Source organism: Lucilia sericata, unplaced genomic scaffold (genome assembly GCF_015586225.1).
Source record: "Lucilia sericata isolate MDLA Ls3-8-SP2 unplaced genomic scaffold, ASM1558622v1 Contig000688F_arrow, whole genome shotgun sequence".
Lineage (NCBI taxonomy): Eukaryota > Metazoa > Arthropoda > Insecta > Diptera > Calliphoridae > Lucilia > Lucilia sericata.
Genome location: NW_023994691.1, coordinates 67,259 through 128,206, shown reverse-complemented (window position 1 = coordinate 128,206; position 60,948 = coordinate 67,259). Strand labels below are relative to the sequence as shown.

Here is a 60,948-nt window from a genome sequence, read left to right as displayed (position 1 = left end):
AGTAAGTAAGTAAGTAAGTAAGTAAGTAAGTAAGTAATAAGTAAGTAAGTAAGTAAGTAAGTAAGTAATAGTAAGTTTTGTAACATACAGGCCTACTCTGAATAATAAGTTAACTGGGAGTTTATTCCCTCTCCTATTCCTAAAAACTCCCGAGGATTAATTGTTCATAATTGGCCTGATAATCAAACTATTCTTTAAATGGAGTATTATGAGCACTGAATATGAAAATTGTTATGAAAAAGATATAGCAAACCATTAGATTACACATAAAACTACTTTAAATTCATAAACCCAGTCTGGCATCACCTTTTCATTATACAGAGCTGCATTTGTACTACTTGAAATACAGAGTTGTATTCTTAACGAATAATGGCGTTGAAAGAAGATGGCTGATGCGTTGCGGCGCTTTTTTTCATGCTATATTTTGTCGATTCTGCTTAACGAAACGAAGGGAAATTTTTTGCAAGCAGCAGTATTTGATTGTCCCGCAAAGTGTGTTGTACAAGATAACAGCAGCAATATAGAGTTAAAAAAGTTGCGTGTATAAACACAAGCAGTGCTAAATTATAACAAATTTGTTAACAAAACTAAACAAAGAAATTTAAATACAAGTTTTTAAACATGTCTGACGAAAAGAAGGTACGTTTTAACAAAAGAAATATAAATAAAACTTTGTGCTTGTCTAAAGAAAGGGGAGAATAAAAGAAAAACTTTGTTAAAAAAAAAAGAACGGGGCAAAAAAAGTGTATGACGCCGACAAACATGGCGCGGTCAACAGCGACGCAATGCGGCTTAATTTTTTTTTTGCTACCTTAACAAATCAGCTTTTAAAATTATAAATATTTTGGAATTGTTGAGATAAAACATGAATTTGCAGGAATAAATTATTTGAGAAATGATACTTTGTGCAGTTGGAAGAATCCTCTAAAATACATGAGAAGCATTTAAGTGTGTAAAAATTTTCAAACATAACCTAACATTTTTGTGTGGCTTTTTTTTTTTCTTCCACTCGTAGTTGTGCATATTTATACCCTACATTCTTTATTTCGTTTTCGTCATTTAAACGAGGCTTTATTTTTTATGGTTAGCGTCGTTTTTATTAGTTGAAATAATGTTCTGTTTTTTACAATATTTCTGCTTTTTCCTGTGTTTTTGTATATAGACAGCTGCTTTTTCTTGTTGTTTTTGTTTATTTTCATCAACATGATATCTGTATACTATTGCTATTTTTACCGAAATTAAAATTTTGTATATCGGCTGTTTGGTCGTTCTGTCTTAACCATTTTAATAATGACAACAAGCGGCGGCGTCGTTGTTGTAGCAAATTTACAAAGAATTTTCTGTGTAGCGTAGCTAGGTTCAAAGCACAATGGGTTTTTGTTGTATAAATACAGGCAAAAATTAAGCTATATTAATATAACATTTGTTTCAATTTCTTTCCAGGGATCTGAAACAGAACACATTAACTTGAAAGTTTTGGGCCAAGATAATGCCGTCGTACAGTTCAAAATCAAGAAACATACACCTCTCAGAAAATTAATGAATGCCTATTGTGACAGAGCGGTAAGTTGAAAATCTCGACCAAAACAAACATAAAAAGTTTGTTTACCTTTTTATTTATTATTACAATACTTTGATAATTTGCTTGTTTTGTTTTAAACTAAAAACCAGCACAATTTACAAGTATTCCACACAAACTACATACTAATTCTTTATGGAAATTTTTACTTTAACTTCCTATTTTCACAGGGTTTATCTATGCAAGTTGTTCGGTTTCGCTTTGATGGTCAACCCATCAATGAAAATGACACTCCTACCTCCTTGGAAATGGAAGAAGGCGATACTATTGAAGTTTATCAACAACAGACGGGTGGCGACAACAGCAACTATTAACTTTTTTTAATATTAATAATATATTCTTAAAAAAAATAATACACAAAATTAACTTTATTCATATAATAAATATAAAAAACAAAACTCATAAAAATGGAAAATAATACTTTTTAATATATATTTAACAAAAATATAACAAAATGTCATTAAATTTATCAAAAAAATATGATAATAGTTCACACAAACAAAAATTTAAAAATAGTAATGGAAACTATAATGATTTCTTCGATTTCCATTTATGGCGGCACGGCTGTGCTTGCTGGGTAAAATCGTTGTTTAATATTTACATCTGACATTTACAATAGTCTAGCATTTTTTAATAAAGGATTTATTTAAGCGATTTTAAGATCCCCCAGAAGAAGTTTCTTTTCGAAATTATTGTATTTTTATGAATTATTTAAAAGTTTTGTTACATTTTGTATTCTGCTCCAAAAAAAATGAAAAAAAAAACATACCTTTCATGTAAAACCTTTAGTTCTTAAAACAAAATCCAATAGAATCTATGTTTTAGTATTGTAATTGAAAAAAAAAATAATAGAAATCCAATAAATAAAGGCGATTGATATATGGATATAAAAATAAAGTGTTTTAATAGTTTTAAGCCCAAAGATTTGGAATGTTTAAAGAGTTTTGTCAAAAAGGACAGACAATATACTGAATTACTTGTACCTATAAGAGATTTACTGGCATGCTTAGTAACACCTAAGAGCGATAGCATTTTACTCGTATTTTACAGACAACAACCCACAGTGCTGTCATTTAAAATATTCTAACATTTTTTATAAAAGTACAGTTGTGCTGAAATGTTAAAAAAATCTACATTTTTCTCCTGCACAACCCACTGTGCCATGATTCATAATTTTCTGGACTATTCTATGACAAAGTACAGTTGTGTCAATTTTAAATTTTTATAAAAACCCACTGTGCAATGATTCATAATCTGTTTTTTTTTTTCTTCTTCGATAAGGAAGTACAGTAGTGACAAAAAGTTTTTATGAAAAACGTAATGTTATGAAATTTGTATGTATACTATCAACACCCTACATTAGGTAAATATGTTGAAAAATAGGTTTTAAGTGTAACATCTGCTTTAACATGAAACTATATACATATGTATCGGGAAATTTTGTCAAATGCCTAATATACATACATATTTTTATAAATTTAAAGAAAAACTTAAAAAATCATTTTCTTATAAATTTTTCATTTGTATTCTTAATGCTGATATTCATAGACTAACTAGATATCTGATAGTATTCGTTATAGATAAAATAGTATGATTCCAAGTTACAGTAGTTTTGCAACAACTTCCGGTTTTTTAATTAAATCATATTTAGCCAAACTTGTATCACTAAAATTTTTTAGCAACTTCATAAATTGTTTTTATCTATCTATCTATCTATCTATCTATCTATCTATCTATCTATCTATCTATCTATCTATCTATCTATCTATCTATCTATCTATCTATTTATCTATCTATCTATCTATCTATCTATCTATCTATCTATTTAATTTATAAAATCAACAAAAAAGATGCTGCATTTGCTTCTATACTTTTAAAATTTTATTTCTTATGTAATCAATACATTTATTTTGTATTCATACATATATTTAGCATTCATACATACTAAATAGTATTTAGTAAATACAATAATTAATAAAATAGTTTTTAGCTAAAACATTAAGTGTTTTTTTTTTCTCAAATCCATAATATTAGTTTTTCTTATTAGCAAGTGCTGCCAAAGCCTTTTCTTCGATTTGTTTTTTCAAATGACGTTTACCCTTCAAATGTTGTTCCAATCCAGGCAAATGTGGCATAGATGTATTACAAATCTTGCAATAATATTGACCGCTAGGTGTACGATACATTGACAAATCAGTAGGATCGGGTTTGATTTCCTCTTTTATGGCTGACAACAGCACATTATCTTTTAAAGTGTCTGATAGTGGCACAATGCCCGATTGTAGGCCATCAGTGTTATCTGTGATTGTTGGATTTATACCAGCTAATTTTAGTTTTTTCATATGTTTTGAGCCTGCCAAATGCGTGGTCATCTGAACGGCCGATGTTACACTCACTTTACAAATTGAGCAAAACAATGTAGGGTCTTGATCATTAGAGCTGCTCGCTTTAACTGGTTTTGTAGTTTCCTTGACTTTTGCTTTAATTTCAGTGTCATTTGTATTAGTAGTCGTATCTGCAACACTAGTTGTTGTGGTGGTATCAGCAATTTTTGCAGCTTTATTTGCTGCTATGATTTCAGCATATTTAAATTCATCACCAATGCCAAAACGTTGATCTTTACATTGACTAGCCATTGCCTTGGTACCGGTACGTACCCATTTGCCTTCAGAATTGTAGAAACCTGCACCAGATGGTTTAGCTCTTTGTGCTATAACCGAACGATGTTTTTTGCCAGAGTAATGTTGATTGGCATGAGTTAATGAAGTTAATTTAAGATCACAGGCCTCACAATAGTAGGCATCTGGTCCGGTGGAACCTTGTTTAACAAAACGTTTAATCGCAGGCGGATTTAAGCCTTTTTCAGTGTAGTTCTGAAAATTAACAGAAAATTAGTGGAGTTATGTTTATTTTTGAGAATAACATTAAATAAATTGATGAATTATGGGTTGGAAGAAAAGAAAAATACATAAATAAGATCTATCTAGGTAGAATATGTCTGTAAACCTATTTAAACATACATTAGATAACCACGTAGTTAAGTTATTGTCATGTGTTTTAGAATAATAATGATCCTTGGCCATCATTTGTGAATTCATTTTTATATTACATTGATTAATTTAATTCATCCGGATAGGAATTGTCGCGACCCAAAGTCAAGTCCAATTTGATTTCTGCAATTGAATCCTCCTTTTTGTCATCATCCTTCTGTACATTTATGTGACATTTACAATGTTCACGATTTATTTTCAGTGCACAAGACTCACAACACATGTCGGTGCCTGAACCATTTGAATCTTGTTTAAGAAAATGTTTAATCAATGGTGGGTTTAGGCCATTTTCAGTGTAATTCTAAAAATTCAAATAAATATTTTATGCAGATTTCTTGGATACGATTAAAATCATGTCCTTAAAGACTTCACTTAAAAATTTTAAAGTTCGGAAAGTTTCTACTCCTAAATTCTTAGTTTATAAAATTTGCTAATCATAACTATAAAACCGCAATTAATCAACAGTAAATTAAATAAATAATTAAAGAAATATTTATAGTCATTATTTATTTGCATCATAATTCATCAAATTATTTTAAAATTGCAGACTTAGAAATTGAATCTGAGATTAAATTGGAATACTTGGAAGGTGGATGTCTTAGTAATATTTTTTTATATTTATATAGATCATAAAAATTCCCACTTACTTTTAATAACCACGAAGATATATGTTTGTCATGAGACTTTGATTCATAATGATCCTTTGCAATTATTCTTGAAGTCATTTTTACATTGCACAAGTCACACGACATTGGATGTATCAAAGCATTCAAATCATCCGGGTAGGATTCATCGCGACCCATAAACATGACAAATGTTCCATCACTAGACATTTCCGCAAATGGAGGTTCTTTTTTGGCTGAACTACCACCACCAGCAGAATTTGATTTACGCTTAAAAGAACCTTTATGTGGTGTATAACTCGAGCCATGTTTAGAGGGTGGCATAAAACGTTCGGGATTTTGATAATAACCGCCTGAACCTCCTGTTGTGGCCGGTTGATAAGATTCTGCACTGTATGCATTAGGAGCACCATAACCATAATAGGCGGTGTTAATTGCGGGCGTACTTTGGGCAGTGGATTGCATAGAGTACGTACCATAAGCCCCCTCCATCGTTGAATTGTTCGTGGTGTCATATTGATTGTCCGTTGCGCCTTGGCGAGCAACTGGTATATTGTAACTTTGTAAAAAGTCGTAATTCATTTTTTCATTAAATGTTACAAATCTCTTGAAGAACGAAATGGTTAATTGATTTTTTTCAAATTTTTTCACTTTCAAAACACTACAAATATATTTCTGTATTTGTCTCTCTCCACAAAAAGTGGTGATAATTTAGCGGTTTTTCAGGTAATGTAACGGGATAAAATATATTAGCTGTTAATGGTAAATATAGCGGGTTTCTTTAGGTAACAATTATAGATTATTTGTTATTTTTGCAAACCAATAACAATATTAATTCACAAAAATCTGTAAAATGTTTAAAAATAAAATTTATTCATCTTTTATTTAATTTATCGTAATTGGCTACAAATTTAATTTTGTTTTATTTATGTACATCGGATAGGTTAGTAGTAACTAACTAAATTACAGTAGAATCTGAATTATGTGATTTTATAGTGATTTTTAGTATGAAATAGTTATTGAAAAGTGGATTGTTTAATTTATTATACTGACTATTTAGAAGACATTAAAATTTTTGTTACAAACCTTGATTCTTGAAAAAGCTATTAAAATACAAGTATTCGCAAAATTTTCGGAAAATACCAAAGTATATTAATAAAGTAGCGACATCTCTTGTTGTACAACAACATCTACAACAACCACATGTATTTTGTTTTTGGAATTTGTTTCAATTGTGTCAAAATCATATGGTTTTTGTTTACAAAATTTAACAAAAATTTCATGAACAACAATGTGTAGAAAATATAAAAACATAATATTCATAAATTTAATTTTAAGCTAAATTTAACAACTTGAAGAAAAATATTGAGTCATGCAGAAGATGACTCTTTTGTGACCTGTTGCAAGCGCAATAATAAAAACTCTTCCAACACTGAATTTTTTTCCCAATATGCTATGAAATTCGTTGAACATTGTGGCAGATACGTAATGGTATGGGATTCTTGTTCCTACTTTGGAACATGTTCTATATTTCGGAGTGAGGGAAGATTGAACTGTAATTGTCCAATAATTATACTTAAAGATGTTATACTGAATGGGAAATACATAGCACTTTTTAAGGAAATTAGCGACTTTTGTGTCGTCATAACCTAGCGTCTTTTGGCACCATAGCTAGGCACGTCATTTTCCAAAAGTTCTATATTTATTAGAAAAGTTTTTATTGCGAAAAGAAAATATTTTTACTTTAAAAAGTAATGTTATTTATTTATAATTATATTGTAAAATTTGTTAATGTACACATATGGGAAATTCTCTTTTTATTTTAGATTTTAGGATTCAAAAAAATGCTTGATTAAAAACTGTGAGGATTTAAATTTGTTTATGCATATATTTGAATGCATTTTCTGATTTTGCTATAGACCTCATTAATAGCAACCTATAATAGCTACCGATTGATCTTTATTGTTACCAATTTTAATTAGCGGTTCAGGTGTGCTTCTTCGAATTATTTAGTAACACAAGAAACACCACGTTTTCGGTGCAAGAAAAATTTTGATGCAATTTCTTTAGCAGTTAGCGTATCCCTGCTTATCTACCATTAACTGCTATTTTCATTTCTAAGTTTAAATTAATTAATAATTTATAAAACAGTTAAAATGAAAATCTGTTCGGTTAATTGCAATTTTGTAAAGACATTTTATATACACATGAATGAAATTTTTTATACTGCATTTAAAGCAAAAACGTACTTTTTCGAACGGTTTATCGATTTTGGTATAATCATTATTGTCAGCTACCGTTTGATGTTTAATGTTACCAATTTTAATTAGCGGCTTGGGTGTGCTTCATCGATTTCTTTTGTAAAAGAAACCCCGCGTATACAGTCCATGAAAGGCCTATATTGAATTTTTTTATTGCACACCAATGTTTTCTAAATAAAGATTGATTATTTATCAGAGCTGTAAATGAATCTTTCATTTCTGATTTTAATTCGTTTACGAATTGGCTTAATTTTGAATTAATTCCTTTCACAAAAAAGAGAATTGAATGAAATTTGAATCAATTCAAATGAATTTGGTAGAACTTCATTTCCAATTCAAATGAATTTGCCGAATGAGTTGCAATTCGTTTCCAATTCAAATGAATTGCAATTCGTTTCTAATTCATTTCCAATTCATTTGAATTGATTTTGAATTAATTAAAATGTATTAGAACAATGAATTGCATTTCAAATGAATGAAATCAAAAGTGAGCAATCAATCAAATTCCAAAGCAGATCTAGGGAACTAAAAAATGGAATTTCCTCAAACCAAAATGAAATAATTCTGTACGAAAATTGAAAAGCTCTGTCATGGATCTGCACCTCGTCAAAGAAAACATGGTGTTTGGAGTATAGTTCTTCGAGAATAACTAATTTTTATTTTGAAATACTCATATAATATTCAAGAGGCAATTAATAATTTTTGAAATTTTGTGATAATATTTATTTAAAAAAAAAATAAAATGAATTTTCACATATGTATAACTAAATCAAAAATCAAGTATATTTAATTAGAATTAATCCTTCACCTTCAATAATAATAACTTTTTGTAGATTTGTAAGTAAATCTATAGTGTAGATTTACTAACAAAATCAATTCATATCTCAATCAATTCAATTCAAATGAGTTGAAAATGAATTGCCAATTCCTTTTTCTAAATCATTTGAATTAATTCAAAATCAATTCAATTCAAATGAATTGGAAATGAATTGCAATTAATTTGACAAATTCATTTGATTTAGAAACGAATTGCAATTCATTTACCAAATTCATTTGAGTTGGAAATGAATTGTAATTTATTTTTACCAATTTCATATGAATTGACTCAAATTTCATTCAATTCATTTTTTATGTAAAAAGAATTAATTCAAAATTTCCTAATTCAATTCACAAATAATTCAGGAATTAATTAAAAAATTAATGATTCATTTACAGCTCTGTTATTTATATTATTCTGAATTTAAAATTTGTCTATAATGCGAAAATTCGTTGAAGTAAAAAATTAAAAATTCACAATTTTTTGAATTTGCTCTAAAATCTTAACATGCTAATATCGCGGCTTAATGATTTTAACATGTAAATTTTTAAAGTATTTCGATCACGCGATATTTTGGGTATATTGAAGTTACGCTGTCAGTGTTCCTTTTTTCGAAACGTTTACGTTTATTTCTCCAAAATTTAAGACTCCCACAGTGATATCTTCTAGAGCACATTTTAGAGATATACATCAAACGACGCGTAATTACAATGTCTACTTTTTCTCATTTCAAAATTTTGCGTAACCGAACAGCCGCAAATATTCTATCAAAAAAACTGCAAATTTTGTAAAATTGTATAAATTTGGTTTTAACTTTAAGTGTTTATTTCTACAACGTGGGACTACTTTTGCACAAAATTTTACGGACTTTTCTTTCAAGTCTTGAGAATAAAAATTCATCATCACATACTTTTCAAGATATTAAACCAAAGAAATATTTAATACATAAAGTTGATTTCTTAAAATCTAAAATGAAATGATAATTGCTCATATATTATTTGTTGTTGTGTTGTATTTCTTTTCCATTTTTAAAAGATTTTTTATTTTGAATGTTTTGTTTAAAGGTGTTTTACATTATGTGATTTTTTATTAATAAAATGTATTATTTGAAAAAGTATTGTAATGTGAAACACTAATGTAATTTGTATTATGAAAAGTATTGTAAAATAATTGAAATTTTTTTAACAATTAAAAACGATTTAATATTGTTTATATAAATTTCAGTTTTTTTTAATTCTGTTTTATTTTATTTATTATATAATAATATAATATAAAAAATGTATTTTCTCTTGAACAAAATGTCTGGTTTGAATTACAGATATAAATTTATTTTCTTTCCTTTATAAAAATTTATTATTTTGTTATATAAATACATATGTATGTAATTTCATATATATCAATTTATTAAAAAAAATATCAAATAAAATAAAAAAAAAAAAATAAAAATAAACGAATTCGATTGATTACTGTGGGGGCTTGAAGTAGTATAGTCTTTAATTGACATGATTTTGTTAAATCAAATAAGAAAAAAATTATTATTTTTTTAATTTTTTACATCGGTTATGGAAAAAATTGGAAACAAAATTATTCTCACGTTTACATTACAAATATTTTTAATACATCTAATAGACAGGACGAACAAAAGTGCTGTATTTAAATAAAAACTCTAGTAAGGGAATAATGTTTGTCTAATAGGAAATCTATACCTGACAAATATTTATTACAATAAACATCAATTATATGTTAAGAGAATAACGTATTCATTAACTGGTTTTATGACAATGTGACGGCATATGATCTTTGTTGGGTCTCTTAGTAGTTGGTCCAGCCGGTACAATGGTCACTTAAAGAAAGTAATACAAAATGTATGTCATACAAATATTTGTAACTGATACAATTAAAATACCTTCTGTTCCATTTTGATGTGTTTCTCTCTTTTACGCGTTACAGAGAAGACTGGTGTCGGTATAATTGTTATATCCTTTTCCAGATCAATAATTGTATTGGTGATCCAAACGATTAGCTATTTTAGTAACACTACCAGGATCCTTCTTTTTCAGCAACAAAATATTCTTTATATACATATGTAACTGATTTCCCAAACATGCGAGTTGTAACTGTCGGAAAAGGATAAAAGGGAAAAGGATAAAGGATAAAAAATAAAGAAATGATTTATTATGATGATGTGAAGTAGTATTTGTGCAAACTAATACATAATAATAAATTACAAGATGTGTTGTAAAACTTTTTTAACATCATACTTACCTTCTGATGATTTAGTATTTGAGGAAGATTCACAAGATTTGCCCATATTTGAGACATCGGGCCACAATGTGTTGTGCCATTAAAAATACCAGCTTTTGTAACTGATGTTGCTCCACCACTACTACTGTGTCAGAAAAAACCTGTACACACTTTTTTAGACAAAAAATTGTCTTATTGTCTTGAGAATTGAAAGAAAATCTGGATGAAGTGTAACAGATACTTATACCGAACATTTCTGTCAGAAAAGCATCTCGTAAAGTTAAATGCTCTGATTCTTGTGTGCGCAAAGTTGAAGTCGTATAAAGTTCGGAAAGTTCCAGATCAATTCGGTAAAGGGCTTAAAAGAAAAAAAAGAGTGAAAATTAAGGTATTTTATAAAAAATAAACTTGTTGTGTGATGGATGATGAAACTTATGTACTGGGAGAATTTTCACAACTTTCGGGTCAAGAGATGTTGAAGAATAAAACCGGAAAAAATATCATGACTTGCTGCTGCCACTGACATATATATGCTGTTGTTGTTGTAACAGATTGGCTATGACTGGACGTCCTTCTTGGGAAAAAATTCCGGTTGATACAGTTATTGCTGAGTTGATAATAATTGGCCGATTGAGAATCGGGTCGTTCCGGAGCGGAGATCCAATTGTCGTGGGAACGCATACATACATATGAGGCTGCTTAACCAAACTACAACAATATAAAGCTCGTGCAAATGTTCCAATGAAACGCGATATAACCAAAAACTGATAATTTTTTGGATCCGTTAGTATTTTACTTGAATTCCATACTAAAGTTTCTAATTTACGTTTATCGGTGGTAATGACGTTATGCTTAGCAGAAATTTCTCTATGTTAACGAATAACAACACGAATTTCACCTTTATCAGCCAAAATAGTTTTATCAGTGGGTTCAAGGACCAAACAATAGAAAAACGTATCCTGCAGAAAGAGAAAAGCATTTAAGTTATTCACTTTTTTATGAAATAAATAATAAATTATAAATTATAATGATGAAATGTTAATATAAGAATAACTTTTGGCTATGGAAATTAGAATTTCTGAAATTTACAACTTACGTCTTTATTTAAATAACTTTGCAGTGATTCCGTTTCATTAAACAGTGTCACCGAATTCTTATTTGTGTGGCGGGTAAAGATTAAACTTAAAACGTAACAAAAATGTCCCGATGTTACTTTATCACCGGCAGCAGAAACACATTGTAAATAGAAGGGTTTGTTGTGGAGGCTGTGAACTGGACAGTTGGAGGCTATAAACTGGCCATTTGGAGGCTGTAAACTGGACATTTGGAGGATGTAAACTGGACAGTTGGAGGCTGTAAACTAGACTTTGTTTAGCTGTTGATGGTTCACATTTTTTCCTATGTTCCTGATGAAGCATTATGTCCCGATGTTACTTTTTCACCGGCAGCAGAAACAAGGCTTGTACATTGTAAATAGAAAAGTTTGTTGTGGAGGCTGTAAACTGGAGAGTTGGAGGCTGTAAACTGGACAGTTGGAGGCTCTAAACTGGACATTTGTAGGCTGTAAACTGGACATTTGGAGGGTGTAAACTGGACAGTTGGAGGCTGTTAATGGTTCACATTTTTCCTATGTTCCTGATGAAGCATTATGTCCCGATGTTACTTTATCTAACTATTTAATCTTAAAAGCGAATATTAAAAACTAATCTTAATATGCTAGATTTACGAATAATTACCCAATTTACAAAACACAAAATCCGAATTATGTTTTATGGAAGCCGGTAAAAAATAAATTGACATTATAATCAATGTCATATGATTCGTCTTTGCGCAAAACAAAAAAAAAAAAATATAAAAAGTTAAGAACTTTAATTACATGAAGTATATTATTATTATTCCAAAACTTACCTATGGTAACGCCTAGATCTTTCCACAACTTACGGTTTGTAGGTCCCATGTCGCATACTACAGCTACAACAGGAAAATCGACTTTGTGGAGCTCCTTTATTAAATCGAACAAAATGTCTTTCGACATTTGCTGATCATAATCAAAAAAAATCGGCTGTTTCCACGATTTTCTTAGACCACGCGCCATAACCACTTGCACGTAGTTTGCTGGCTTTCTTACTCTGTCTCCAACAGCGTCATACTCAAAGGTTTCCACTACCTTCATTTCATCGAAAGACAGAACGCACGCTTTATCCTCAACCTTCAAATCGGATATGTGTCGCATAAAGTCAATGGCTGGTTTTATTATGCCTTCCGTGATGTTGACTTTGCGACACCAGCGCTGCAATGTCCTTTCATGAGGTAGTGGAAACCCTTTATTGTACAAGTGCTTGTACGCTCTTGGGCCAGAGGCGTGCAGGCAAATCGCACTCGATATGTCCTCCCAATCCCATTTAACATATCCTGGAGACTTCATTTTTTTTATTTGGCCCTTTGTAAATATTGACCCCATGGACTCTATGGCAGCATTTGCTTTGGAGAGCTCTAAATTAAGGTCTTTTATTTGGGTATCCAACCTCCGTACTTTTTCCAAAAAGCTTTGCCTATCGACCGTATAGTCAAGAATTACCGGACTAAGGATTGAATTAATAAAATATATATTAAAAATAACATGGATAACATAGTATCCATTATATTCAAACTTCACAAAAAGCATATGTTCAAAAAGTGCTAACTCATTCTTGGACCAAAATCAGTTTTTGATGGCAAAGTATTACTTCCCAGCAAAAAATAATTGATGTCATACTTTACAAACGACATCTTAATCACATCTAAAAATGCGATTGCATACTTTTCGCTTTTATAAACCAATTATATCCTTACAAATGAAAACACAGTTAAAAATGGGGAATGAGATGTAGAAAAGTCACTACAAACAACATATTCGAAGTACTTCAAATTTTGATGAAAAACCAATGAAATTTACATAAGCGTTTCATTGAAAGAATGTGGTTTATTTTTGACATGCAAATATCGGATTTTTACAGCTTCTAAAGGTAAGATTAGATGTAGTTCAAAGTTGTCAAAAATGAACAACATCCCTCCAATGACACGCTAATGTAAAATTCATAGGTTTTTCACCTGAATTTGAATTTCGGGTTACTAGTTGTGATGAAAATTCTACATCTTTTTCCACACTTTTTTTGCTGGGTTAATGCATGATCCACGTCCGATATTAATTTGAAACCAAAATTGTGATTTGAAATCAAAACTAGTATAGATTATGAAATTGAATGTATGTTAAAAACGTATTATGGAGGAAATATTGTCTTTTTGTACAATATACATATGTATAACGAAAAATAGTTTTTTGCTCCCTTGAAAACTAGGCATTGTTGATTTAGAACTTTTTGAATATAGTGTATCGATTATATGTCTGTTCAATAACTAAAAGTTGTTACTAAAGCTGCCTACACACTATGAGAGAAGTCGTAAGATTTTTACTTCAATTGAAAAAAAAATCAAAGAAAACAAACATTTTCATTTTAAATTGGATTTTGTTTCTGTTTTCATTTATTTCTGTGTTTAAATAAAAATAAAACTCTTATAACATGAAAAATAGAATATTTTGGAAAATTTTCAAAAAATTTTTATAGAATCATACGACTTTCAATTTTCCATCCTTATTTTCAGTGAGTTTCATTGCATTTTCTATCTACGCTATTATACTTTTCATTTTATTTGAAAATTTTGACATGTCGTTTCACTGAATATTATGGTGTGTAAATAGCTTAAATGTTACTAATTTTCACAAAAATATTTGAAATTTGTATTGAAATACAAAAACAATTTGTATTGAAATACAAAAACAATTTGTGATAATTTGTAAAAATTTTTTGTTGTTGAACATAACATAACATAAAAAATGTTATTTATAAAATTTATACTTACTCCGTTTGCGTTCCCTGTTCTTTACGTTCGATTTGACTACTTATCGAATGTATTTCTGAGGGATATTCATAGCTGGGAAACTGTTGCCGGGTTGCCGTGCATTGTTGTCCCATCTGAAGTGTTGCTGCAAACGAATCGTCTTGGGAAAATAGACCAGTTGAGCAGCCATTGTTGCAAAAGGTTTGTGTTTCCAGGTTATGTTTTACCAGTTTTACTGGAGTCGATGAAAACACATACTCGGTGCGAAACAGATCTGCACTTGTATCAGAGTTGGGAAACATTTGTCCCAACTGTAATGGAGCTGGTATAATTTCAGCCGGTAACAGATCAACAGCAGTGTCGTTGGAACATATTTGCCGGATTTCCGTGCAATGTTGACCAAATTCTATAGCTGGAGTTGAAAATTCCGAAGGAAACAGATCTTCTGTGCATTCAGAATTGGAAAACATATGTCCCACCTCCAATGGAGCTTGTAAATTTTCAACCGGCAACAGAACACCAGTAGAGCCTTTGTTAGAATAGTTTTGCCGGATTTCCGTGCAATTTTGTTCAACTGCTGCTGTTGAAAATTCCGAAGGTATATTTTCGGAATTAAAATGATGCAACCTAAATAGTAAATTGCTATTTTTAATTTGCAATTTTTGGGTAAGATAAAATTTAAAAGCAAATGTCTTAGAATGCTGGGGTCAAATATGGACACACATTCGCCATACTTTACCTTTACGGTATGAACAAATTAAAAGTTAAAATGATAAAAGGTGTATAATATTTAAGAATAACCCAGGAAAAATTTCAGAACTTTTTCTAAAAACAACTGGTGCTAGAACGAGTGCAAACAGAACCACTTCAGATTCTTATACAACAACCTTGAAACTAGTGATGTCGCCACTACTTCTGGAACCCGTTCCTCGGAATATTGTTTTGGTTCTAAAATACTTCTAAAGAGTTTTCAAGGAACTAGTTCTTTGACACTAGTTATACATTGATACTACACTAGTTCAATGGAATGCATACTAGTTCCGAAACAACTTCTTGGAATCAGATTAAAAAAATGTCAAATTCAAACAAAAATCATTGATTAAAGAACTAGTTCCAGAACCGTTCCAAAGAATGAGTGTCGACTCCATAAAGCTTCCTCAGAACCAGTTCCGAAGATGACAATTTGGAACAAATATCATTGGTCTCAACGCCAAAGTATAACGAGTACAGGCTATAAAAATGCCTGTACTTAAAATATTTAAAATTTTTTTTTATTTTTCTATTTGTTAAAAAACCCAGTCAAATTTTGAGATAACTTAAAACTAACTCATGGTTAACCACAAATGAGTCAGAGCTGACTCAAAAGCTAACCATTTTGCTTGTACTTTTTGCTGGTACTTTTTTCTCCCTATTGAAGTAATAAACATTTTATACTAAAAAGTTACAATATCGTAGTGGTAGCCCATCATTACCCAGCAAAAAATAATAGATGTCATACTTTACAAACGACATCTTAAACACATCTAAAAATGCTATTACATATTTTTCGCTTTTATAAACCAAATATTTCCTGATGTAGAAAAGTCACTACAAATAACATACTCGAAGTACATCAAATTTTGGTGAAATGTCATTGAAAGAATGTGGTTTATTTTTACATCCAAATATCGGATTTTTACTGCTTCTAAAAATAAGATTAGATATAGTTCAAAGTTGTCAAAATTGAACAACATCCCTCTAATGACACGCTAATATAAAATTCTTATGTTTTCACCAAATTTGGAAGTACTTCAAGTATGTTATTTGTGGTGAAAATTCTACTTCTTTTTCCTCACTTGTTTTGCTGGGTAAGTATTCATTCATGTGTACAAGTCAATACATAAAACGTTGTATATAGAATGTTTTGTATTAATTCAAATTAATTGTTTGCAAAAAGTAATTGGCTAATTAGTTATATTAAAATTTGAAATAGTAACATGATGTGTTATATATCACTAGAGAAAATAACATTAGTGAAATACTTAATAACCGATTTTTAATAATTTTTTTCTAAAACCCTACGTTTTTGAACAATATTTATTGGCTCATTTGAATATTTGAAACTTCTTTATTTTTATAAACATTTTTAAAAGATTTTGTAATGTGCATATCCGCCGTTATTCGATATACATAACTTCGAAAATTCGAGGTGATAAATAGTTATAAAGATTCTTAATTAATGTTAAGGAAATTTCGGCACAAGCCTTTTTATTAATTCCTTCAGATTAGGCTTCTTTTATGTCATACTGTCTGCCCGACTTATACACTTTACGAGAAAGAATATCCAATAATAAATAAGTGAGGAGATTATGGAGGCTGTTCCAAAATTTTTACATTCTGGCTTCCAATACATCTTTTTACAGCGTTGGCGGTATGGTATGGTATGGCAAGGGTACAAAGATATCAGAAAATGTGAAAAAGCTGTTTCTAGTATGGCCTTACAATTATTACAGTTCATACTAGATGAAAGAAATTAAAGTTCACATGTTTCATAATATGAAGTTGTCCCCCACATCATCCCACTTCCCTCACAGCAATGGAGACAAGTCAGTTAGAGTTCATCCTTTAAAAAATCATAAAAATAGTAATTATATCTATCTGGACTTTCTAAATCAAACTTTTTTCATCCAAAAAAAACAAGGTATTGCTTTTTATAACCCATGTGTTCACGTGCAAACTGAATACGTTTTTTTCTTTACGAGTGGCATTTTTAAATTTGTTCATCTTTTTAAAGCTTTGCCTCTTCATACAATACGTTTTACTGCGGCTAGGCTTTCTTTAATTTTGGTAACGGCATCTGTTTTTGTGAAAAATTTTATGAAATCTCTTATTTTACTTTTGTTTGCTAGCTTTTTACACAGCTTTGACGATGCATCCATACGTATAGGAAAGCAGTCTAATATTCATTACTTAATAATGATATCGGTATAAAATTTGTCACGAATATATTTTGTATATATACAAATCATTTTGCGAAATATTTTCCGGTTCGGCCCATAATTAGGCATAGCTTCATTCCGAAATGACTTAAACGCACAAAATTCAATTCATTGCAATAGAGTAAACAAAATGTTTAAGCTTTCACATTTTATACAATTAAGGATGTTTAAGTATTCGTAATTCAGCTCCATTATCGCATAAGGGGAATCAGGCAGTCCTTTTTGCTCTGCCTTCGACGTTTTACGTTTCAAACCGCATTGGTCAAATGTGTGACGTCGAATAACTGTACCGAGTTACGGGTTTTTGAGATGCATGTTGACCATATGCAATCGTGTTAACTTAACCTAAGTTTAAATTTTGATTATGGTAGAGAACCAAAAAACTCAATTTGATATTCTGTCCAGTCGTACTGGAATAATTGGTGTTGGCGTTATAATCTTTCGATTCGGCCAAGAAGTCTTAGCTGCAGGTGCAGCTAATCAAACTTAAAGTACAAACAAATAAGGATAAGAATAAGATTTAAGATTCTTTGTAGAGGAATATAGCACTCTATCTTGTTATTATATTTACATATATATTTTCTGTAGGTTCACTTGTTGTATGGTCAATTATTTTGGGGTACACTTATCAAAATGTAAAAATCACATGTTCTTACCTTGGTGTCTCATTTATGAAAAGGCAAATCGAAGGAACAGCATTATACACTAATTCGGTTTTCGCACCAATTTTAATGAACGAGGATGAATGAAAATGATCCATGCAAATTTTTTCAGTTTTCCCGAATTCTTTCTGGCAAGCTTCGCTCCACTTCTTCCTCCTCCGTTCATCTTTTGGAATGGAGAAAAAACTTCCTTTTGATAGATTGTCTTTTTTTTTGCAAAGGCAGCAGCGTCTCATTGTTTACAGCTTGTTTTTTTATTTATTCTTTTAAATATATATTAAAAATATGCTGCTAATTTTATTTTTCACTTTTTTCTTTTATTTCTCTATTATTTATTTTTTAGCACTTTAACAATTAAAAATTACTTTTTCCACTTTTCATTATTTTTTCAACTTTTAGCAAATAAAAACCAATTAAAAATGGCTCCATAAACAATTTTGAAAGTTGTCAAAATATACTTTGACAACTTGCTTAAATTCACTGTTGCCAATTTAGCTATTTTCTCGTCAAATCTAGCGATTTTTAATCCCATTTTGCGGGGAAAAATATGATTTAGCTATTAGCGGGAAATCTAGCGATTTTTCTTTAGATTTTAAGGCATTTTTTATTCATTTATATTTTGATAATATCGCTTAAAAGTTGCTACGAATGACGATTTACATATATGTATGTATATAAAAATAGCATTCAATGTAAATTATTTGAGTTTTAGCTGTGTGTATTATACTTATTTTGAATGTTCTGAAGAACATAATTAGGAGCAAATATTTGTGCGTACAGGAATATTTAATTATTCTAGTCTTTTAGTAAATGAGTGATATGATAATAAAATTTACCATAATTCTAAAAATTAGTGAACATTGGAAATAAATGACGAAAGGATCGATCCATAAAGTCCTAAAAATTTACAACATTTCTAAGGCGTATAGGGCCGCATATCGATATTGCAGATAAACTTCCCACAAAAGGAGTGTATAATAATAATCTTGGGTGCCCCGGTAGGCTAGTTGGTAGTGTGCTAGCTGTCAGTCTGAGGGTTGTGGGTTCGATTTCCAGCAGAGATCCTGGTCTGCTACACTACAACGGTCGTATGGTTATCGTCACCCTGCTCGGTAAATTAGGTAAGAATATAATTTGTAATTGTATTGTAATGGAAAAATAAATAATACTCTTATGCTGAAAATAAAGGATCGATCCATAAAGGCCAGCATTTCGAAATTCAATTTATCTTTACAACATTTCTAAAGCAATCTGTATAGGGTCGTATATCGAAATTAACCTCAACTTGACATTTTTCCTAACCAAAAGTGAAAATATTTAACATAAAAAAAGATTCTCTTATGTGTTTGTTATAAGACGTGTTTGTATCACTATCCCATTCCTACGTATGTATATAGATTTTAGCGATAAATCGCTGACTTTTTAGAATAATATAAAAAATCTGAAAAATTTAGCTAGTTTTTTTAGCTATTTGTTTTCAGAATCATATAATAAATATTATTTTGACGATTTATCGCTAAATTTTTCAAAATGTCTTGAATTTAGCTATTTTCTAGCTATTTTTCAGTCGACTTTAGCGATATTTTTGGGAAAAAAGTTGGCAACAGTGCTTAAATTACAAATTGTCAAAATACAGTTTGACAACTTGCATTCATTATCGAGCTTTAAAAAAAATAGTCAGCTGTTCTAGTGATGCTACTGTATTTATATACTTTGAACTAGATAAATGAAGCAAATTGTCAAAGTTTGTTTTGAAAATTGTTAACATTGTTTACGTCGCCATTTTTAAATTGTGTTTTGCTATTTGTTAAAATTTGTGAAAAGTTGAAAAAGTGAATTAAAAGTGGTTTTAAAGTAGTTTAAAAGTGTAATAAATTGTATAATATATAATAATATAATTAAATCGTTAATATCTTTAACTTAAAAGTAATATTTTTTATTTATGTTTTGTTCACATTGTTTTTCTTTTTTTTTTTTTTTTTTTTTTTCAACTTTGAAGTGTGTTGGCGGAGTAATAAACTCACAAACTGCCAGGTTATCCCACAAAAATAGAAAATTTACATCATTGAATCATCATAATCAGACTACAGGTCTATTTTGGCATCTCTCAGAAATTCAAAAAGTAACTTGAAAACATTAAAGTCACCCGATTTCAGAAGGGAAGAAACATCATAGTACTTGTCGAAAAAGCCATATTTGCGCCTCAAGTTGTCAAATTTAGTACATTTGAAAATAATATGATCAGAAGTCTCGTTCACATTGCACACATCACAAAGATAAGAGTCAATTACACCAATTTTGTTCAAATACATTTTACCAAAAGTATGTCCAGTCATAAGTCTATTAAGAATTTTAACAGCAGCAGGTTCAAGCCCATGATTTCCATAGAACCAGGGTTTTCTCGGTACATTAGGATATATATTAGCAAAAAACCTTCCCTTCTCACGAGAAAGCTCCACATATTCAGAATTCCAATCCTCATATAGACAATCACGTATACAACGAATAGCCTCATCAGCAGTGAGGTCAACTACCAACTCAGCACCAATAGAAGTAGCATTTTTAGCAGCAGCATCAGCCCTTTCATACATTGTTTTTCAAGGAAATTTTATTTTGACACAATCTTAAATTTTCCAAAAACAAAATACATGTGGTTGTTGTAGATGTTGTTGTACAACAAGAGATGTCGCTACTTTATTAATATACTTTGATCTAGTTTAAAAAAAATAGTCAGCTGTTCAAGTGATGCTACTTTATTAATTTACTTTGATATTGCCCTTAAGAAAGTGATGGGAGCTTTGTTCTACGCAATGATGGGTATATTCTCAGTAGTGACAGTCAATTGACCGGTCAAATGACTGTCACTGTTCTTATAGGGAAGTTAAATATTTATTAACAAAAGAAGAAATTTCTGAGCTGAAGACACAAGAAAAGTTATATATGTACATATGTATGTATGTATGTATGTATGTATGTACATACAATATGTATAAAGTATGTCGCGAAAACACATAAAAACACGAATGAGACTCGATGTGTTTTTTAACAAAGATATAATGTAAACAAGAAAATAAATAGTAAATATCACTCAAATTGAAAGCTAGTAGAAATTTTCATAATTTACAAATAAAACAAAATATATCCAAATATTCTAATCATGTCTGGAGGGACCCAAACATGTTGTTTGTGTAATGAAACAACCATCAATGAATATCATGAATTATTTGGAACCAATGATAAATCAAATGCAGTTTTTAATATAGTAGAAACCTATTTTCCAAAAGAGGTAATAATAGGTATTGACTTGTTTTGTCCAAAACTATATGTTTTCTAGAAAACATATAGCTGATTTATTAGAATACTTTATTTTCGTAAATGATCATATATAAATATAGGGTTGGACTTTACCGACTTCTTTAATTATAGAAAAGTGTAGTTAATTAATCTTTACTTGCAGATGCTGATAGCAGAGAATCCACTTGAAAAAAGTATTATATGTTTAAAATGTTGGAATACCATTGTCGATTTCCATGAATTCAGAAGAAATATATATAATGCTCACGATAACTTTAAATTAAAAAATAACAATCTTTTTCATACTAAAATAGAACATATTACTGAAGATTTTGGCGATTCTAATGAAGGTCAAATTGAATACAAAACTATAACGATCAAAGATGAAAATGATTTAAATCAGCCAGTTATCGATGATGTAGCATTTAATTTGTATGAAATTGTAGAAACGGTTGAGTCAAATAGCATGCAGGATGAAAATTCTAAAGCATCAAGCCCGAATAAAAATGAAGAAATGGAAAATTTTATTGCCGATTACATGCCAAAACTGGAGTGTCATAAATGTTTCAAAATATTCTATAAATTTTCTTTATTACGGACACATTTTAGGGAAAAACATCCAAGACTTCAGTTTTATGTTACTTGTTGTGAAAAGAAATTTTCCGTACGTTCTTTGCTGGTGCATCACATAAATCTCCACATCAATCCTGACCTTTACAAATGCATTATTTGTGGCGAACGAAAGGCAACCCAACGAAATTTAGACAATCACATGAGGAGCGTGCATAAGAATTCAAAGGATACTTATTTAAATAGGAATAATCAGGATGGAAATATAAAGGAATCTCGCTTAAAAAAAATAGAAGAACTGGACAATTATATTAGTAAAATCTTGCCGATACTTAAATGTTATCAGTGTCGTAAGACCTTTAAAAAATTCACTTTATTGCGCCAACACTTTAAACAACGTCATGCGATGCTGCGATTTTATATAAATTGTTGTGAGAGGAAAATTGCCCAACGTGCAGACCTGGCAAAGCATTTACGACGTTTACACGTCGGTGACCGTAAAACAACACAACGAAGTTTAGAATTACATAAACAGCGCTTATGTAAAAATAATGAGCCCAAAAAAGAGAGTATTCCATGTCCACATTGCAACGAACAATATGCCTCAATGAAAGAGTTGAACCAGCATATTAAACAGACTCACAATGCAGACATAAAGGATTGTGAGACAAAACCTGCCGTTATGAATGCACGGATAAACGCAAAGTCCAGAAAAAAAATTACCTGCGAAATTTGTAATAAAGTCCTCTACGGTGTGGTTAATTTGAATAGACATAATGCATCAATGCATCATGATGGTACCACCGAATACATTTGTAGCCTTTGTGGTAAAGTGTCGTACACTAAGACAGCCTTGATGGCACATAAAAGTAATGTACATGTTAAAGTTAAAAAGAATTATAAGTGTAGAGTGTGTGGAAAAGCATTTAGCAATTCACGAGACGTGGAGTGGCACATGTCAATACATACAAAGGAAAAATTGTCTAAATGTCCGGATTGTAATAAAAAATTTACGAGACCTTCGAATATGTTGAATCATCGCAAACGTACTCATCCCGAGGAATATGAAAAACATAGAAAATCTACACCTAGATTAAAGGTGGATCCTGAAAAGATTTCAAAGATAATTGTTTTGTAATAAAGATATAAAAGTTTAAAGATAACATGTTCATAATTTGGGTAAACCATAGTTGAAAAATATAAAGTCTATGTTATAGTCTAGTCCATAGTCTAATCTATAGTCTATTCTATAGGCTTATCTATAGTCTAGGGTATAATATATAATTTATTAAAGTCTATAGTCTAGCCTATAGTATACAGTATACTGTTTAATTAAACTAAAATCATATATTTTAAAGAAAACGTACAAAAATTCTTCATTTTATTTAAACTTTTAAATAAAAAATAATTCACAAAAGTATTTCAAGAATTTCTATGTGTGGCTAAAGAAATTTTCAAACATTATTATGCTTACGGTGCAATTTGCATTAAAGTATAATTTGAAAACGTTGCACCAACATAATTATCCGTTACATTAAGACATTCCAATTTATGTTGTGGCTGCAACTTTTTACACATTTTTCCAAAACATCTCTTTTTATGTCTTCCCAAAACCGAGCAAGACTTAAAACTAACACCACAATGATCACATGACCATTGAACATTTTGCATGTGTAACTCCCGTATGTGTCGGGTTAAACTGGCGCTCCGGGAAAAGGTGTGTTCACAAATTTCACATCTAAATGCATTGGGATTATTGTGGAGTTGAAAATGTTCATATATTTGATAGCCATTGCCAAATTTACGTTGACAACAAATTATATGAAATTTCTCTTCAGGATGTTCCGTTTGGAAATGTTCTCGTAATGAAGTATAATACGGAAAATTTCTCCGGCAGACAGGACATTCTAATACTCTTTTTAACTCGGCTATTTGTGTGTCATATTCCAATGTAGTTTTTTTGTTTGAAGAAATTTTAAGTTGAAAATATTTCAGATCCTGGTGATGATGTTGTCGTTGTTTTTTCACTTCTAAATTGCCAGCAATTTTGTCATCAGTTTGTGGGGTGATATTTATTTTCCCACGTGGTACTTTGGTCGACCTAGTAAAGGTCTTTTTGCTATTTATTTTATTCTCCTCTTCTGCCTTTAATAAACCCATAGGAGGATGATATTTTATAGATTTGTTGGTATTGTTCATTAATTCAAACACTCGCTGAACTTTTTCAATATGTACCTGTCGTATATGTCGGTTTAAATTACGATTACAAGAAAATGTTTTATCACAGATATTACACTGGTAGGTATTCTGATTTAAATGTACTCGTATATGTTCAACCATGTCATAACGATTGTAAAATTTACGTTTGCAACAGTTAATATAGAATTTATCTCTAGGATGTTGCTGTTGAAAGTGTTGACGTAAATCACTAAAGTTTTTGAATTTATAGTGACATAAATCACATTCCAAAACGCCTTTCCATTTCTTTATTAACATCTCATATTCCTTGGTTTTATCTAGATTAGGTTTACATTCGTTGTTTCTACTGGAGGAAGCTACTTCATGATTTTCAATTTCTTTACTATATACATATGAATGATTCGTATTTGTAAATGTATTATTTTCATTATCGACAATAGTTATTTGATCCATCCAGGCTTCATCTTCAAGCTTAATCATTGGTATATGTTCCATACTGTTTTCTAATTGCACTTGCGCATTTAGAACAGAATTTTGAAAATTGTGAAAATTATTGATATGACTCCAACATACAATACAAATTAAGGTAGTGTCATGTTCATGTTGCGGCTTCAATAACTGGTGATTAATACACAAAACAAATGATAATTGTAAATATGGGAACTTATTTTAATTCTACGTTTATATAATAAACGAGCGTTAGTTTATAATAAAATTAGAGCATTATTCAAAACATCGCACATATTAGAAAAACAAGTAAGAAATTATAGTCGGGCGAGGCCGACCATATAATACCCTACACCTTTGACAAAAATATAATGTGATTTAGTTGCCATAATAAAGCATTTAAGTTGAATTGTACCTTACCTTAGATATACATACTTAAGCCGTTTATTGTTGAATAAAATTGTGGACGTTTAAGTGAAATTTTGATGGGGGCTTTTCATAGGGGCTAGGGTTATATGAGAACCTATTATTATGGAATTCGTGGGTGTCATCAAGTCTTGTATACAAATTGGTTTTTGCAGCTTTTTGTCGAGATATGAGTATATTAAACATAATTATGAACCTAAAAGCCCTATTCGGGGGTTCAGTTGTATGGGGGCTAGGTGAAATAATGGACCGATGTAAACCATTTTCAACAGGCTTCATCTACGGTACCATAAAAGATCATGTGCCAAATTTCATTGAATTATCTCAAAAATTGCGACCTGTAGTTTGATTACAAGTTTTAAAAGCCCTATTCGAGGGCTACAGGTCTCCAAAATTGCGACCTGTAGTTTGATTACTAATTTTAAAAGCCCTATTCGGGGGTGCAGTTGTATGGGGGCTAGGTGAAATAATGGACCGATGTTAACCATTTTCAATAGGCTTCGTCTACGATACCATAAAAGATCATGTGCCAAATTTCATTTAATTATCTCCAAAATTGCGACCTGTAGTTTGATTACAAGGATTACAAGCCCTATTGGGAGGTTCAGTTGTATGGGGGCTAGGTGAAATAATGGACCGATCTTAACCATTTTCAATAGGCTTCGTCCCTGGGACAATAGAAGATCATGTACCAAATTTCATTGAATTATCATCAAAATTGCGACCTGTAGTTTGATTACAAGGTTTACATGGACGGACGGACAGACGGACGGACATAGCTAAATCGACTCAGAAAATGATTCTGAGCCGATTGGTATACTTTAAGGTGGGTATAGGACCAATATTATTGTGCGTTACAAACATCAGCACAAATCCAATATACCCTCCCCACTAAAGTGGTGTAGGGTATAAATAGGCGATACAAAAAAATATAGGTACCCTTCATAAATTTGAGGTTAGGCTATTGAAAGTTCAAAAGGTTTTTTTTATCTTATTGAAAAGTATTTTAACAATTAAACTAACAATTTGTAACGATCTATGACATATACTACCTACATTCATATAGATAGTCTATGATACATATTAACAAACTGTTAAAAAAGTATGTAGAAAAAACATCATCACTTACCATGGGATCAAAATATTTGACGGCAATATCGTAGGCTTCATTGCTCTGGCCATTATCATTGAATAAATTTATAAATTCATTATATAAACGTATGCATAAACGACACAAGGCAGTTTGATTCATAATTAGAAAAAGCGTATCAATTGGTAAATGTTTGTATGTTGAAAAAATCCACTTTAATAAATTGCACAATATTTCCTGTGCGCATTTAACACACGATTTTTGCACGTAATTAAAAACAAAACGAAACTTTTACAAAAAGGAACTAGAAAAAGAAGATTACAGTTATAAAAAGCTTTCAAACTTGTTTACAATCACTTACATACATATGCATATCAGTGATCAGGGTACATTTATAAATGTGAATGTCAATTCAAATTTTGTGCCACTATTAGGTTAGGTACAAGTTAAATCATCATTAAGATCAAGACGAAATCAAAAATAGGAGACGGTATTTTCCATGTCTTTAAATTATTAAATTTTTTTATGTTCATTGAATCCCAGCAAAAAAAGTGTGTAACCCGAAGTGCTTCAAATTGGTGAAAACCTATGAATGTTACATTACCGTGTCATTAGGTATGTTGTTCATTTTTGACATCTTTGAACTACATCTAATCATATTTTTAGAAGCAGTGAATGGTTCTCATGAAATTGAATGGTATACAAATTGCTAAATCCCAATGACGAACAGTTTAAAAATCGAATTAAATTTGTTTAAACATACATTTTTATTCTATTATAATTATAGCTACCTTATATAACAACTTCATTTTGCACCGAATTAAAATCAACTTTTGTAACTTGAGGTTTATTTAGACGGGCCTCCGCCCATTCCTGCAGATGTGCTTTCTTACGATGATGATGCATATTTGCATTTGTCTTAAAGGTTTATATAAACTAATCGTTCGTGTAGCGTACGTTTTTGTTCAGAGGGAAAACCTTTGCCACATTTCTGGCAAATGTAGTTTAGATTTGTTTCGTGGGTTTGCACAGTGAAGAGAGTAAACAGGCTGCGCTGTTTACTCTCTTCACTGTGCAACTCTTTAATATGTTGGTCCGAATTTCGGCTATTTTTACTACATTTACCACAGGCATCACACCGATAGGCATTGGGATCCATATATGCCGTATATGCTCCACAATATGATAACAGCTAAATTTGCGATCACAGCAAACAATATAGCACTTTTTATCTGAATGATCCTTGAGAAAATGTTTCTGTAGTAAAGTGAAATCTGCAAGTTTGGCATTACATTTAAAACAGTCCAACTCATTTCTCCAAGCGGCTATGAACGCATCGTTTTCTAAAGTTTTGTGTTGGGCATCTATTTTCTTATTACAGTCATCATCATTGTTATTAGACAGTTTGGAAAGTTCTGATTTTAGATTTTTCTCTGTAATATAAATTTTTTACCCTTGTCTACTTTCTTACGAGTTTTACTTTTGTTAGGTGACACTGTTTCGTTAGATTTACATCTTCCAATTTTGTATGAGCCTCAAGAACCGTTTGTTGAAAATAGTAGAAATCCTGTATATGCCGCCAACAAATTGCGCATATAATGGAACAATTGTGATCTTGATCAGCAATCAACAACTATGATAAAAAACAATATTACATTTATAGCATTTTTTTAATTGTTAATTAGAAACCTACCATTGGATCAAAATATTTACTGGCGATATCGCATCAGCATGATTACATTGACCTGTATCATCGATTAATTGTTGGCAATCGTCTTGGAAAGTTACAAAATATAAACGGCATAGAGTGCTTAAAAACATTTATATTATTCTGTATTCACAGTTAAATGTTTTATGGAAAAAATTGTAATGTTATACAATACTATTTCGATTTGTTTTAAAATAATATCCATTGGGTATATTTGTACGTAGTACTTCCATATTAAATCCTTTTTGATGGTTAATGATGTAGAAAAGCAAACAAAGTCTTATGTTTTACTAGGATACCCTAAGTGCTTTGCTATCCTAATTAAAGGATGTTATTTCATTTGAACACTGAATGAATATTTGGTTAACTGGATCAAAGGATAAAAAGGTACTTTTTCAGTTTTCCAATATTTTTATAAACTTTTGATATCATATTTATTTTTAACTAATGTTTTAAAGAAAACTTCCTGATTTGATGTTTAAAAATATTGTTAAACTACCAAGGATGATTAAATTACTTCAAATTTTCTACAAATTTAGTTTAAACATTCATTTTTATTTTAATTATGATAACCTTATATAACAACTTCCTTTTGCACCAAATTAAAATCAACTTTTGTAACTTGAGGTTTATTTAGACGGGCCTCCGCCCATTCCTGCGGATGTGCTTTCTTACGATGATGATGCATATTAGCATTTGTCTTAAATGTACGCTCACAATGCGGACAGTTATACAAATCCTCCCCAGTATGTGTTGCCATATGTTCCCGCAAAACTCTAGGAAATTTAAAGGCTTTTTCACAAAGTGTACACTTATGTTTACGTCCTGATGTGTGAACATTACGTTTGTGCGTGAGCAAAGCAATTTCGGTGCTAGCAACTTTACCACATTCACTGCAAACATATACCGTAGAGCCATCTTGATGTATTAGCTGTTTGTGGCGCTTGAGACCAGATCGTGAATTCAATTCTACACTGCAAAGATCACAGGGCCATTTACGTTTTTGAACGCCTGCATGCTGGAGAAGATGTTGCTTCATGGCATAGTGATTGTGTAGGTTTTTGCCACACTGATCACAAATAAGAGATGCATTGTGAACATAACGTTCGTGTAATGTACGTTTTTGTTCAGAGGGAAAACCTTTGCCACATTCCCGACAAATGTAGTTTAGATTTGTCTCGTGAGTTTCCAGGTGAACTCTTAAGGAGTTCTTATTGGCTAAAATCTTTAAACATGTTGGACACTCCAGGCTGCGCCTTTTACCCTCTTCACTGTGCAATTCTTTAATATGTTTAGACAAATTTCGGCTGTTAGTACTACATCTGCCGCATACATCACAGCGATATGCATTAGGATCCATATGCAATCGTATATGTTCCACAATATGATAACGACTGCTAAATTTGCGATCACAGCAAACAATATAACACTTTTCCTCTAAATGATCCTTGAGGAAATGTTTGCGTAGTAAGGTGAAATTTGCAAATGTTGCATTACATTTCACACAGTCCAACTCACTTCTCCAGGCAGCTATAAACGCATCATTTTCTAAGGTTTTTTGTTGGGCATCTGTTTTTTCACTGTTATTACAGGCATCATTTTCATCCGACAATATGGAAGTTTCCCTTTTTAAATTTGTCTCTGTTGTTTCTAACTTTTGCTTTTTACGACTCTTGTCACGTTTCTTAGGAGTTTTGCTTTTGCTTAGAGTTACCATTTCTTTGGAATTTTGTTTAGCTGAACATTTTTCTTTCACCTGACCAGAATTTTTCCTTAAGGGTTTTTCATCATCAGAACTAAATACATTATCTTCTTCTGTATCAAAGGATACTATTCGATTGACATCTATTTCATGTTTAACATCTTTCGCAGATGAACTACTTTCTACTATTAGCTGCTTATCATCAATTTGTTCCAGCTCCACTTTAACATCTAAGGCAACTTCCTTAACATCGTCCAGTTTTGCATGAGCCTCAAAGACTGTTTGTTGAAAATAGTAGAAATCCTGTATATGCCGCCAACAAATTGCACATATAATGGGAGAAGTGTGTTCTTGATCAGCAATCAACAACTTTGATAAGAGACAATTTAAGATCTATTGGAAATCTTTGTTCAAATTTGTTTAAAGCAAAACCTACATACCATTGGATCAAAATATTTACTTGCAATATCGTAAGCATCATTACATTGACCTGTGTCATCGATCAATTGTTGGCAATCGTCTTGGAATGTTCCTAAACATAAACGGCATAGAGTACTTAAAGACATTTATATTTATTGTGTTTATAGTTATTTTTTTGTGAAAAATTGTAATGTTTGTAAAATTATTTTGTTTACGCAAATAAAAATGAAAACAAACACGAAAATAACAAGAACATAACAAAAACCAGAGATGTTAAAAACAGACATTTAAAGTAATTAATACACTTTCGATTATTTTATAAATTATTTTTATTAAATCAAGAGCATCATCAAATAGGTACGAACGCCGCACTGCGTGGGTCGTCTCACCTTCACACAGAATTTTGATTTGACTAGAACTGAGTTAGATAACGCTTAGCATGCCTATCTCAAGGATAAAGGCACTCCGCTAACTCATGTGCATATTAGTAGTTGCCTTAAGTCTACTCAGAATGTGGACATTTATCTCGATTTTAAAGTATTTCTCACATAGTGTACACCTACCCAGCAAGAACAAGTAATAGAACTCATTCTAAATGCCTTCCTAAATTGAATCTTTTCCGCAGTTCGTAAATTTCATTAAAACTTAATATTATTAATGTTATATTAATATTGTTCCATATTTATTATATTTTTCTAAAAAAAATTAATATACATATCTTCCAAAAAATACATACAAACTAAAGGTCTGCACAAGACAATTTGCGCCATCATTCAATTGCGCAAACCTTTAATACAAACCAAATAGCTTGAAGGAATGAAACATCGTTTTCTAATCGCCGGATTTAGATTGATTCGATTATACGAAATATTCGTCTAATCACATGATAACCAATGACACGCTAATGTTAAAATCCTGCATGTTTCACCTAAAGCGAACCAATTCATCATCACTTGCACCTCTGATTAAACAACATCTTTGTCATGTTACTTTTTTTTGGCTCTCAGAATTGAAATGGCTCTCAGATGTTTTTAATAAATTAAATTTAGTTCGCAAATCTTGTTCTATAATTAAAAAGCGAAGTATTAATTTAAAATAATAACCAAAGCTTAAAAAAAGATTATTTATATTATAACTTTATTTTGCACCTCATTTAATTGAACTTTTGTTAGTTGAGGTCTATTTGAGAGGTACTCCGCCCACTCCTGTGGATGTACTGTTTTCCGATGATAAGTAAAACCTTGACTTGACTTAAATGTGCGCACACAATATGGGCCCTTATACAAATGCTCGCCCGTATGCGTTGACATATGTTCTAGTAGAACTCGTTTGTATTTAAAGACTTTCTCACAGAGTGTACACTTATATTTAACCTTTTTTAATGGAAGGGTACGTTTGTGAAGTTTGTTTGAACAGTGCTCCGCCCACTCCTGCGGATGTACTGTTTTCCGATGATAAGTAATACCTTGAAATGACTTAAATGTCCGCTCACAATGTTGGCACTTATACAAACGCTCGCCCGTATGTGTTGTCATATGGTCTCGTAGAACTCGTGCGAATTTAAAGGCTTTCTCACAGACTGTGCATTTATATTTACGTTTTCTAAGATGAACGTTGCGTTTGTGCGTGCGTAGAGCAAATTCAGTGTTAGCAACTTTTCCACATTCACTACAAACGTATACGGTAACACATTTATGTACAAGCTGTTTATGGTGTTTAAGATCGGAGTGTGACTTAAATTGTGAACTGCAAAGATCACAGGGCAATTTGCGTTTTTGAACTCCTCTGCCTTTGCACTTCAAGCTGCGCTGAACAGCTATTGTATCGTTTTCTTTGGATTTTTGATGAGCATCTGTTTCATTAGAGGCATCATCATTTTTATCGGGCAATTTGGGAGGCTCTGATTTTATATTTTCTTGTTTTATTTGCATTTTTTCCTTTTTAAGACTATTGCCTCTTTTCTTACTTGACTCTGTCCACTCCTGTGGATGTGCTTTCTTATGATGAGTATACATACTAGAAGATTGCTTAAATGTCTTCTCACAGTGTCGACACTTATACAAACGCTTGCCCGTATGCGTTGTCATATGTTCGCGTAGATCTCGTGGGCTTCTGAAAGCTTTCTCACAAAGTGTACACATATGTTTACGGCGCAATAGATGCATATGGGACTTACGTTCTTCTTCTGAACTGTAGTAACGCTTTGTTTTGTGTGTTTTTAGGTGAATTATTAAGGAACGCTTATTGAGCATAATCTTTAAACAATTCGGACATTGTAGACTTCGCTTTTTACCACCCTTACCACTATGCACATCTCTAACATGTATGGCCAAATTTGAGCTGTTGCAAAAAGTATTGCCACATATATCACAGCGATAGGCATTGGGATCCCTATGCTGCCGTATATGCTCCACAATTTGGTAACGACTAACAAATTTACGATTACAACATAGGTATAATATAGCAGCGCTTCTCCTCAACATGATCGTTAATAAAATGTTGTCGCAATAAAGAGAAATTTGCAAAATTAGCATTACATTTCACACACTCCAACTCACTTCTCCAGTCGGCTATTATTGCATCGTTTTCAATGGCTTTTTGCTCATTGTATTTTTGGCTAGTCTGACGAAAACTTTCCATTAAGTGTATCTCATCATCAGAACTAAATGCATCTGTGTGTGCTTCATGTTTAATTTTCTTCTCAGATCGATTATCTATTACTATTGGCTGTTTGTCATCAATTTGTTTGGGTTCCACGGTAATACCTAATGTATTTTCCGTCATATCTTCCAGCGTTATATGAAATGTTTCCATTATAAGCCTCCTATTATCAGAACTAAATGCATTTGTATCAACTATATCAAAGACTTCCAATCGGTTGTCTTGCGCCTCATGATTAACATGTGTATTTTCTATTACCATTAACAGTTTGTCATCATTTTGTTCTGGCAATTTCCTTCGTACCTTCCAACAGCTTTGCATGAGCCTCAAAGACCGTCTTTTGGAAATAGTAGAAATCTTGTATATGCCGCCAACACATTGAACATATTATGGAAGAGTTGTGTTCCTGATCAACTATCAATAACTTTGAAAAAAAGTAAAAATAAAATTTATTTAAAGTTTTCCTAAATTATTTCGAAAGAAATCTACCATTGTATCAAAATATTTACTGGCTATGTAGTAGGTATCATTACATTGACCCGTGTCATCTAATAATTGTTGATAATCTTTTTGGAATGGATTTAAGCATAAGCGACAAAGTGTTCTTATAGACATTTATAATTTGCTGTGTATTCTTATTAAATTGTTATTAAAAAATGTAATTTGCAAAACTTGAAATTGGTTTTTATTGAGATTTTTCAAGGCAAATTTACTTAAGGTGGTGGTTAAGGCAAATTCACATAAGGTGGTTCACAAATTATTTTATTTTTACGTTAATTTTTTTAATATAAAAATTTACCTTATATTTAATATTCCTTGTTACATATGCCAAAAACAGTACGGTGAATTGATATAAACAAAAAAATTCTTGGAGTCCAAAAACAGGGATGCTTAAAGCAGACATTTAAAAGTGTTAGTACAATTTTTATACCCATCCTTGGTATTATGCATAAGTTTTCCATTCCGTTTGTAATTTCCAATATATAATTTTCCGATCCTACGAAGTTAGCAGATATCCTTATGTTGTTAGCAAATATCTTCGTGAAACAAATCTTTAATAATTCTATCATTTTGTAAATTTTTCTACTTAAAATCAGCAAAATCGATTCGTAAATATCAAAGGTATGATCAAAATTCCGGTACAACCAATTATTTTTTTAAATTTTTGCATATATGTATAAGATTCAGTCAGTTATTGTTTTATAGGTACATCACATTTTTTACCTCTCTGAAGAACAAACTTATATTTGAGTGACGCCGATGCCAAATCTTCTTAAATAATATTTGGGGAGTCAAAAACATATTCAATAATTAATCATAAATAAAGAAACTGCGATAAACGTACATATTTTAAAATTCTATATTTAAATTATTAAAAATGTTTATGACTTATATAAAAACTATAACATATTGTTATCCAAAATTTAAAACCACAACATAAAATTTTTAAGACATTTTAGCAAAAATAATGGATCATATTACAAAATTTCCAATAGCAGAAATTTGGTAACTTTCCAAAAAAAAAAAAAAAACAAATGTGTCGGATATCATATACCAATCACCAAATCAGGGAACTTATTAAAATTACAGATTTTTATATATTTTGAATAAAAACTTTTTCCTTATAGACCGATATCTCATAAACAGAGAATATTTTAGTAAAAATTCTCCTCTGGCCCTTACTGTATGTGTACTTTGTGTTACAAACAAAATATCATGCCCTCCATATTTTTGGTGATTGATTGAAAAAATACTTTACTGCATAATTACAAAAAAATTGTTCTATAGTATAGTGGTTTTATGACGCAGCCAACCATATGCCCTCCAAATACTGAGTCAATGTATTCCATTTTACATGTAAGTATTTAAGTTATTTTCTGGTATCTCTCTCCACCTCTAAAAGTCCTAATATACATTCATTTATATAACGACTTCATTTTGTACCAAATTAAAATCAACCTTTGTCGACTGAGGTTTATTCATTCGCGCCTCGGCCCATTCCTTAGGATGTGCCTTCTTGCGGTGATGATGCATATTGGCATTTGTCTTAAAGGTTTTCGTGCAATGGGGACATTGATATAAATCTTCGCCCGTGTGCGTAGCCATATGTTCGCGTAGCACAATGGCAAACTTAAAGCTTTTCTCACATATTGTACATTTAAATTTGCGCTCAGTTTGATGAACATTTTTCTTGTGACTACGTAATGCCATTTCGGTAGTGGCCACCTTACCACACTCACTGCATACATAAACGGTGGAACCATCGTGATGTGTAATAAGTTTGTGTCTCTTTAAACTAGAGTGCGAATGTAATTCGGCACCACAGATGTCGCATGGCCATTTACGTTTCTGTACTCCAGCATGTTCGAGAAGATGCTTTTTCAGAGCATAGGGACCATGTAATGTTTTGCCGCACTGATCACAAATCCGATCTGCATTGTGTACGGATTTTTCATGTAGATTACGCCTTTGTTCGGAGGGAAAACCTTTGCCACACTCTCTACACATATGTGTAAGATTGGTTTCATGAGTTTCCATGTGTATTCTTAATACTGTCTTGTTTATGAAAGATTTATGACATACGTTGCACTCAAATGGACGCAGTTTTCCTTCCTCAGTGTGTAGTTCTCTTATATGTTTCGTAAGATTGCGACTGTTAGTACTGCAGCGACCACATATTTCACATTTAAAGGCATTGGGATCCATATGCAGGCGTATGTGTTCTACTATATGAAATCGATGGGTAAATTTCCGTTGACAACACAAAACATAGAATTTTTCCCCGGGATGTTCCTGGACAAAATGTTTACGCAGCAATGTGTAATTGGAAAATGAGGCATGACATATTTCACATTCCAATTCACTGCGCCAAGCGGCTATATAAGCATCATTCTCCAATGTTCTTTGTTTATTATAACTAATTTTATCTGTTGATGTAGAGTTTTCATTTTGACTACCACTTTGTTCATTATTATTAGCTGAATCGTTAGGATCTTCTGATGCCTCTTCTGGTTTAATCTCTGAGTCTGCAGCTTTAGCCTTTGTTTTGCTTTTGGTCTCCTTTTTAATGCGTTTCTCTTTCTTCTTTGGAGGTGTTTTCGACTTGTCCATATTATCTCCAGATTCCTCTTTTTTATTTGCATTTCTCTTAGTTTTTTTCTTGTTCACTTTTTTAATACTTTCCAATAGTGGCCTTTCATCATCAGAACTAAAAGGATTGTCATCTCTTACGTCGTATGTATCTTCCACATCAGATATGTGCTCCTCGTCCTTAAGTTCTTCATCATTTAATAAAACATCATTTTGTAGTTCTCCACTGTCAATCGGTGTTTCTTCTATTAGTTCTTCTTCGAGTTTAATTAGGGGTACAATTTGCTTAACATCCTCTAACTTAGACTGTGCCGTATACACAGTCTGTTGAAAACTATAAAAGTCACTGATGTGCTGCCAACATTCTAGACATATTACGGCCGAGTTGAGTTCTTGTTCGGAATTTAATAGCTAAAAATATTTGTTATTTTTTATTAAATCGTTTAGGATTTAGTTTTTTATAAATACCTACCATTGGGTCAAAGTATTTGCTGGCTATATCATAAGCCTCATTGCACTGACCATTTTCATCGAATAATTGTTTACAATCATGGAAAGGACACACGCATAAACGGCACAGTGTGGCCAGAGACATTTTTTTGGTTTAAATTTTGCTTATTTTCATAAATATTTAAATTTATTTTGTATATTTTTTCACAAGCACATAGTTTTTTATTTTTTCTTTGTTTACGAATGTATAATCAAAAGAAAATTTATACAAATCAAAACAGAGCTGTTAAATGGTTTGGTATATTACAGAGTTGTATTAAAGCAATCTTTAAAAGAGTGATATCACCTTCTAATATTACCGATATATCAGTTATTTACAAAAAATTTTAGATTTTCAACTAGAGTAATGTTGGAATGCCTCCAATGGGCTAACCCCGGGTCAATCTATAGAACAATCTGCATACTAGTTCAAAGTCTAATTCATAGAATGGCTTAAGAACTAAACACTAAATAATATAATAGCCTTTAGAATAGTCTGTATATTAGTTCAAAGACTATTTCATAGACTAATCTAAGCCAAAGTGTATTAAAAAGTACTATGTATAATATTTTAGCAATCGCATAAAAATGTAATCTTGGGAAGAAAATTAATAGTTCATTTGTATTAGTTCATCGATTAGTCATTAGACTATAGTGAATAAACAAGTGTATTTGGTCAACAGATTGGTCCATAGATTATACAGTATATTGCATCCATATGAGATAGTATAGAGTAATTGAAAGCCTATATAATAGACTTGTAAATGACAGTCCATATATTAATCCAGTCTTAATTCATTGACTAGTTCCTACACTAATGAACTGGACTATAGAAGACATTAGACTAGCCCAAAGTTTAGTAAAACGGTACATTAAACGCCTATTTAGAAATCGGCCTTTACATAATGGTTCATTGGCCTACCATTGATGTATCAAAAAGACGATCGAATTGTAGGTATCTATCGATCTTATAAATTTTGCAAACTATTTGACTCTCAGTTTCAGCCCCCTACACTTTCCCAATATATCGATTCAAATTTATAAAAAGATATTGAAACGACAATTAGCTACAAATTAAATTTTGTATTATATATTCTTTCTTAATATTATACAAAAAACAAATTTATAAAATTTATCCGTTTAGTTTTCACCAGCTGGGCGGATGATGTCAGAATCTCCAGGATCGGTGATGGACATGGTGCAGACGCGGAAGTATTTACCGCAAGCAGTACCCAATTCAATATTGGTTCCACTGTAGTGTTGAACTTCAGTCTTGGCCAACATGGCGTAGTATTCAATTTCAGATTTTCTAAAACACAAAGATAACAACAAAAATAACATAAATATACTGATCAAAATAAATTCCATATGAGGATAATATTTTTCAAGATCGATCAGAAAGAGTCTCTAGTATAAAAATATTATCAACATAATAAAAATCTGCAAAATACATTCATCATTAAAAAAAAAACTAAACAATTTAAAATCAAAATGCATAATAAAACTCACTTTGTATACCATTCAAAACAGGAACATCATAAGGAAGTCTTGATTAGATGGACCAACTGTAGCATGTCACTATATATTCAAACATTCAGATATTTGAACGCCAACGCCTCCGCTTTTTTGGTTTTGTTTTCAATATGTAGGAAACATACTTCTCAGTCTCTGACAAGACTCCATATGATTCCTTGTTGTATGGTATAAAAGTCACTTGTAACATATGCACTATTTTTTCAATTTAGTACGTGTAGTTGGGAAAAATGCTCACCTCAAAGCTGGGGTATTGCTGGCAATCAATACCAATTTAGCTTTGCCTTGACGCAAGGTCTTCAAAGTCTGTTTGTAACCCAAGCAGAATTTGCCGGATTTCATAACCAAAGCCAATTTGGCATTGGTGGATTCTAAAGCCTTTTTCTGTAAATAAAAAAGTTTGGTTAGTTTTCGTTTTCAATGGCAATAAAGCACACGTGTTAAAACTTACTTGTTTCTTGACGGCAACCATGTTGTTATTTTCCTTAAATTGATTTATTAATCAAAAGCAGTGCTAAAAAAACAAACAAATTTTTATATTAATATTTATTTGTTATTCTACACTTAAAATATTGTATTTCATTCAGCTAAAATAAAATTGCACCCACCTCCTTTGACGGATACTGGAAAAAGAAAGAAATATGGTTAAACAGGAAATAAGTAAAATTTTGGCAGTTTAGTTTTGCTGTCAAAATTGACGTTTATTCTAGCAGAAGTGTGTTTAGTAAGCATAATGAGTTGTATGAAACGCGAAATGTCATATTTCAATTGAATTTTTTTTTGGTAAAAGATTGAAATATATATTTAAAACTTAATTTTCAATATTAAAAATTCATTATTACGTAAAAGTATTGTCAAAAAAGTGTGTATCAAATTTGCAGTGGGTTAATAATCTGAAAACACATACCAAAGAATATTCTTTGATACATACTTTGAAAATAAAAAGTGGTTGATTTTTTTTATAATTTATGAATACCGACCACATGAAAAAAAAATCAGTAATATTTTTGAAAATGCAAAAGGGCGTAACAACACTTTTAAACGTTTTACAGGAGAGACAAACAGCTGAATAAAATGAAAACTGTTGTTATTATAAAAACGATTTTTTTACAAGATTTATATCCCAACATCAATAAACACATTTGAATATGACTGTACTGACAGACCTTGTCCACTATGTTGTTTTTTAGAACTTTCCGACTTATGGAAATGACTAATTTGTTGTTACTCCCTTTTGAATTTCATATCAATAACATAGGAGTTTTTGACAATATAGTTCTAAAGAATTGCGACATGTATTTTGACTTCGATGTTGGGTACAATGCTTGTAAGTGTTGTTACCCCTTTTGCATTTTAGGTGACGATATGTATCTGCAGGTCATTTAGTCATCTGAAGCATACTGACTCCGATAATAGGACAAGTTCAGTCCTATCTATCTATCTATCTATCTATCTATCTATCTATCTATCTATCTATCTATCTATCTATCTATCTATCTATCTATCTATCTATCTATCTATCTATCTATCTATCTATCTATCCATCTATCTATCTATCTATCTATCTATCTATCTATCTATCTATCTATCTATCTATCTATCTATCTATCTATCTATCTATCTATCTATCTATCTATCTATCTATATATCGTCACCTGAAACGCAAACGGCCCTAACTAACCAAAAATTCAAAATCGATTTTAATGTTGATTTTAATGTATTGCATCAAAACAAATGTCCACACCAAAATTGGACTCTTCTAACAAAATTTATCGATTTTATTGACCAGAAACAAAAGGCCCTATCTACAAAAACATTTCAATATTAAAGGTAAAAAGTCCAATTTATCGATTTTTATATACGCCATTGTCAACTATCATAACAAATGATTGGTTTCACTATTAAACAATTTGTTTATTTACTACAAATAAATTGCGTTGATTGAAACAAACTTTTCAATATAAATAGTTTTTTGCTTCTCCTGTAAAATTTTAAAAATGTTAGATAGGGCCGTTTGCGTTTTAGGTGACGATATATATATATATATATATATATATATATGCCTATATATCAAATAATTCAACAAAGTGTGTTAAATGTTGTCATTTATTTGTTTCGTTAAAATACATTTTGCAAGTTTAAGGTTGTATATTGTACATAAAAATATTTGTGACCCTTTGGTCGTCTGAACCCTATCAGTTATTATCTTTTTTTTATATTAGCTTTATAAATCTAATTTTTTATTTCATTATCATTGTTTCTTAGTCCAAATTAAATATATGCCGTACGTATTTTAATATGTGTATGTGTACATATTAATATATTGCACTATTTATATATCGTATCTGGTTACCATCTAATTTCTTTGTTTTTTAAAGCTACTAATAAATCTGCAATGTTTTTGTAACCTTGAGTGGGTGCTGCTTTTTGTACGTCTTTTTCGGCGGGTGTTATCAGAAGGCTTGACCAGCCGGCATTGCGGGCTCCAACATAATCGATTTCGTACGTATTGCCTACATGTAAAGCCTCATGCGGTTGTAGATTGTAGACATCCAGCGCCTTTTGGAATATATTTTTATGAGGTTTCTGGTAGCCAGCTTCATAAGATGTTAGAACAAAATCAAATTTATCCAATAAATTCATTTCCTTGAGTACTTCCTCTAGACTGGGATCAAAGTTGGAAATTACACCAATTTTCTTGTCAGCATCACGTACACATTTAATTAGTTCGAAGCCACCTTCCATGTGACGCCAGCATTCACTTGTACGGTACACTTTTATTAATGTTTCACTTAATTCTTTTAGTTTTGCTTCTTTTATGTTTGGGTCAACACAATGGAATATATTATAGACCAATTGCGACCACCAGTCTTGCCAGGTAAAGTTGGGTGAATGTAATCCAAAGTTTGGATGTTTCTCTTCTATGGCCTTGAACTCTTTCTTAAAACATTGTTCCAATTTTCTGCGATCAATGACATGTACTCCCAGCTGGGCGGCTATCTTGGCATATTGTACAGCGGGTGCTCGACTAAAGTCTATTAATGTTTCCGTTATATCGAATGTAATTAAACGAAAACGTTTTAGGTTTTTTAAGAGCATTGTTCGGCCCAACATTTAAAATTTCTTTTGTGTTCTTAAAGTCAGAAGATAAAATTTAAAGTACTTATTTAATAACTTGTTAATTATACATATTTACAATATGCTTTGCAATTTGCGAATTTGTTTTTGTGCGAAACGGTCGTTTTTACACATTTGTTTTGGTGCAATTGTGAATGAATTATTCAATCATATAATTGCGCAAGTTGCCAACCATTTTTAAGTTTGTTATTGTTTAGAAGTTTGGAAATAAATTTATTTTGTCATTTTTTTCGGGAATCATTCAATAAATTGATAAATTGTCTGGAAATGTCGGAAGATATTCCTTGTAAAAAATCAAGAATCGAAGAACATGAAGGAGAAATTAAATCAGAAGAAAACCCTGAAAATAGTACAAGTTCCAATACTCCAAACAAGGAGAGCTCTGTAGGTGTAACAAATTTGCCTACGGCCAACACCACGTCAGTAGCTATACCACAACCAAGACCTAAGTTGACATTTAAAAATCCTAAATTTAGTTATATTGAACCTGGTGGTAAGAAATTTGTATGGAAATCCCTTAAACAAATAGTAACACAGGAAAAATCTTTGCCTTGGCCGGAGGAAGTGGTTTTATGTAAGTTTAAAAAAGGGGCTCTTATTGATATTAAATACATTTATCTGTTTCTATACATATTGAAAGCTAAATATCGTGAAGTCATCAGTTATTTGCTGTTCTTGACCTACATATGGAAATCTTAATTTTTCTTTTTCAGATAATTCCCTTAATGCTCCGCCCTCGTTGAAGCCTGCTAAAAAATATTCAGATATTTCCGGCTTAGAAGCACCGTACACAGATCCACAAACTAAGCTGCACTATCATAACGCTGAAGAATTCCGCATTATAAGAACTCTACCCTCGGATATTATACAAGGTTATTTAGCCTTAAGAGGAGCCACGAATATTGTGGGCTAATAATTCTTGTTTCAAAGGTATACAAATTTTGTTTATTAAAATGATTCATTCGAAATCGTTATAACAATATACATAATTTTTAATTGTGTAGATTATAAGGTAAAATATAAGAGTACGTTTTTTAAAGCAAATAACTAAAATTTAAAATATTGTAATTAAAGCAAAAACTCCATATAAAAGGGCACAGGGATATGCAATGAGTACTTGTTGGTGATCCATTGAATAGGCTGTAACAAACAGCTTAGAAGCCGATAATGAACACCAAAATATACAAAGGCCAGCAACAATAAGTCCCAGAGTTCCTCTATAATTAAAATAAAATTTTAAAGCACTTCTACAAAAATATTCCACAATAGGTACTTACTGTATAGTTATTAAAACATTAATGCCCGATAAGACTACCATTGGCAATAGACAGTAGCCCAAAACAGAAACTACGGCTCCAAATGTTACATTAGCTTGCGAAGCCATTAAAGTAAGTAGACTGTAGAAGGCTATGCAACCCATTACACCAATGCCATAAATATAAGAGAATGTTACCTTGCCACTCTATATAATGAAAACAAAATTAAATTGTCTCACAACTACAACATGATGATATTTACCAAAAGCAAGAAACCACCTAAAGCCAAACAAAACACTAACGGTCCAGCCATATCTGTGTCCTGTAATATAGATTGATCGGCCCCACGCATGGGATTGAGTACAGCCAAGGTCTAAAATAATATACAAAAATTATAATACTTCTTTTATTCCCCTAATATTTCTTTTACCTTTTGGAATATATGACTTGGATTAATACCCAACTCTTCTAATAAGGGAGGCTCATCATCGAATTCATTGCCACTGCCCGTTGCTTTAAATTGTTTATCCTGTTCGTAGGGATTTGGTGCATATGCATTGGGATCATAGAATGAACCCATGGCATTACCACCACCACCACCGGCATTAGGATTGGCATAGTTTAGGTCATAATTTGGTGGCACTGAGGTCTGAGTATTATCGAAATTTTGGAAATTTCTGCAAATAATAAGAATTAATTATCTTTCCATAATTGATTTGTATTAAATTTTGGTCATATTTACAATTCCTGATCAAATTCTGGCATATCAAAGTTGTAGGCATTATCTGTCGGGCCTGACGTGTAAAAATCATTTGGTGAACCGAAATTTGCCATTTTGTGCACGTTTATAATCTTACTTTTTTGATAGAATTGTTATATTTTTTGTTTTTAGTTTTCTTAAAAATTCTTAATAATTTGTTAATTGCTTAAGTTTTTATTATATATATTTTTTTTTAATACCACCACGAAAGCAAACAAGATGAAGAAATTTTGTCATTAAGTTATCTGTCATGCAGAGCCCTGCGCCGACAAATATTAACGGCGGCGGCGACTGACACTAAATATGTCGGCGGCGGCTTAAAATCGACTGTAAGCCGGCTAAGTTTTCAACTACGTTTAAGGCTCAGTTAGTCTCTACGTTCCGTAACGTTTCCGTTCTGTAACGTTCCGTTAACTGTTTATGTGTAGTTAGTTTCTATGTAAGAACGTAGCAGCTGTTTTTAAGAATAACAGCGGAAAAAGCAACTCCGACTTCTTGTGTCAAAAACCAGAGTTGATTTTCTTTCTTTGCTAGAGTTGTTTTTTCCATATATTTACAATTTTATATAGATTTAGCGCCTCTATTGAAAAGACATTTGTATTTTTCTGTTCTCTGCAATTAAATAAATAAAAACAAGTAAGAAAGTATAGTCGGTCGTGGCCGACCATATGATACCCTACACCAGTTATGAATATTAAATGTGATTTATTTTTCATAATAAAGCATTTATCTTCAATATTCCCTTGTTCCTATACATTTAAGCAATTTATGGATGAAAAACTAATTTTCTGAAAGAGGCTTTATATGGGGGCTAGGGGCAAATATGGACCAAGCCCGATAAAATTTTGTGAATATATTTATATTTACATAATATTTTATTGTGCTGAATTTCATCGCGATATTTGTGTTTATAAGTTAATTTGGGACATTCAAGTAATTTTCTGAAGGGGACTTTGTATGGGAGCTAGGGTCAAATGGGGCCCGATCTTTATGAAATTTGGCAGGGTCATCAAGACTTCTATAAAACTTAGTTGTGCCGTATTTTATCGATATATCTGTATATTTAACATAATTATGAGCTCAGAAGCCCTTTTCGGGGGGTTCTGTTCTATGGGGGCTAGGTGAAATAATGGACCGATTTTAACCATTTTCGTCCTTGGGTCAAATAAAACGTGCGTGCCAAATTTCATCCAATTATCTTGAAAATTGCGACCTGTACCTTGCGCACAAGGTTTACATGGACAGCCAGCCGGCCAGACGGACATAGCTTAATCGACTCAGAAAACGATTCTAAGCCGATTGGTATACTTTAAGGTGGGTCTAGGACGAATATTTTTGTATGTTACAAACATCAGCACAAATCCAATATACCCTCCCCACTAAAGTGGTGTAGGGTATAATGAAACAGATTTATTAATCAATTGTATTATAGACTTTTATGATTCTTACCAGGAATTCCCATTTCCTTAGAAATCTATATTCCTTGTTAAATTTATTATACAAAATATCATTTTGTTCAACTAAAAAAATTAATTTCTATCATAATGATAACTTTGGAATGATGTATTAGCTATAAACTAAAAATTAAAAATTAATTTCTCGTCGTCTATTTTAAAAACACGATATACAAACTTCTTGACCAATGATTATCAGTGGACACATTTATAACGAATTTTAATAATTAAGTTAATTATAAAAAGTAAAAACACGGAACTCGATTTTTTTTAATTTCTTTCTTGGACTTTTTTTTCTTATGTCCTGCGCCGACAAATATTAACGGCGGCGGCGACTGACACTAAATATGTCGGCGGCGGCTTAAAATCGACTGTAAGCCGGCTAAGTTTTCAACTACGTTTAAGGCTCAGTTAGTCTCTACGTTCCGTAACGTTTCCGTTCTGTAACGTTCCGTTAACTGTTTATGTGTAGTTAGTTTCTATGTAAGAACGTAGCAGCTGTTTTTAAGAATAACAGCGGAAAAAGCAACTCCGACTTCTTGTGTCAAAAACCAGAGTTGATTTTCTTTCTTTGCTAGAGTTGTTTTTTCCATATATTTACAATTTTATATAGATTTAGCGCCTCTATTGAAAAGACATTTGTATTTTTCTGTTCTCTGCAATTAAATAAATAAAAACAAGTAAGAAAGTATAGTCGGTCGTGGCCGACCATATGATACCCTACACCAGTTATGAATATTAAATGTGATTTATTTTTCATAATAAAGCATTTATCTTCAATATTCCCTTGTTCCTATACATTTAAGCAATTTATGGATGAAAAACTAATTTTCTGAAAGAGGCTTTATATGGGGGCTAGGGGCAAATATGGACCAAGCCCGATAAAATTTTGTGAATATATTTATATTTACATAATATTTTATTGTGCTGAATTTCATCGCGATATTTGTGTTTATAAGTTAATTTGGGACATTCAAGTAATTTTCTGAAGGGGACTTTGTATGGGAGCTAGGGTCAAATGGGGCCCGATCTTTATGAAATTTGGCAGGGTCATCAAGACTTCTATAAAACTTAGTTGTGCCGTATTTTATCGATATATCTGTATATTTAACATAATTATGAGCTCAGAAGCCCTTTTCGGGGGGTTCTGTTCTATGGGGGCTAGGTGAAATAATGGACCGATTTTAACCATTTTCGTCCTTGGGTCAAATAAAACGTGCGTGCCAAATTTCATCCAATTATCTTGAAAATTGCGACCTGTACCTTGCGCACAAGGTTTACATGGACAGCCAGCCGGCCAGACGGACGGACGGACGGACATAGCTTAATCGACTCAGAAAACGATTCTAAGCCGATTGGTATACTTTAAGGTGGGTCTAGGACGAATATTTTTGTATGTTACAAACATCAGCACAAATCCAATATACCCTCCCCACTAAAGTGGTGTAGGGTATAATGAAACAGATTTATTAATCAATTGTATTATAGACTTTTATGATTCTTACCAGGAATTCCCATTTCCTTAGAAATCTATATTCCTTGTTAAATTTATTATACAAAATATCATTTTGTTCAACTAAAAAAATTAATTTCTATCATAATGATAACTTTGGAATGATGTATTAGCTATAAACTAAAAATTAAAAATTAATTTCTCGTCGTCTATTTTAAAAACACGATATACAAACTTCTTGACCAATGATTATCAGTGGACACATTTATAACGAATTTTAATAATTAAGTTAATTATAAAAAGTAAAAACACGGAACTCGATTTTTTTTAATTTCTTTCTTGGACTTTTTTTTCTTATGCCCTGCGCCGACAAATATTAACGGCGGCGGCGACTGACACTAAATATGTCGGCGGCGGCTTAAAATCGACTGTAAGCCGGCTAAGTTTTCAACTACGTTTAAGGCTCAGTTAGTCTCTACGTTCCGTAACGTTTCCGTTCTGTAACGTTCCGTTAACTGTTTATGTGTAGTTAGTTTCTATGTAAGAACGTAGCAGCTGTTTTTAAGAATAACAGCGGAAAAAGCAACTCCGACTTCTTGTGTCAAAAACCAGAGTTGATTTTCTTTCTTTGCTAGAGTTGTTTTTTCCATATATTTACAATTTTATATAGATTTAGCGCCTCTATTGAAAAGACATTTGTATTTTTCTGTTCTCTGCAATTAAATAAATAAAAACAAGTAAGAAAGTATAGTCGGTCGTGGCCGACCATATGATACCCTACACCAGTTATGAATATTAAATGTGATTTATTTTTCATAATAAAGCATTTATCTTCAATATTCCCTTGTTCCTATACATTTAAGCAATTTATGGATGAAAAACTAATTTTCTGAAAGAGGCTTTATATGGGGGCTAGGGGCAAATATGGACCAAGCCCGATAAAATTTTGTGAATATATTTATATTTACATAATATTTTATTGTGCTGAATTTCATCGCGATATTTGTGTTTATAAGTTAATTTGGGACATTCAAGTAATTTTCTGAAGGGGACTTTGTATGGGAGCTAGGGTCAAATGGGGCCCGATCTTTATGAAATTTGGCAGGGTCATCAAGACTTCTATAAAACTTAGTTGTGCCGTATTTTATCGATATATCTGTATATTTAACATAATTATGAGCTCAGAAGCCCTTTTCGGGGGGTTCTGTTCTATGGGGGCTAGGTGAAATAATGGACCGATTTTAACCATTTTCGTCCTTGGGTCAAATAAAACGTGCGTGCCAAATTTCATCCAATTATCTTGAAAATTGCGACCTGTACCTTGCGCACAAGGTTTACATGGACAGCCAGCCGGCCAGACGGACGGACGGACGGACATAGCTTAATCGACTCAGAAAACGATTCTAAGCCGATTGGTATACTTTAAGGTGGGTCTAGGACGAATATTTTTGTATGTTACAAACATCAGCACAAATCCAATATACCCTCCCCACTAAAGTGGTGTAGGGTATAATGAAACAGATTTATTAATCAATTGTATTATAGACTTTTATGATTCTTACCAGGAATTCCCATTTCCTTAGAAATCTATATTCCTTGTTAAATTTATTATACAAAATATCATTTTGTTCAACTAAAAAAATTAATTTCTATCATAATGATAACTTTGGAATGATGTATTAGCTATAAACTAAAAATTAAAAATTAATTTCTCGTCGTCTATTTTAAAAACACGATATACAAACTTCTTGACCAATGATTATCAGTGGACACATTTATAACGAATTTTAATAATTAAGTTAATTATAAAAAGTAAAAACACGGAACTCGATTTTTTTTAATTTCTTTCTTGGACTTTTTTTTCTTATGTCGTTTATGTTGAAACTAATGTCAACTCTTATATTTTCTTTGACATATTTCACGTTTTTTTTATTTTTCGCGTTTTTTTTTAATTTTAAAATTCATAACATTTAGTATATCCTTTTAATGTATTTTATGTCAGCTGTTTGTAGCTGTCACTTAACGTTGCGGATTGAAATCTATTTTCTACAGGTTCATCCGCAACATAACTTCAACGTTACGGCAAAACTAACCACTTACACAGGTTTTCGTAAGCCAAAAAAGAATCAGCTGATTCATCACGGAACGGAACGTAGAGACTAACTGAGCCTTTAGTTTTTAATTTTTCAACGATTTTAAATAAAAACGGAATCCGAGAGATCAGAAACTAGGATTTTGGAAGCAAATATATTGTTTATAACAACAAAACAGAGCAAACTCAAAAGTTGCATGAGAAATTATGCAGGGATGAATAAAAAATTCTTAAAAATTAAAAACAAATCCTTTCTCCAAGTTTTACTAGGATCTGCCGATATTTAACCCTATCTTCCATATAAAACATCTTGCAGAAAATCAGTTTCTAAAAAATTTTGCATTAAGAAAATGATCAATAACGTAAAAACAAAGATATTTTATTTGTTTATTTACTAGCTATACCCAGTGTGCTGTGCTACCCTAAAAGCAATATAAATAAGAAACCTACTTAACAATTTTGATGATTCCAACTACAATGGTTTTCCAGATATACAATTTGTTATATATGGGAGATTCCACGCAAATTATTGCAATTTCGCCAATTATTCCGAACGTTAATTAAGATTTTAATTTAATCTATGAAAAATTTGAATAATCTAATAGTTTCCAGATATACAAAATTTTGTATTTAATTCATATGGGAATTGCCAAGCCCCCATTGAAAGTCCGCCCGTTATTCTCTAAATGTTCTTCAGTAAAATTTGAAGATTCTAGCTCTAATAGTTTCTCAGATATACGAATTTTTCTATTTAATTCATATGGGAACTCCAAGCCCCCCAGATGAAAGTGCGCCCTTTTTTCTCCAAAATGTTCAGATGAATATTAAAGTTGTTCGTGCAAAATTTGAAGAATTTAGTTATATTAGTTTCCCAGATAAACGAATTTTTGTATTTAATTCATATGGGAGGTTCCGCTCCCCTCATTGGTAGTCCCCCAGTTTATTACCCAAAATGTTTACATGGATGTTAAAGTTCTTCCAGAACAACATCATTTAAAGGGATCACAAAGAGATTGAAAAATATTCCAAAAGTTTCACTTTGAAAACATTATTAGAATGTATGAAAACTCGCAACTCTAAAGGAAGACTATTCCTATTTTAGTGGTATTTTATGATTAAAATAAGTAAGAAGTAAGAGTTATATTCGGCAAATCATATGTCGTAAAAAAGCAAATTTCGGAAGTGGTCCGATCATTAGATTAATAAGAACGTCACCGTGATTTTCGGATTAGGGACTTAAATGTGGAATTGGATCAATAATATATATAATTTAAAGTATTTTTTTTTTAATTCTACCATAATTCTATCATAATGATAACTTTGGAATGATGTATTAGCTATAAACTGATTTTCTGTAAGAGGGTTATATTGGCGGACCGATCCTCATTATTTTATCTTTCATAAATGTGGGTTTCGGTTCCTAAAAATGTTTATTTCGTCGACATCGACATTTGAAAGCCATTTATGTGCGTTTAAGTCATTTTCTGAAGAAGATTTCATTACATATTTTCGTTCCAACAAAAATTGTTTTATTATGGTATTATTAAGTACGTAGAAAACGTTAAAATCAATTATTGAAGGGAGCAGGGTCAACTATGGCCTATAGAGATTTCGATTGATATCGAGCCCTTTTTGCAAAATTTACGTAAGCGAGATAAATTTTCGTTCAATTAGGATACTGCGTGTTTAATTTTATGTTTATATATTCAATATTTTATAAAATTCAAAAAGTACCAGTTAAAGAACGAAAAATTACCAGAAATACTCCAGTTTAAATTTTCATTCACTCAAGTCCCTGATTGCTTAGTTTTATGTTTTTAGGTTCATTATAAAAGAAAATCCAAATAGTACAAGTTGAAGAACGAAAAAGTACCGAAAAGTCCCGTTTTATATGTTCTCACTTACTCCATGTTCAATATTATAGAAAATTCAAAAAATACCTTTTGAAGAACGAAAAAGTACCAAAAAGTTCCCTTTTATATGTTATTACTTAATCCGGGCTGTACATTCCTAAATTCATGTTTCTAAGTTCAATATTATAAAAAATTCAAAAAGTACCAGTCGAAGAACGAAGAATAGAAAACTCAAAAAGTACCTTTTGAAGAACGAAAAAGTACCAAAAAGTCCACTTTTATAGATTCTCAAGTGCTTAATTACATGTTTCTAAGTTCTAAGTCAAAAAAGTACCAGTTGCAACATCGTATTGGGAGCCCGTTATTATGTATTCATATGTATAAGTTAATAAACCAAAAACAATGTTTTATAAAAAAGTACCAAAAAGTAGGTACAATTTTCACCCCTTAAACGTCCGAATATCCAAAAAGTACTAAATTCATATTTTTATTTGTTCGTCAAGTTATGAAGGATTCAAAAATATTTTTTGAATGTTCTCTGGTTTAAAAGATACATGGGGTGCAAAAGAAGTACCAAATTACAGTTTCTACCCGTTAATTCCCCAAAGGGGCCGAATTTGAAAAAAGTACCAGACACCTGCCCGCTTATTTTTTAAATGAACGACGATAAGCTTTAAACTGTTTTTGTATCTTTTATAGTTTAGGAGATATGAGGTTACCGAATTTACCCGTTTTTTACCATTTTTAACCCCCTAATCATTCGAAATTCCAAAAATCCCTTCGAAGTGGATCTATTTGGTGGGAGACCAACCTCTTGTCTAAATTTCAGCTCTTTAGCTAAAACCGTTTAGGCTCTACGATGATGAATCAGTCAGTCAGTCAGTAACGTTAGAATTTTATATATGTATTATGTATATAGATTTCGTGCATTGAATTATACTGTAAAAACATTGTAATGTTCGACTTGAATTCAAGTTTCGTTTTCACTGGAGAATGCTATTGAATTAAAGTGTATTTCAACACTTGAAATTTGAATGTTTGACTGGAATTAAACTTGTTTTAAACTTTAATTCCAGCAAGAATGCTTATTTGGTATAGTGTGACAACTATAAGGGACCTAAAGTCGACATAAAGCCCACAATGGTTAGTACCAATATTTTGCCCAAACAACATATACATACCTAGCCAGGTTCCTCTAGGTCCGTGAAGACATTCTCTACAAAGCTATAAATTTGTATAAAAGGCGGCTTAACAATTGTTTCTTGTAAATATTCGGCCACCATAGTGTTTGGAGACAACAAGAGCTTCACTGAAAGGCACACCAGACAGACATCGCGCTCTATTATGGGTGTATGGTCGTGATTCTGCTGAGATCAATGGTATAATAATAAGTATGTATCTCAAGGATACCCCCTGAATACGGCAATCAGCTTCCGTTCATTGCCTCTAGGTGATAATATACCATGTCACCACTAGCCGACCGACCACCACCCGCCTAGGTGACTAGGGAGGTATATATGTGGGCATTCTTCCAGGAGACCATCATGATGCCTCCTCTTTCTTGAAAAGAAAGACGTTCTTTATAGACAAATAAATAATTAATTAACACCATTACTTACATTTTTTAATCTTCTAGATCTCACAAATATGCCAAATATAGATTTCGATAAACACTTTTGGGTATGAAACGAAAACAAACCCCGCCTTAAAAAAAATTCATCATAATTATTAACAATTTAACTAAATTCAACCCAACACTTGCTGTTTCTTTGTACAATGACCCGCGGTATAGTAGTATAGAATACAATCTTATTAATTTCAATTTTTAGTAAAAAATTATTTTTTTATTTAAAGAATATCATTTCTGTCATTTTAGATTTTCGCACACACACAACAACAGATTTTTTGTGGCAAATAAAAAATGCAGAAAACAGTTTGGCGCGAAAAATTCTAGCAGAATTTCTTTTCGCAGTCGGCAGAATTGACATCAACTGCACTTCCCATTTGAAATACACATGTTCGATACCCTAGCCCTTTACGGTATGACATACCAGCAATGTAAAAAGGTGTAGCTCCGTTGACGTCAACGAAGCTGGTTTGAAGTCAAAGCAGCGACTCGAATTAGGCGCGAAAACACGAAAATATCTGAGGCGAAGCATATACATCGAACGTTGAGCAAAGTTCTACACCGGCCAAATTTCATTGGGCGGCTTATTATTAGATAAAAGAAAACTTGCTTAAATGAAAACAAATTAATTTTATATTGTAAAATTCCACAAATTTAGCGAAAGTATTCTGTAAATTGTACAAAATATGGCGAAATTTTCAAGCCGTATTAAGCTGAAAAATTTTTGGCGGCGGCGGCTTTGACATTTTGTTCGGCGGCTAGGCTTAGTCGGCTTAAGCCGAATCGGCGCAAGTCTCTGCTGTCATGTCAGCAGAGAATTATCTGTAATGTAAACACGGCCATTTAATGCAACTATGGATACAAATTAATTCTTTTGAAGTATTTAAATAAAACCGTTATTATTCAATTAATGAAATGAACCTATAAAACGAGAAAATTTAAAAATTTTCTATAAATAGATATTTGTTATCACAGAAGTTAATATTTTGATAATTTTTTAGAAAAAAAGTTTCGAAAATTCTGAAAAAGAAAAAATCCATAATTTTCTGAAAAACAGGTAATAGATAATTTCGAAAATTCAAAATCTGTGAAAATAGTGAATTTCAAAAATTTTTTAATACATATAGAGAATTTTAAACATTTTCATTGAAAATAGTGAATTTTGAAAATATTTCAATAAAATTTTTGAAAATTTTCAATAAAAATAGAGAATTTCGAAAATTTTTAATAAAAATAGAGAATTTCGAAAAATTTCAATAAAAATAGAGAATTTCGAAAATTTTCAATAAAAATAGAGAATTTCGAAAATTTTTAATGAAAATAAAGATTTTCGAAAATTTTTAATGAAAATAGAGAATTTGGAAAAATTTCTAAAAAATAGAGAATTTCTAAAATGTTCTATAATAAAAGAGAATTTCGAAAGTTTTCTATAAAAATAGAAAATTTTAAAAGTTTTTTATAAAAATGGTAAATTTTCTATAAAGTAGGGAATTTTGAAAGTTTTCTATAAAGTAGAGAATTTTGAAAGTTTTCTATAAAAATAGAGAATTTCGAACATTTGTAATGAAATTAGAGAATTTTGTAAATGTGCAATGAAAACAGAGAATTTCGAAAATTTTCAATAGAGAATTTCGAAAATTTTTAATAGAGAATTTCGAAAATTTTAAATGAAAATAGAGAATTTTAAAAACTTTAATTGAAAATAGAACATTTTAAAATTTTTTAATGAAAATAGAGAATTTAGAAAATATTCATGAAAATATAGAATTTTGAAAATTTTTATTGAAAAAAGAGAATTCTGAAAATTTTCAATGAAAATAGGGAATTTTAAAAAAATTCTACAAAAAAAAAAAGAGAATTTCGAAAGTTTTCTAGAAAATAGAGAATTTTAAAAGTTTTTTATAAAAATAGAGAGTTTAAAAAGTTTTCTATAAAAATAGAGATTTTTTTTAAATTTTCTATAATGAAAAAGAATTTTGAAAGTTTAATATAAAAGTAGAGAGTTTCGAAAATTTTCTATAAAAATATAAAATTTAGAAAAATTTCTTTGCAAATAAAACATTTCTAAAATTTTCTATAAGAATAGAAAGTTTTCCATAAAATTAAAAAAAAAAATATTTTGACAAATATAGATTGTTTTTAAATAGAGACAATTTTTAAATTGAAATTTATTTTAAGGACAAAAAATTTTGAAAACTTTGTAAAAACAAAATTTTGAAAACGTTTTCCTTTTTTAGAATAGAAATTTCTAAAAATAAAGAAAATAGAAAACATACATATTTTGTAAAAAATATTGAAATTATTATACACAGAAATAGAAAAATTTCTTAAACTTTTGAAAAAAAATCAAAAAAAGTCAAAATTTGAAATCCCAAATTATTTCATATCCGAAAAATATTCCAAAAATTGAAATTAAATTCAGCAACATGTAGTTAAAAATGAAATAAAATGCAAATTCATATTAAATTTTTAATGAGATAAACAAAGAATATAAAGAAATTGGGGCTTGTCAGTTGGTACGTAAAGGAGTTGTCATTCGGTACCTAACTCTAAGTATGTATTGGTAGAATTTTTGTATTAGTATTGGAGCTCCAACCACTTTCACCACACTTTCCAAACATACATACTTGTATAAAATCGTACATGAAAATTTTAGGAAAAATAAATAACATTTAAATTTCTACATTCGCAGATTTTTTAATTTATTTTGCCCACATCTAATCAGTAAACATTTAATAAATATATTTTTCGGACTTAAAATCTGTTTTTTTTGCAAAAAAATAAGTTTATTTTAAATAATTTTTTCATTTTCAATACCAAAATATAAAACTTTGTTTTGTCAATTTTAATTTCAACACACAAAAATTAATTGTCAAAAAAATTAAAAAAATATTTTTTTAGTTTGTGAAAAATAAAAATATTTCGGATTGTTAAATGCGATAAAATTGTGTAAAAAATTAAAAAATAGTTATGTGTTTGTGAAAAAACGTCGTTCAAGTCCTATTATCCCGGTATTTTCGCGAAAAAGTTTTGAAGTATTGTGAGAGAATTGAGTTCTCACAAGTGTGTTGAATTTACACAGAACTCGTCTGTGAAGAGAAGGAAATGTTATTGTTGTAAAACAATGTCATAGTCCAACTTCTTATTATTCTTTGGAGATAAACTTTTAATTTATTCACCATAATGTGTTAATATCTTAATCTAAACTAAAATTATCTTATAATTAATAAATATTTAAAATACTGTTTCAGCTTAAATCATATTTGGAACATATTCCTCATCACATGCAGTTTCTTTTAAAAAGAAAATTTTAATTCCACGAAAAAACAAAATAGCGTCAAATCTTCTAATTAAATTACAATTTGTTCTCTTTGATTACCGGTTGGTAGTCGTGGTGGTGCCATTAGTGAACGTCGTAAACGTGTACGTTGTAAGGTATTACGATCTCGTACAGATTGGCGTATTTTATGACGCGGAGCATTACTCAAATAACCATCAGTGGAACGTTCGGCCGCATTCATGGCAGCTAACATTTCAAAGGCGGCCTTTTTATGTTCCTTAGTCCAAATGTTGGTTAATTCGGCAGTTTCACATTTGGAAATGACGCGTTCTTCTTTCGTAGATGCACGTTGCTGATCTTTGATGTTTGTGTTAGTTGGTACTGTCTTTGCTGATGATGAGGAGGCGGTCGTTGACGAGGCTGTTGAGGTAGTTTCTTTATTATTACGACTTAAACCAAAAATCGAGAGTATAGATTTACGTTTTGTGTTTGATGTTGATGAGGACGAAGATGATGAAGTTGCTGTACTTTCTGATGAATCTTCACTACTTTTGCTGGAGGTACTGGAGTGCATATGTATAGGATTGTTTGCACCTGTGCCAGTTAATAGTTTACTGGTTTTGTTGTCAATATCGTAAGTAATGAACTTTTTGGGTGATTGAAAGGTAACCTTACGTAATGTGGGAAATGCTTTGGCAGCTGGTAAAGCAGCCATATTTAATTTAGCCACTGTGGGCTGGTGGAGTAAAGTGGTATCACTGGGTTCTATGGTGCAATAGGTTTCATCATGTTTAGTTGTTTTTCGGGGTGGTATGGGTGGTGGCAAATTCGGCAAATGCGATTTGTCCTCCGGTAGGGGCATACGCAACCTCTCATTTACGCTGGAGGGTCTTGTAAAGGAATTAGTTTTCATGCTACTGCATTCCTCTTTAAATAATTGACATTTGGAAACCAAACTTTGCTCGAAAGCTATTAAACGTTTTTCCTTTTCATTCAGTTGCTGTTCACGAACATTAAGATTTTCTTCCCTTTGCCTTAGTAAAGATTCGTGGGCTCTTATGGCCTGTAGTCTTTCTTGCAGCACATCATCGAAAACGTTGCGTGTTACCAAATCTGGTTGATATAACTTTTCCACTTCCGAGTTTTTTTGCTTCCTATTTTCTGCTCTAAAATTAGAGGGCTTTAGCGTATCATCTATGGTAGCATATTCCTCACGTCTTATACTTTCATATAACTCGGGATCCGAAAGTTGTAATTTTGAATTAAGAGGAAATATCTTACGTTTTGCCGAATAAAATAATTCAGCTTTTAAATCGGGTGTAAAAACACCAGTGATACTCAAACGTCTTTGACCATAGCCTTCATTAAAGCTATTCTGTTCCGAGAACATAGTACTCGAAAAATCACGTAAAGGACTGTAATCCAATTTACTGTGTGAATCAGACTCTACATAAAAATCTTGATGTTGTATTTCAATATCCACTAAAATGGGAAATTCATTGCCCAATTCACTGATATTGCGCACCAGAATGGGATGTCTTGATATTACCTCTATGCTGGGTCTCTGTTCATTTTCCACTTCCAACATGAAAGCTATGATTTCTTGCAGATCTTGTGAATATATATCAGGTATGCTGCTAAATTTTCCTATCGATATATTGGCCGATAACTGGGTGAATTCTTTGCCTTTAAAGGGTGGCCTTAAAGAGCACATTTCATAAATTAGGCAACCTACAGCCCAAACATCAGATTTGCGATCATATTTAGAACCCTTAACAATTTCGGGGCTCATGTAGTAGGGAGTACCCACGAAAGTTTCTGCAAATGATTCATTGCGCCTTAGCATACGAGCTAAACCAAAATCGCCCAATTTAGCATTGCCTTCCATATCCAAAAATATATTAGCCGGCTTGATGTCACGGTGTAAAATTGTACCTTCCTTAATTTTATTGTGACACACCTGCAAAGCCCGACATACTTGAAAAAGTACCCGCCATATATAACGTTCCTCGAAACGTTTATTTTCCGCCTTCGCCTTGGCTATTAACTGCGATAAATCTCCCCCCTCACAGCATTCCATTACAATAAATATAGATTTAGCTTCATAGTTGACCAAATGATGATAGTATTGCACTATATTGGGATGTTGCAGTTGTCTTAAAACTCTTATTTCTGATACTAGAGATTCTTTTTGATTTTCACTTAATTCATCATAATCCATGCCCTTCCAGGCATACAGATTACCATTTTCTTTGTCGCGTACTTTAAAGCAAGTACCAAAAGCTCCATTGCCAATAACCGATATCACTTCGTAATCTTGTAACGTTTTCTTGGAGAAATTTAAACTAGTATCTGCCGCTTCTTTAGCGGGAGACATTTTATTCTCTTGGGTACTCATGTTTATCGCACGAATTGTTTCATTAATAAAATTTTGTCACTTTTTGTTTAAATTAAATGTGCGTTAAGAACGTCGTTTTATAAAAATGCGTTACCGTACCGTTCACGACGAATGTTAAAACTAAACTGATCTTAGTTGCACTCTGTGCAAGTGTGTTTGGGTGAAATTGAAGTGATAAAAATCACTACCTAACTTTAATGTACTATTAATGTTTGTAGACTTTTTTTAATCTCCACACAATTTCTTGCTCAGTACCACAACATAACATTGTTGTTAGTTCTCATATTTCCAAATATTCTGAGAATACGAGAATCCAAATCCAGGTACAAGTATCTTGAATTGTTTTAACACCCCAAAAAAACATGTTTGCATGCTGTTCATCTTCAACAGGTATAGAGTTAAAAGATAAAAATAAAGTCGTTGGATTAGTACTAAATAAAATTTAACATGTAGTATTGGTAGTAGTTTTCCAAAAAACAGTTTTTCTTCTTTGTACTTAATTTTCTAGAAAAAAAAATGGCCATAACTCATTTGTTTTAAAATGCAAATTACAATTATTATTGAACCTATTTGATCTGGTAACAAAATTCCAGAATCTGTCTGAATCAGTCTTCTGGACGTAATTCCTGAAATTTATCCAATCAGTATTGTTTAGGTATGTTATATTCAGTATAGCATCACTCCCAAGGGATTTTGATCTGATTTCCTCAAAGGCTTGTAAAAATGCTCCAGCTATCCTTACCACATGATCTGCAATTTGCTGAAGTTGTGCTCTTAGTCCTATATATCTAGTCAGAATTGACCGATTTCAACTATTTTAAATATGTTTCTTCCTTGGCGACAAAAAGTCAAATGTGACAAATTTCATCAAATTATCTTCAAAATTGTGACCTGTACCTTGCGCACAAGGATTACATGGACAGCCAGCTAAAGGGACGGTCGTACATGGCTTTACCAATTCAGAAACGGATTCTTCGACTTCTTCCCACTGAGAATACCTACTTCTCGTTCTGATTTCTTTAGGGTTATTCGATAAGATTTATGTGGTCCTACCGTTAAACTTAGAGCTGTATGTCTATCGGATTCTTACGGCTATTAGCTCTTATGTTCCATTTGATGACCATGATTTTCTATCTGGGATCAATGTCTTACAATTTTTGAACATTTATATCTGGGTACAAATTTTTACTTAACACGAATAAACAATATCAACATTTAGTACACAAATAGTACTTTTACACACAACATAACTTGTGTACTCATCTCTAATGCTAACTTTTCGTGTTGGAAATTTGTTTGTAAGCCATTACCGGTTTTATGCTATTTTCCTGCTCTCTACGAATATAATGCTGTGGACAAAATAAAAACCGTTGGATGTTTTAAATCTCTTAGATTCTTGAGCACAGCACGCCTTCAATTTTCAGGTTTTTGGTGTATTTATTTATAGTCAGTCAATCACTGGGTACCCAAACTAACTATTGTTCCACACGTACAAAAATATCTACATTTGTTGTGTTTTTATGTTGCACGTTCATATCTATCTAAAGGTATTGCCTTTAATTGGTTGCTATTGTTGCATTGTTTTGAAAGTTTTAATGTTTTTGTAGTATTGTATTGAAATAAATTTTAACTTTGGTTCTCTGTGGGTTCTCTTTGAATTGCAATATTTTAGTTTATGTTTTTTAAAGAAACATTTTTGCAGTTTTGTTGTAGGCAAGAAACCTTGGTTTTCAATTACGTGAGAAAAATGCGTAATATTTTTGAAATCCTCCTATTGTTATATTGTCCTTTGAAAAGTGAGTATGAATGCTAAGTTGAATTTTGACATTGAATTTTTTAATCTTAATTCTTGTGTTGTTAGATTGAAGGCTTAACATACTCCTTGAATACAAAAAAAATTGAGGTTGTGTGAAATTACAATACTTACATATGTAGATAGAAAGATAAACAGATATATAGATAGATAGATAGATAGATAGATAGATAGATAGATAGATAGATAGATAGATAGATAAGATAGATAGGATAGATAGATAGATAGATAGATAGATAGATAGATAGATAGATAGATAGATAGATAGATAGATAGATAGATAGATAGATAGATAGATAGATAGATAGATAGATAGATAGATAGATAGATAGATAGATAGATAGATAGATAGATAGATAGATAGATAGATAGATAGATAGATAGATAGATAGATAGATAGATAGATAGATAGATAGATAGATAGATAGATAGATAGATAGATAGATAGATAGATAGATAGATAGATAGATAGATAGATAGATAGATAGATAGATAGATAGATAGATAGATAGATAGATAGATAGATAGATAGATAGATAGATAGATAGATAGATAGATAGATAGATAGATAGATAGATAGGATAGATAGATAGATAGATAGATAGATAGATAGATAGATAGATAGATAGATAGATAGATAGATAGATAGATAGATAGATAGATAGATAGATAGATAGATAGATAGATAGATAGATAGATAGATAGATAGATAGATAGATAGATAGATAGATAGATAGATAGATAGATAGATAGATAGATAGATAGATAGATAGATAGATAGATAGATAGATAGATAGATAGATAGATAGATAGATAGATAGATAGATAGATAGATAGATAGATAGATAGATAGATAGATAGATAGATAGATAGATAGATAGATAGATAGATAGATAGATAGATAGATAGATAGATAGATAGATAGATAGATAGATAGATAGATAGATAGATAGATAGATAGATAGATAGATAGATAGATAGATAGATAGATAGATAGATAGATAGATAGATAGATAGATAGATAGATAGATAGATAGATAGATAGATAGATAGATAGATAGATAGATAGATAGATAGATAGATAGATAGATAGATAGATAGATAGATAGATAGATAGATAGATAGATAGATAGATAGATAGATAGATAGATAGATAGATAGATAGATAGATAGATAGATAGATAGATAGATAGATAGATAGATAGATAGATAGATAGATAGATAGATAGATAGATAGATAGATAGATAGATAGATAGATAGATAGATAGATAGATAGATAGATAGATAGATAGATAGATAGATAGATAGATAGATAGATAGATAGATAGATAGATAGATAGATAGATAACATTTTTGTGTGTATGTTCAAACTCGCAATCCTCTTAATTCAAGATATACTCCCATATTCCTTAAATAATACTCTTTTTTTTTTATTTTCATGTTTAATTTTATAGGTTCAAGAGAAACTTTAAATTCTAGCTAAACAAGAAATTTGCCTTTAAATTTATGAGATTGTTTTGGTATACACACAAGTGATGATACAAAAATACAACATACATGATTACATACAATAAATGTTGTATGCTGACACCAGCATTTTTTCCCGATCTTCTTGTTAAACCTCTAGTAACGTTCGCTTCCCTTGCCCAGTGAAGTGACCAGTTAACAAACTACAAATTAACCATAAATTATGTGCGGCATGCCGCAGGTACAGACAAAATTTGTGAGAATCATTAGAGGTATTCAATGAGTGCACAAATTGTACAAGAAATTCTTTAGAAAAGGGGATATTGCCGATATTTCACACAAAATCTCAGGATATTATTGCATATGTAATGAATTTCCTTTTCCCAACTCAATTGTTATCCACATAATTTACCAGAGTCCAACATAAACATTAACCCCTATATTATGAGTAAAAATTAGTACAATTTTAAAATTCTTTACGACCAAAAACTGAACTAAGAAAAGTTGGATTTATAAATTCATTTAAGGAAATATCCCAATTTTTATTTGGAGTTTTAACAAATAATGAAATTTTTCCTAAAATTTTTTTGTAAATAAAAATCACTGCATTCGAGTAATACAAATACCCTTATTA

The 60,948-nt window shown here is 31.2% G+C and overlaps 9 protein-coding genes across 13 annotated transcripts; 3 read left to right on the top strand and 6 right to left on the bottom strand.

Moving 5' to 3' along the window:
• The first annotated feature begins 380 nt into the window (after positions 1–380).
• LOC119607348 (small ubiquitin-related modifier 3) lies at positions 381–2,469 on the top strand. Its single transcript, XM_037961216.1, has 3 exons — positions 381–639; positions 1,444–1,563; positions 1,750–2,469. The coding sequence occupies exons 1-3, from the start codon at positions 622–624 to the stop codon at positions 1,891–1,893; spliced, it is 282 nt and encodes a 93-aa protein (XP_037817144.1). The 5' UTR covers positions 381–621; the 3' UTR covers positions 1,894–2,469.
• A 968-nt stretch (positions 2,470–3,437) lies between these two features.
• Positions 3,438–5,973, bottom strand: LOC119607345 (zinc finger RNA-binding protein-like). The gene is made up of 2 exons (XM_037961212.1): positions 5,277–5,973; positions 3,438–4,452 (listed from the first exon to the last, which is right to left on the bottom strand). Exons 1-2 carry the CDS (start codon positions 5,832–5,834, stop codon positions 3,610–3,612), a joined length of 1,401 nt encoding a protein of 466 aa, XP_037817140.1. The 5' UTR covers positions 5,835–5,973; the 3' UTR covers positions 3,438–3,609.
• Positions 5,974–19,989: 14,016 nt separating this feature from the next.
• Positions 19,990–23,269, top strand: LOC119607343 (zinc finger protein 160-like). Of its 2 annotated transcripts, XM_037961210.1 has the most exons (3): positions 20,004–20,019; positions 21,194–21,379; positions 21,551–23,269. In XM_037961210.1, exons 2-3 carry the CDS (start codon positions 21,251–21,253, stop codon positions 23,093–23,095), a joined length of 1,674 nt encoding a protein of 557 aa, XP_037817138.1. In that variant the 5' UTR covers positions 20,004–20,019; positions 21,194–21,250; the 3' UTR covers positions 23,096–23,269. The 2 variants fall into 2 exon arrangements, with proteins under 2 accessions (XP_037817139.1, XP_037817138.1); XM_037961211.1 differs by lacking the exon at positions 21,194–21,379 and having other exon boundaries at positions 19,990–20,019.
• Positions 23,270–23,307: 38 nt separating this feature from the next.
• On the bottom strand, positions 23,308–36,386 carry LOC119607334. Its single transcript, XM_037961197.1, is given in 12 exon segments — positions 23,308–24,774; positions 26,159–26,332; positions 27,057–27,280; positions 27,283–27,562; positions 27,633–27,752; positions 27,833–27,894; positions 28,404–29,898; positions 29,970–30,061; positions 31,547–32,289; positions 32,396–32,997; positions 34,540–36,111; positions 36,173–36,386. Coding segments are annotated over 12 exon segments (6,834 nt in total). The 5' UTR covers positions 36,296–36,386; the 3' UTR covers positions 23,308–23,427.
• An 871-nt stretch (positions 36,387–37,257) lies between these two features.
• On the bottom strand, positions 37,258–38,445 carry LOC119607349 (60S ribosomal protein L30). The gene is made up of 4 exons (XM_037961217.1): positions 38,331–38,445; positions 38,174–38,236; positions 37,961–38,106; positions 37,258–37,498 (listed from the first exon to the last, which is right to left on the bottom strand). The coding sequence occupies exons 2-4, from the start codon at positions 38,192–38,194 to the stop codon at positions 37,330–37,332; spliced, it is 336 nt and encodes a 111-aa protein (XP_037817145.1). The 5' UTR covers positions 38,195–38,236; positions 38,331–38,445; the 3' UTR covers positions 37,258–37,329.
• A 1,369-nt stretch (positions 38,446–39,814) lies between these two features.
• On the bottom strand, positions 39,815–40,908 carry LOC119607336 (rhythmically expressed gene 2 protein). The gene has a single exon (XM_037961201.1). It carries the CDS (start codon positions 40,834–40,836, stop codon positions 40,072–40,074), a length of 765 nt encoding a protein of 254 aa, XP_037817129.1. The 5' UTR covers positions 40,837–40,908; the 3' UTR covers positions 39,815–40,071.
• Positions 40,909–40,974: 66 nt separating this feature from the next.
• On the top strand, positions 40,975–42,126 carry LOC119607338 (INO80 complex subunit C). 2 transcript variants are annotated; one of them, XM_037961203.1, is made up of 3 exons: positions 40,975–41,434; positions 41,574–41,790; positions 41,935–42,126. In XM_037961203.1, exons 1-2 carry the CDS (start codon positions 41,128–41,130, stop codon positions 41,771–41,773), a joined length of 507 nt encoding a protein of 168 aa, XP_037817131.1. In that variant the 5' UTR covers positions 40,975–41,127; the 3' UTR covers positions 41,774–41,790; positions 41,935–42,126. The 2 variants fall into 2 exon arrangements, with proteins under 2 accessions (XP_037817131.1, XP_037817130.1); XM_037961202.1 differs by lacking the exon at positions 41,935–42,126 and having other exon boundaries at positions 41,574–41,840.
• Positions 41,783–47,633, bottom strand: LOC119607335 (protein YIPF5). 3 transcript variants are annotated; one of them, XM_037961199.1, is made up of 9 exons: positions 47,346–47,633; positions 46,019–46,496; positions 45,836–45,963; positions 44,326–44,986; positions 42,859–43,488; positions 42,547–42,793; positions 42,379–42,489; positions 42,138–42,322; positions 41,832–42,077 (listed from the first exon to the last, which is right to left on the bottom strand). In XM_037961199.1, the coding sequence occupies exons 5-9, from the start codon at positions 42,948–42,950 to the stop codon at positions 41,915–41,917; spliced, it is 798 nt and encodes a 265-aa protein (XP_037817127.1). In that variant the 5' UTR covers positions 42,951–43,488; positions 44,326–44,986; positions 45,836–45,963; positions 46,019–46,496; positions 47,346–47,633; the 3' UTR covers positions 41,832–41,914. The 3 variants fall into 3 exon arrangements, with proteins under 3 accessions (XP_037817128.1, XP_037817127.1, XP_037817126.1); XM_037961198.1 differs by lacking the exon at positions 47,346–47,633 and having other exon boundaries at positions 44,326–44,453; positions 44,509–44,986; positions 45,836–46,123; XM_037961200.1 differs by lacking the exons at positions 44,326–44,986; positions 45,836–45,963; positions 46,019–46,496; positions 47,346–47,633 and having other exon boundaries at positions 41,783–42,077; positions 42,859–43,123.
• A 6,805-nt stretch (positions 47,634–54,438) lies between these two features.
• On the bottom strand, positions 54,439–57,128 carry LOC119607350 (serine/threonine-protein kinase Nek5). The gene has a single exon (XM_037961218.1). It carries the CDS (start codon positions 57,031–57,033, stop codon positions 54,706–54,708), a length of 2,328 nt encoding a protein of 775 aa, XP_037817146.1. The 5' UTR covers positions 57,034–57,128; the 3' UTR covers positions 54,439–54,705.
• Between the last annotated feature and the right edge of the window lie 3,820 nt (positions 57,129–60,948).

Coding starts and splice junctions, on each gene's coding strand:
- LOC119607348 (XM_037961216.1), top strand. Junction 1,564..1,749: donor ATGCCTATTGTGACAGAGCG/GTAAGTTGAAAA, acceptor CTATTTTCACAG/GGTTTATCTATGCAAGTTGT.
- LOC119607345 (XM_037961212.1), bottom strand. CDS start 5,834: ATGAATTACGACTTTTTACAAAGTTACAATATACCAGTTGCTCGCCAA. Junction 4,453..5,276: donor TATCTTCGTGGTTATTAAAA/GTAAGTGGGAAT, acceptor GTTAATTTTCAG/AACTACACTGAAAAAGGCTT.
- LOC119607343 (XM_037961210.1), top strand. CDS start 21,251: ATGTCTGGAGGGACCCAAACATGTTGTTTGTGTAATGAAACAACCATC. Junction 21,380..21,550: donor AAACCTATTTTCCAAAAGAG/GTAATAATAGGT, acceptor CTTTACTTGCAG/ATGCTGATAGCAGAGAATCC.
- LOC119607349 (XM_037961217.1), bottom strand. CDS start 38,194: ATGGTTGCCGTCAAGAAACAA. Junction 38,107..38,173: donor TGGTTGCCGTCAAGAAACAA/GTAAGTTTTAAC, acceptor TTTTATTTACAG/AAAAAGGCTTTAGAATCCAC. Junction 37,499..37,960: donor AGCAATACCCCAGCTTTGAG/GTGAGCATTTTT, acceptor TTTGTGTTTTAG/AAAATCTGAAATTGAATACT.
- LOC119607336 (XM_037961201.1), bottom strand. CDS start 40,836: ATGTTGGGCCGAACAATGCTCTTAAAAAACCTAAAACGTTTTCGTTTA.
- LOC119607338 (XM_037961203.1), top strand. CDS start 41,128: ATGTCGGAAGATATTCCTTGTAAAAAATCAAGAATCGAAGAACATGAA. Junction 41,435..41,573: donor GCCGGAGGAAGTGGTTTTAT/GTAAGTTTAAAA, acceptor TTTCTTTTTCAG/ATAATTCCCTTAATGCTCCG.
- LOC119607335 (XM_037961199.1), bottom strand. CDS start 42,950: ATGGCAAATTTCGGTTCACCAAATGATTTTTACACGTCAGGCCCGACA. Junction 42,794..42,858: donor CCAGAATTTGATCAGGAATT/GTAAATATGACC, acceptor TATTATTTGCAG/AAATTTCCAAAATTTCGATA. Junction 42,078..42,137: donor AATGTTTTAATAACTATACA/GTAAGTACCTAT, acceptor TTTTAATTATAG/AGGAACTCTGGGACTTATTG.
- LOC119607350 (XM_037961218.1), bottom strand. CDS start 57,033: ATGAGTACCCAAGAGAATAAAATGTCTCCCGCTAAAGAAGCGGCAGAT.